This window comes from Sarcophilus harrisii, chromosome 1, assembly GCF_902635505.1.
Source record: "Sarcophilus harrisii chromosome 1, mSarHar1.11, whole genome shotgun sequence".
Taxonomy (NCBI): domain Eukaryota; kingdom Metazoa; phylum Chordata; class Mammalia; order Dasyuromorphia; family Dasyuridae; genus Sarcophilus; species Sarcophilus harrisii.
In genome coordinates, this window is record NC_045426.1 from 573,328,674 (window position 1) to 573,400,762 (window position 72,089).

Below are 72,089 nucleotides of genomic sequence, written 5' to 3' on the forward strand. Positions count from 1 at the left end.
TAATTACCCCAATGAAATAGAAATGTTTTCTTTTTTTATTAACTTGTTTTAAAACAGAAATATTCTTTCTTCCATAAAAAGTATAATATTCTTTGAAAATGTTTTAAACATCCATTCTAACACAGAATGTCTAAAGGCAAAACTGAAACCTTATTAAAATCCAAAAACAAAAGGTAAATAAAGAGCATAAATGATGAAAAAATAAATCAAATTTCCAAATTTACTTTATTTTTGATCATTGGGGGTGTTATATATTATAATTTGATAGCTTTGAGTGTGACTGAACTAGCAAATTTATAGGGCATCATTCCATTTAAATGAACAGCAGGATGTATTTGAGGAAACAGATTAATGTTTCTTGGAAATTTATTAACACCTGCTTGTTTTTCTAGGCTCCCAGTGGTATATGGGTTTGCTATCTATCATGTATAAATTCCATTCTGATTTTTTCCATGCAAAAAAAAAAAATTAAAGAAAATGAAAGCTCTATTTCACCCACTACAGCTAGTGAGGAATATAGAAAAAAAAATATGCTCTGCCTCATTGTTAGGATGCACACAAACATACACACACACTTTTTGGGTAATGTTGAGGAGTGAATATAGGAAAAAGGTAGAGAGGATGGCTTTTTGATGGCAGGTAGTAGAGAGAGTACATAACAGAGAGTACATTATTTATATCTTCCTAATATGAGAGGAAGGGATCTGTCATGTATCTGGGAGGTGTCACAGGTTTCTTGGAAACCTGATTTCTTGGAAAGGATGCAGTAATAATCCCATTACTTAGGTCAGAGCTTCAAGGATCTGTGATTTCAGTCTTGTAGGCACTCCTTCCTGATGCAGGTCACAACCTCCTTTAGTAGAGAGTGTATATGGGCTGCTATTAAAAAAAAAAAAAAAAAAAAAAAAAAAAAAAAAGCACTACAGTGACTGTCCTAGAGATGAGTTACTACAAACTAAGCTAGGCTGATCTTCATATCACAGGTACTCTGTCCATATACAAAGCCTTTCCACCTTGGTAGAATCTGTCAAAGCTTGAATGTCATCAATATGGTCTTTGAGGACAGTAACATATTGTGGTGGATAAGTGCTGAACCTACAGTTAGGAAGACCAGAAGTCAGATCTTGCCTCAGACACTAATGTCATTCAACTTTTTACATGTCTCAGCGATACAATAAGTATAATAGTACCTACTATGGAAGGTTATTGTAATGGGCAAATGAGGTATTTGTGAAGTATTATCACAGTATATACATGTTTAATCCCTTTCCCCAAAGCCTGGTGACTAAGTCTGATCCACAATGTATCATTAGAAAAGGACCTCAATGGAAGGATGTTCCAGCATGGTAGAAAAATATGGTTTTCTTTTGACTTCCAATCTCTTTTCACCCAGCCTTTTCCCCTTTCAAAGCCTTACGAATATTCTTGCCACTTGAGGTTTAAAAGAGCTCTGCTTCCCTAAATTAAGTAGGGTATATTCTTTTCTCATTTGCATAAAATCAAATAAGGCATTCTAGTGTTTGACAACCAGTCATTCAATCTGTAAGAGGGGAAATGAAGTTCAAGGTGATTTATAACATTTTTCTCTGTCTTTAACATCAATAGGGTAATTCATACTTCCTATTCATGCTTCCCAAGTGAATCCATTCCTAATTTTACCATCCCTACTGTTTCAATCACTTTAAGTTCTCTTTTCTTATCATTCTAAATAATCAATCAATCCATTAATTATTAAGTGTTTACACCATGCCAAGCACTGTGCTAAATGATTTCAAATGAAAGAAGTACGGTGGAACCTAATTATGGTGATGATATCAGCAAACAGGACAAATCTCCTTTCTCATTAAGTAGGAGGTTATATAGTTATGTTTTGAGGAGAATGATCTGACCTGTGATATATCCATGTAAAGCATCTATATGAGTCAGGTCATAATATAACCCCCCTATTCAATATTTAACTCAGATGGATCTCTCACCAGGAACATAGATCCCAAACCATCCATCCATGGTTACTTATCTGTTGTGATTCTTGTCCATATCATTCTGTAAATTCAACACAAGGGTTTATCCAAATTTCTGGTGCATGTTTTGGAGGAGAGGGTTCTTACTTGCTTTCTCCTGACACTTTGAGGTTTTCTTAAATTTCATCCTTTTCTAAAATGGCATCCTTTATTCTGACTCAAATGTGTAGTTCCTCATTTATTGTATGTGGAAAATGGCTCAGATCCAACATATGCCTTTCTGGAATCTTTTGAAGAAAATCATTTTTAATTTTTTGGAGAGTATAATGTTCTATGATCTATAATAATATACAACAGTGGAATTTTGATATTAAAAAAGATAAGTCTTTTTTTCAGGGGTAAAATAGTGGAGGTAGTGGGGTCAGTAAAATATCTTTCTGATAATTAAAGATGGTTCAGCCTGTTCTCTTTCTTATTTGATTTTGGACACAATTTAACAATTAAAAAAAACTAATTATGGTATATTATATATATATACATCTCTATATGGATACACATATGTATATTTATTAATATATATCTAATTTGTTAATTATATTGTATATTTATTTAACAAAAAAGTATATATATGTATGTGTATATATGTATACACACACACACACACACGCACACACTTAGAGATTTATAAAGCTTTACAAAAATTATTCCATTTGAGACTCACAACAACCCTGGAAGAGAAGTGTTGTTAGCTCTATTTCACAAATGAGAAAACAGGCTAACAAAAGGTATGTGACTGGTTTAAGCACATCTAGTAAGTATTTGAGGCAGTATTTGAATTGAGGTTTTCCTGAGTCCAAGACCTATATCCACTGTACCATGTTGCTACCTAATATGTATATAAGTTGTGTAGGTTTCTTATGTAATTGCTTATAATAAACAAAAGATAAACTTCATCCACTTGGATATTTGTCTGAGTAGTTGTATAAAACTTTCAATTAAAAAAAAAACTGTTCCAAGATATTATACAATGTTGCAGTGTTTAATGGAACTAGCATGATGCCATCTAAAAATATAAGCTTATATAAAATCTCCGCATCAAATGAGATAACTTATACATGAGTACTTAGGAAATTTTAAAGGTGATATACATAAATGCTAGCTATTGTTGCTATTTTTATTATTAAACTATCTATAGAAAATTCTTGAACTTTAATTTCATTGGATCTCATTTATTAGAGTTGCAAATAACCTTCATAGAACATATGTATCCATCTTATGCCTCTCTCAACATTAATAATCAGCAGATCAAATGTAAAGCACTTTGCCAAATCTAAAGCACTAGATAAGTGTGAGTTGTTATTATTATTATTATTAATTTTATCTAGTGATCCTGATTAGGATTCCTTAAAAATTTTCTTGTTTGAAAGTGAAATGTCTTATTGGGAGAAAGCCTTTAAAGAGTTATTTTGTTCTAGTGAATAAAATATTATTTTATTTAAAAACAAACACAATAATACATTGAACTCTGTAAATATTTCACTGTTATAAAATTGTAAAAATGAAAATCACAACTTTTTCTGTAAGCCTGAGTGCTCTCTTCTAATATCCTCATGAACAATGCCCTGAATATCTTTATTACAATAATAATTTATATAGATGGAGAAGTATAAAGGGCAAAAATTATTGATTTTCCCTCACTTGTCTTTTGGGGTTGTTGAGGAGGTGTTTATAAAAAGGTCTGATTTCTTTTACCCATTTACTATCTTCTCTTACTAGAAAACTTTGACTGCTCAAATACTCCAAAATCATGCCCCCTTCAAAAGAGCTCTCTTTTATGTGTATTTAAACCAATTTGGCTGTTTTTGCTTCTTTGTTCTCCTTAGTACCATTTCAATCTCTTTTAATAAATACAATTAAAGTAATGATGTTAGAATCTTTTATGATAAGAAAAGTTAATCATAAAAACTTTGCAGATTTTTTTTCATTTTTTTTAATTAAAGGTTTTTATTTACAAAACATATGCATGGATAATTTTTCAATACTGATCCTTGCAAAACCTTCTGTTCCAAATTTGTCCCTCCTTCTCCCCTCTTCCCTAATTGGCAGGTAGTCCAATACATGTTGAATATGTTAAAATATATGGCAAATACAGTATATGTATACATATTTTTACAGTTATCTTGCTGCACAAGAAAACTTGGATCAAGAAGAAAAAAAAAACTAAGAAAGAAAACAAAATGCAAGCAAACAACAGAAAGAGTGAAAATTCTATATTGTGGTCCACACTCAGTTCCCACATCCTCTCTTTGTATGTAAATGTCTCTCTTCATCATTGAACAATTGGAACTAGTTTGAATTATCTCATTGTTGAAGAGAGCCATGTCTGTTAGAATTGATCATCATTGACCATTTATCAATGGGAGAATGGCTTGAATTATTATAAAGTTAAGCCAATTCTCTATACATTTTAGAAATGAGGCCTTTATCAGAAACTTTGAAGTAAAAATGTTTTCCCAGTTTACTGCTTCCCTTCTAAACTTGGTTGCATTAATTTTTTTGTGCAAAAACTTTTTAACTTAATATGATCAAAATTATCTATTTTGTGATCAATGATGATCTCTAGTTCTTTTTTGGTCACAATTTCCTTCCTCCTCCACAGATCTGAGAGGTAAACTATCCTATGCTTTTCTAATTTGTTTGTAATATCATTCTTTATGTCTAGATCATGACCCCATTTCGACCTTATCTTGGAATATAGTTAGGTGTGGGTCAGTGCCTACTTTCTGCCATACTAGTTTCCAATTTCCCAGCAGTTTTTATCAAATACTGAATGGGATCTTTGAGATTGTCAAACACTAGATTATTATAGTCATTGATTATTTTGTTCTGTGAACCAAACCTGTTCCAGTGATCAAGTGCTCTATTTCTTAGCCAGTACCAAATGATTTAGATGACTGCTTCTTTATAATATAGTTTTAGATCTGGTATAGGTAGGCCACATTCATTTGCTTTTCTCTTCATTAATTCCTTTGAAATTCTTGACTTTTGTTGTTCAAGATGAATTCTGTTATTTTTTTTAGGTCAGTAAAATAGTTTTTTGGGAGTTTGATTGGTATAGCACTAAATAAGTAGATTAGTTTAGGGAATATTGCCATCTTTATTATATTTGCTCAATCTATCCAAGAGCACTTGATATTTTTCCAATTGCTTAGATGTGACTTTATTTGTGTGAAAGTGTTTTGTAGTTTTGCTCCTATAGTTCCTGACTTTCCCTTGGCAGATAGATGCCCAAATATTTTATACTAACAACAGTTATTTTAAAAGGAATTTCTCTTTGTATCTCTTGCTATTGAATTTTGTTATTGATATATAAAAATGCTGATGATTTATGTGGATTTATTTTGTATCCTGCTAAAGTTGTGGATTATTTCTAATTATTTTTAGTTGATTTTCTAGGGTTCTCTAATCTCTAATGCTTCATTTTTCTTTTCTATATTTTTAATTAATTTCTTTTTTTTGTCTTTTACTATTACTAGCTATTACTAGAATTTCTAGGACTATACCAGATAATATTGGGGAGAGTGAATTTCCTTACTCTACTCTTTATTTATTGGGAAAACTTCTGGTATATTTCCATGGCATGTTACTTTTAAATTTTACACAGTTTTTAGGATATTAAAAATAGTTCTTTTGCCTTTACTTTGTAGAGTTTTTTTTAAGTCACAAATTAGTGTTGTGCTTTGTCAAAGGCTTTTTCAAATATATCATGTCATGCTGGATGGTTGTATTATTAATGTGATTAAATATACTGATTGTTTTCCTAATGTTGAAATATTTTTGTATCCTCTAGTATAAATCTATAATGAAAGATATCCTAGGTAAATGCTGACAAGATTTTATTTATATTTTATTTTATTTATGTTTTATATTTTTTCTTTTGTTCATAGTTACTTTACATTTAACTTTTTTCTTTCCCGAGATGGGATTATCTATCTACTCAGTTAGTTTACAATTTTTTTGAATAAAATCTTTTAAGTTTTATGTTCATTAGTTTTTTTGCATTTTATTATGCATAAGAACTGATCTTTTTTTTCTGATTTGTTCTTCTAACTTTGTTCTGATTTCACCTAGTTCACTTGCTATTTTATTGATTATTTTTCTGCCTTCTTTTCAATCCATTTAGCTAAAGGTTTGTTAATAGTTTCAATGTTTTTCAAAGAACAAGCTTTTAGTTTTGTTAATTATTTCTGCAGTCTTTTTTGTTTGTTTTTATTTTTATCTGTTGCTCCTCTAACTTCAATGTTTTCTCTTTTGTGATGACTTGGAGTACATTTATTTTGTAGGTTCTTGTTTTTAAAATGTACATTCAATTCACTTTTGCTTTTTAATAACTCTGAGTTTTTAAGATGTCATTTTCCCCAGAAAGAGTGCTTGGGATGTACCACAAATTTGACATGTTGTTTTTGCAATATCATTGTCTTTCACATGATTATTAAGTGCTTCAAGGACTTATTCTTCAGCCCACCCATTATTTAAGATTTTACCATTAAGTCTTTATGTATATTTGGATCTTTTGACTGTGGGCTCTGAATTAATTGATATTTTTGGTTCCTTTTACTTTTAATATAGAACTTTGTACATGAGATTAGTTTTGTTTAATGTACTTTAAATCAACCCATTCCTAGGTCTCACTTTTCCTCAAATATTTCTCTCTCCTTTATTTGTCTAGGTTTTCCTTAGTTTTAGGGTTTTACTAAGCTTATTTCTTCCTTTTTATTTTTATGTATCTATCTAATCCTTCACCTATTTTTTCTTTCTTTCCCCCCTCCTACTCACTTAGTGGTTAATTCAGATTGTTCTCTTAAATAATTCTCTTGATTTTTTATTTATATTTATATGCCTTAATAATGGTCTATATACTTATTTGCTCCTCCTTTAGCTGTTTTATATTTCTCATGGAATTAATGAACAAGCAGATAAACTAAGCTTGAGTTCACTCTTTTACCAAGTTTCTTCATTACCTTATAAATCTTGCCCTCATTGCTTTTATGTTATCCTTCCCTCTTATACCTATCACTTGATGACAAAGAAAATGAAGGTAGAAATGTTGCCCTATGGCACAGGATTTTCCTAAATCATAGATCCCACCATGTAAACTTGCCTCTCCTCTCCAATGTCACTCTCCACCCCCCTTTAAGTGCCAACTGATATCTTGTCTTCTACATGACACTTTCCCCCAACTTCTTTTAATTTTTCTATCTTCCCTCTGTGGATAATTTCCTATTTATCAAGTATAAATCTTGTTTGTACATATTTGTTTCCTTGCTGTCTTCCCCCATTAGATCGTGGGATCCTTTAAAGACAGGTATTATCTTTTCCTTTTGTTTGTATCCTTAGTTTTTAGCACAGGGCCTGAAATATAATTGTCTTATTCAATGTTAATCGATAGATTAGAATTTTCTTTATGTCCCAAATTATTTTAATTCTTGTCCCTGCCCTCCTTATGATCATTTTTATTTTCATTTAACCATGTTATTTTATTTTGCATTTTTTTTTTAAGGCATGGGTCTTCTTATCTTACTTAGACTAAAAATACAGGTACTACTCATGGGCTCCATCTCACCATTCATCAGTAGAAGAGTTTTGCTGGACTTTGTTTCTGACCTGGATCAATTTGCCCATCCTTAGGCAACATTTGTTTTCCTCCTTCTGAGGGCTCAACACATTAATGTTAAAATTCCTTAGTGAGGAAATCTCAATTAGCTTAATCCACTACAATTAAGAACTGCTGAACTAAAGAGATCAATAGGTCTCCACTTCCCAGAAAATTGGGATTATAGGCATACACTACCATAACCAGTGGGCATTATTTTTTTAATTTAATTTTTATTTTCTTAAATTTATGGAACAAAACAAACATTTCCATAATAAAGTGCAATAAGAAAGGTGATTGAACATGAAACTTCAACTATTTACAAGTAGTTAATTTTTTTTAAAGTAAATTCTAAGATTTGATTCAAAGCATGAAGAAAAAGCAATCAATGTCAAAATACTTTTCACAGTTCCAAATGTTAATGGGAAACCTCTTATATCCCTTACATAAAAGGATAGTCAATACTATCTTTTGTCGAATAAATGTAAAATCATTTTTTCATAACCAATCCACCCCTTTGAACCTCACTTTTAAACACATAAGAACCCACTCTTCATACGTGGGCCAGGATTTGGGTTCTCAAAATGAGATTCCATTTTTAAATGGCATTGTCAGACCAGATAACCATCCCGATGGGGGTTATTCACCTAGTTTACTCAGCAATGTACCAACTTGGACAGGAAAGTTCTGCTCCACATTCACAGCCCACTAGCAGTGCGATGAAGCAAACAGTTCCACTTCTACCCACATTTCTGTTTTAGGATGGCCAAGGGGAAAACGCCGCCTTCTCCACCACAGCAACCAGGAAAATTTATCCCCAAAATAATTTGGTACAAATAATTTGGTGTCTTTCAGAACTAAAACAAACAAACAACCCCTCCCTCCAAACCCCCTCCCCCAAACCCCCTCTCCCTAAACAAACCCCTCCCCACAAACCCCCTCTCCCCAAACAAACAAACAAAAACCTCTTTACATGAGTTTTAAATCCTATTTCGAAACAAAAAAGAAACAAATCCATCATTGATAGCACAGCCACAGTCCTGCACTCTGCCTTCCAGCAAAAAGGGTAAAGAATAAGAATCCTGGGTCCTGTTCCACGTAGGGAACCTGCTGGCTAGTTTAAGTCGAATTCAATCATGGCATTATAAGCATCCAGTTGTGCATCTAGTTCTTCTATGGAAAGCTGTTTCGAATTTCTTTCAGTCCCTCGTTCTGGTCCTCGCGGGCCTCCAGGACCGCCTCTCCGGGTGTCACCTTCAGAACCACGGCTCCCAGTCATTCCCCCTCTCTTTCCACTCTGTGCGGGTCTTCGTTGTGCACGAGTCTGTGGTAGAACAAGCTGTATGTTCATAGGTCTGTCATCCAAGGTGACACCATGATAGCGTTTCATAGCCTTCAGAGCATCTGCTTTTCGCTCAAAGTGAACATCTGCTGTCCCTAAGCTTCGGCCGGAGCGATCATAATGTAGAGCTGCCTTCTTCAGAGTTCCACATGCAGCAAATAGTTCCTGGATATCGGCATTCGAGACCCCACAATCCAGATTGGAGATCAGCAGTTTGGCGCCGGTCTCAAGTACGGGCCGGCCTCCCAAGTCACTGTGGAACACGTCAGGCTGCCCCTTGTGTGGAAGCCGCTTGGGTTGGCTGTAGGGCGCGGGTCGGTTCCTGCTGCCGCCGCTGGCACCTCCGCGGGCCTCGTCCCACCTGTTTCGGGTGGGGCCCCCGGCTGGAAAGCCACTGTGGAACAAGTCGGGCTGCCTCTTATCTGGAAACTGTTTTGGTCGGCTGTAGGGCGCGGGTCGGTTCCTGCCGACTCCGAGGACCATGGCTTGCCTGTTACGTACGGGGCCCCCGCCTCGGCTTATGCGGGCTGCCACCTGCGCGCCCCAGACGTCGCGGCCCCCCTGGGCTCCAGCCCGATCTCGTTCTCGGTCCCGGTCCCGATCCCGGTCCCGGTCTCGGTCCCGACCTCGTTCTAGGTCCCGGTCTCGGTCCCGACCTCGTTCTAGGTCCCGGTCTCGGTCCCGACCTCGTTCTCGGTCCCGGTCCCGGTCCCGGTCCCGGTCTCGGTCCCGACCTCGTTCTCGGTCCCGGTCTCGGTCCCGACCTCGTTCTCGGTCCCAGTGCCGGTCCCGGTCCCCGCCGCATTGGCCACGCTGGCTCCTGTTGAGTTTATTGATGTCGTCCAGGGATATGTCCATCTTGTTGGTCACGGTGGGCGCAGAATCAGGGGCTCGGCACGAACCCCAACAATGAGTTTTTTTTTTTAAATATCTAATAGTTATTTAATTTTTTTTCTTTCGTTCTCCGCTCCACTCCAGAGATGAGTACTATCAGACACAAACATATATATTTACATCTATAAACATATATGTCTATATAATGTTTAATTTTCTCTCTAGGCTCAGGAGAGAAGTAAAGGAGACAACCAGCAACCACAAAGGTGTTGAGGTTTGTGTCTGTCTTCCTCCCAAATCTCTGAGTTCTTAAATACTCTATTATAAGTACATCATTGTAGGTGTCAATCTTGTAGAATAGGTGTCAACTTGTAGAACAGGTGTCAACTCTTAGAACTATACTAAGTACTAGTAAACTAGATAACCATTATCTCCTAGCTTCCACTGAGTTAACACCTTGTTGAAGGGTTAAATCAATCACAGCCTTAAGTATGTTTCTCCAGAGTTCCTGCCCTTTACACACATATATGTCCATTTATTTTCTACATACTTCTCTTTACCATTTCTTTCTTTGGATGCAGATAACGACTTTCTTCAGAGGTCTTTTATATTTGATTTGAATATTTATAAGAGTCAAAATGACATTTTCTCAAAGTCATTCTTAAAACAATATTGCTGCTTTGTATACAATGTTTTCTTGGTTTTCCTCATTTCCCTTTTTTGGATGGGTACATTATTCTTAAAGAATGCTATTTGACTTTCTTTTTCATAAGATCATAGGATAATAGTATTTAAAAATAGAGTTTCCCAACTTGATTATTTAGGTGTTTCTCTCAGGCCAAAGATTTCTTGTGAAATATTTTTGTTCATTTACCCTTTTGACAACTTAATGGGACCATTTCTTTCTAGGTTTGCTAAACTATACACACACAAACACACATATGTCTCTATATACATAGACACATATATACACATACACATGTTTATATATGTGTGAATGATTTATGACTTTATTAGCAGTGGGGATCTAGAATGTGGGAACTTCTTTCACCAGTGGAAAACCCACCTATGATTTCATACTACTTGAGTGACTTTTGATAAGTCACATATTCTTTTCCCATCTATAATGCAAGACAATTGCATTCTATATCCCCTAGCTCTAGATGATTCTAGCTCCAGATCCATGACCATAGCAGATAAATTCTAAAGAACTGACAGAGGCACTTAAAGGTTAAATGATTAGAAGTGTCAAAGACAAGATTTGACCCTCAATCTTTCTGATTCAGTCCTGGTATTCTATCCCACTAAGCCATGCTAACTTTCCCAAACCCTTTAATAGAATTCTGTAATTTTTTTCAAGATGGTGGGCTCTATTTTATTCCTTATTTATTATAATGGGTTCATTTTTTTTCTCTTATCCAAAATGTGTATTATTCATTGCTTTGAGTTATAAAGCAGAGAACAAGTCATCACAGAAAAAAGTGTGATAGAGAAGCAGATTTCAATTCTCAGGTGGAATGGGATTTAAAAATAGTGATGTGTGTTTACTTTCAACAGGCTGTATAAGATACAGAGCTCTTGGTGTGAAGCAGGAAAGACATTTTTAGGAGTTCAAATCTGGCCTCAGAAAGTAGTTGTATGACTGTGAGCAAGTCACTTAATTCTGTTTGCTTCAGGTTCCTCAACTATAAAATGAGCTGGAATAGGAAATGTCAAACCACTCTAATATTTTTGTCAAGAAATTCCCAAATGGAGTCAATTGAGCAACAACAATAAAAGGAACTTTTTTTTGATAAATATTTGTTCTCAGAATGGCATAGTAGCAAAAGCACTAGATTTGGAGTCAAAGGTTCAAGCTAGAGCTCTCTTATTAAATCAGAGCAGGTAAGGTCAAGTTACTCAAAGTCATTCAATGGTAGAACTGAAACTTGAACCCAGGATCTCTAACAAGGGTTCTTGCTATTACAACATGCTAGAACAAATTCTTCTTAAAAGAATATTGGAGAGAAATGGCAAGGCAAAAGTCTGCCAAACAATGACTATTGGGAAATGAATGGTGGATACAAGTCCTGAAATCAGATAGGACTCTGGGTTACTTCAGAGAAAGGGTGTATGTGATAGAGAGAGGGAATCCAACACCTGGTAGGAAACTGATGGGGGGTGCAATAGGGTGGAGAAACAAAAGAAAGAGGAAAGGAGGAGAAATAAATTATGAAAATATGGACTCGTAGAGCGAAATAGTTAACAAGGAAACCCATGCTTGGTTACCTGTACATTCCTGAATATCAAACCTTTAACTTGAGCTGCTGGAGATAGCCTTTGTGTTATGGGCCAGAACTCTGAAACAAGGATTCTTAGAATGTGTTAAGTCAGTGGAATTGATAAATACCGTGTTATAATAAATAAATAAATTTAAATAAGTTTAATAAATTATTTATTATTAAAATAAATTTAAATAAACCAATGCTAAACTAGATTTAACCATTGTCTCTTCAATTCCACTTAGTACCTTGTTTCAAGTTTTGGCCCATAACATCTCCTTATAGGATCAGATCAATCATACTGAACTGTGCTAAATTAGATAATTATTGTCTCTATCAATTCCACTGTCTTAGTACCTTGTAAGAATCCTAACATATCCTGCTTTCTTTTGTTTTAGAATATAGGTGGTCATGACTTCCCTGACTTCTCAAGGAGATGAGAACCCCTCAAAAGAAGGTGCTTATGCTTTCCCTGACTGCTCAAAAAAGGGGTGAAAACACTATAAAAAGAAGGTGATCACGCCCTCCCCAATGTCTCAAGAAGGGAGATGAAAAGCCCAAAGGAAATGGGAAATGAAATCAGATTAGCAGGTTTCTGAAGGGGCTCACTCCTAAAACAGATATACATAAATCCATCAGTATAGGAGGTATTACACATAATTACATAAATTACATAAGCACATAGCAATATAACACTAGGCTAGTAGTGTTGTGACAAATAACATGAATAAACATGAGGAAATTATACATGTCCATAAGTCCTAGAAATAGTCCAAAAGGAATCTGTTGTCCATTAGTTCATGTGCAAGGAATCAAATATAATTTTTCATCTCAAGAAATCCAGTGATTCCTACTGGTTTTCAAGTCCTGCAACAGTCTTATCTTGTGTTGGGGAATCCAATGATTCCTGCAGATTTTGTTCTTAGGTCTTCTCCTTTGTTTCCAGATTTTTCTCTTTTTCTGTTTCTCTCTGATAGACAAGGCAAATATGGTTGTCACCCATCTGTTTCCCTTTCCATTTGTAGGTATACAATCAAACCCTTTCTCCCAAAGAGTTAACCTGTCTAGTCCCTTCTATTTACCACTTTTGGGATTTCTCATCATCATTTGGCAATTACATTGAAGCTGCTCATTATATTGGAGGTGCTCTCACTGGACTCTGCCCTTCTGTTGGGTTAAAAAAAACCTATAATCTCCCCAATGGTAATCCCTTTCTCCCATCTGATTTCTTTTTGGCTGATTGATTATATCAGAGTATTGAGCTTCTAAAGGTATAACCGCGGCTGCCATTATGCCCCACTTGTCTTTTTTTTTTTTGAGATCTTGGAGCTAGGCCCAGCCTCTCATTTCCTTGGGTTAATCTATATTCTGTGGCCCAGTGGAAGCCTCCGTTGCACTTTGGCCCTGGGGTTGGGTCTTCTCTCAGCCTGTCTTCTCACTGTAGCTCTGTACCTACATTGGGCTCTCAGATGTCCAACCTTTCCACACTGAAAACATCGACGACTCTCTCTAGAAGTCCCTTGCCAAGAAGGACCCTGTTCATCATAGTCTGGGTATAATAAGCACATGTGCTCACTGTGGCACAGCGTCTTATGATCTCCTCTAAAGGAGCATCTTTATGTCATCCCCATATAATTCTTCTGCACACCTTAATAACATTTTCTTTAGACAGTTGTCGTCATTATTTCTGTAACTGCATTTTCACCAATGATTCTTGTGACAGCTGTTTGTAAATGTCGCACAAAATCAGCAAAGGGTTCATTGGGACCTTGCTCTATTTTTCTGAAGGCTTTCCTCTGATCTTTCCCTGGCAGGGAACCCCAAGCTTTTGTTGCAGCAGAGCAATTTGTTCATACCCTCCTATGGGGTAATTCTCTACATACTGACCTTCACCTGCTAGTTGGGCAAAAGTGATTTGTATATTAACTCCAGTTTGCTTATTCTGTTGGGCTTGAATCCTACATGATCCATGATATTCTGAAAGCCACAACAAGGTTTGTTCAGGTTCTAAACTTGTCCTTGCTAGGGATTTCCAATCAGAAGGGTTAAGATTTCATAAGCCAAACCACCTAGTAACATCTTAACATAAGACGATGTAGCCCCATAAAGAGTGCAACCTTTTCTCAAATGCTTGATTTTTTCCAAATCAAAAGGAGTGTATCTTCTCCTTTTTTGACCTGAAGAGTCAAGCTCTTCAATCACAGAGTATGCATTTATTAAAGCAGATACATCCTGCCCCTCGTTTTTTGCTTTAACCAATGCTTCTTGTAGTCTTGTCATAGGCTGCTTCATAGGTGGTGCTGAATGTGTTACTGGCTCTCCCCTTCCTCCTTCTCCCTCCACCCATGAAGGGTTAATTGAGGGAAGTAGGTCAGGGGATGGGAAATGCTCCTGCTGTGAAGTGCCACACTCGGAATTGTATTTAACTCCATTTTTATCTGATTCTTCATCCTTTTCACTTAGTTTATTTTTATTCTCCCCCTCCTTCTCTTTCTCCTTTTTCCTTATTTTATAACTTATATAATTTCCTAAAGCCAGTTGTATTAAATTATGTTTATAAAGTGTATCTTTGGAAATTGAGTCAGGTCCATTTTCATTGTAGTATTGACATAGTTGCTCTCCTACTAATTTACACTCATTTGCATTCAATTCTTTTTCCTTAGAGAACAGAGGAGATGTGTATTGTACAGTTTCTAAAAGTTCAGTGATCTGCTCCCAAAATAAACTTTGGCTTTTCTAAGTTCATAAGTTCATAAGACCCTCACTCCATAAACTGTCCAGAAGGTGAAAATTTCATTGGTTCATTCCTGTTCCTGTTCAGGCTGTAGTCATAATCAGCTAGCCCCAGGGCTCTCCACTTGGTGATCTTTGGAGCTAACCTGGAGATGTTTGCATTTCACAAGGGTTAATCCCAGTCTTTTTTCAGATCTTCTTGGGTTGTTCCTGGAGGACCCTGTTCTGTCCTAAATCTTCTTGATTTTTCACCAGTCTATGTTGGGATTTGGTGGGACTAATTATAATTAGGGAAACTAAGGCACAAAATTGTTCTATTTGTGGGGAAAATCTAGAGTGCTTGAAATTTACCAACCTACTCTACCATCTTCTCAGAATCCCTCCCCCATCCCTGATATCAATCTTAAAATGAGTGGATTAATTTCCCTTTCCAACCCCAGGCCTTCCTAGTTGCAAGATGGTGTAAAGAGTGAGAAGGAAAGAGAAAAAGAAAAATAACTCAATAGAGTTAACTAGGGTATACAGTTGACTGGAATAGGTGGGCTGATGATCACAGGTAGTAGGTAGGCTTTTAACATAGTCATGTTTGGTCTTTTTATTCCTACATCTCTCTTCCTTTATCCCCAAATATGAGATAACTACAATATAAACTAGGTCTATATCTTGGGTTTCTCTTCTGTTACAAGATGAACCAAGAGGAGAACCCAAGACTTCTCTGTGGGAAGAGACCACTCTTCTGGTGAGTGGAAGAATGATGAATGTTTTTTTTCTTTCTCTCGAGAGAAATATATTTGATTGTAATAGTAAAATCTGGAACGTATATCCAGGAATTCATTAATTTTTGCTCATGTAAAATAGCCAACAATGTACAATTTAAAAACTAGAGGGAACCTTACTCAGGGTCAACTAAAAGAATTCTCTATATTAAATATTTAAGTCCATTAAAATGTCTTAAAATTTTATTTTATAATAAGAATATTGGACTGAGAAACATAAAAAAAAATCTTATGATCCATGGTTCATCAAGGTAAAATGTGCAGTCTGTGTGTGGTGTGTGTGTGTGTGTGTGTGTGTGTGTGTGAGATTTCTTCCTACTGTAACTCCATCTTGTTTCTATCTCTTCTGAACTTAGTGATTTCATTTTGAAGCTCTCTGCTGGATACTATGGATCTCCCCTTGGTTTATTCTCTCTCTTACTCTCTTTCTCTCTCTCTCTCTCTCTCTCTCTCTCTCTCTCTCTCTCTGTCAAAATTAATCATCAATATATTACATGGATATACTTTAATTTGTTTATCTACTCTCCAACTAATCAGCATTTACTTTGTTTCCAGGAATGCTTCTATAAGTATTTTTGAAACTTTTCTTTTTATCCATGACACCCCTTTCTCTATAGGCTCATTTTTGATCTGTAGTATTCTTTCTCTACTTTTATCAAGCAGACTTCTCTTCCTAGAGGATTCCTTCTATGTGATTGGTCAGTTCATCATGGAGACCTTAAGGGAAGTGTTCAGGTTAGCAAAGTTAACATTTTCATTCCTTTCTGATGTTTGCTTCTGACTCTCTAGAGTCCTTTTTTTACCATAGGTAACTTCCCTTCTTCCCCTTCTTTTTCCATTCCCTATGGTTTTCAATTTTCTTTTATGAGTTTTTTTCCTTATTAAAATGTAAACTCTTTGAAGACAGGAACCTGTCTTTCTTTACACATGTGATTGTATTCTCAGCACATAGCATGGTGCCTGGTATCTAGCATTAAATAAAGGCTAATTGATTTGTTTACTTGCAATGTTGTCCTAACCTGGGAGTCTAGGGGTCAAAAGGTATGGACATTGAAATACATTTATTTATATAAGTCCAAATTTCCTTCTATTCTTGTTGTACTAATTTGTAACTCCATCACCAATGAATTAGTATGTCAATCTTTTCACAGTCCTTTCAACATTGACTTTTCACATGTTTTGTCATCTTGCCAATTTGTTAGGCTAATGTAAAATTTCTTGTGGTTTGATTTGTCTTTTTCATTCTTAGCAATGTAAGAACATCTTTTGAGAACATTTTTTTTCATGCATTTTGTTTATTTCTTCTATTGGGGAATGGTTTTTAGTTATGTATGTAAAAGTATTAAACATATTGTCCAACACTCATGAGTGTGCCTTGCAACAGAGTAAAATGTAATCGGAAAATATCTAACAAAACGAAATAAAAATACAATAGCCGATAATGTTAAAATAAGTTTCTCTAAATCAAAATGCAATCCCAAAGGGATCCTTATTTATGGTTTTGTAGTCCCATTTCTATCTGAGTTTGACACCACTAATATATTTTCATTAGACATCTCTATTATGTTACATATCAAACCTATGTCTGAAAATTTTAATATAAAGATTTTTTCCATATCTAACTTCTTTGTCTTTCATTCTAGATAGACTGATTTTCAATTTCATGTAATCCAATTTTTTTTAATCTTTTATAACTTCCTCTTTCCCTTTTTAGGTTAACAAAATATCTCCAACCCATAGCTTTAAAAGATCTATATTATTTTCTTTTCTAGTTTTTTTATGTTAATGGTAAAATATCTTTATTTATTATCATAAATATTTTATCATTTAAAATATACAAACATAAATAATACATATTAATATTATATAATATAAATATTCTATAAATATATTAAAATATTAATATTATAATGAAATTAGTTATTATCATAAAAATGGTCTTTGATATTCAGGGCACATATATATTTTGAATTTAGCATAGGAAATTATGTAAGAAATTGATTTACATATCATTTCTACCCCAGGACTGTTTTCTAATTTTATCTGCAGTTATTATCAAATATAATGTCTTTCTAAAATGATATATTTGGGGACTTAGTGAAAACTAGGTTACTGAGTTTCATTATTTTTGATTCTCCTACATCTAGTATGTTCCGTGGATTTATTTAGCTATTTTTTTTAAAACCAATACCAAATGGTTTTAACAACTGTTGCTGTATAACACAATTTGAACTCTAGAGGTGCTATTCCTCTTTCTTTTCTACCACTTTTCATTATTTCCCTTAATATTCTATATTGTTCCAATAAATGAATTTTGTTATTATTGTATCAAGTTCTATAAAACAGGTCTTTGAATAGATATTAAAATTGTAAAGTAAGAATGACAGTGTTGCCATTTTTATTGTCTCAGCATGACCTACCTATAAGTACTGAATATTTCTCAATTATTTAAGTGGTTACTTAATATCTCCTCCTCCCACTATTTTTATTACCTAAATTTTGAAAATTCTATCTCATTTTATTTTCAGGTCCTTTGATTCTTTTTTTTTCCCCTGAGGCAATTGGGGTTAAGTGATTTGCCCACAGTCACACAAGTAGGAAATGTTAAGTGTCTGAGGCCAAATTTGAACTCAGGTTCTCCTGACTTCAGGGCTAGTGCTTTATCCACTGGCCACTAGCTAAATCAAAAAAATTTTTTTAAATACACATTACTTTATGAATCATGTTGGGAGAGTAAAATCAGAACAAAAGGAAAAAACAATGGGAGAAGAAAAAAAAAAACAGAAATAAGTGAACATAGTATGAGTTGATTTACATTCAATCTCCATAATCCTTTTTCTGGATGCAGATGACATTTTCTATTCAAACTTTATTGGAATTGCCTTGGAGAGGTGCTTTAATTCTTTAAGGAGCTCTTTGCATAACACAATTATTAATCACAAATATTTTGTAAATTACGTAGTTATTTTTAATGAGAGTTTCTCTTCTTCTCCCTTAGATTATATTATTATTATCAGTGAGAAATGTTGTATTTGTAAGTTTATTTGAAAGCCTGTGATTTTGCTGAAGCTATTAATTTCCTCATCTAGTTTTTTTTCATATTTTCATAAAAAGATGTTTTAAGTAAACTCTCCTAACTTCAGCAAACAAAAGTAATTTTAACTTCTTTAGCCCATATTTGCACTTTAATTTCTTTCTTTTGTCTTTCACAATTACTAGCTATTACTAGCATTTTTAGGACTATACCAGATAATATTGAGGAGAGTGGTCTTTCTTACTCTACTCTTTATTTATTGGGAAAACTTCTTGTATATTTCCATGGCATGTCACTTTTAAATTTTACACAATTTTTAGGATCTTAAAAATTGTTCTTTTACATGTACTTTGTAGAGTTTTTTTTAAAGTCACAAATTAGTGTTGTACTTTGTCAAAAGCTTTTTCTAATGTATCAAATTAATCATCTCATGCTGGATGGTTGTATTGTTAATGTGATTAAATATACTGATTGTTTTCCTAATGTTGAAATATTTTTGGATCTTCTAGTGTTAAATCTAACTTGGTCATAATGAAAGATATTCTAGGTAAATGCTGACAAGATTTTATTTATATTTTATATGTTTTCTTTTGTCATAGTTACTTTACATTTAACTTTTTTTTCTTTCCTGAGATGGGATTATGTATCTAGTCAGTTAGTTTGCAATTTTTTTGAAGAAAATCTTTTAAGTTTTATGCTCATTAGGTTTTTTGCATTTTATTATGCATAAGAACTGATCTTTTTTTTTCTGATTTGTTCTTCTAACTTTGTTCTGATTTCACCTAGATCACTTGCTATTGTATTGATTATTTTTCTGCCCTCTTTTCAACCCATTTAGCTAAAGGTTTGTTAATAGTTTCAATTTTTTTCAAAAAACAAGCTTTAAGTTTTGTTTATCATTTCTGCAGTCTTTTTTGTTTGTTTTTATTTTTATCTGTTTCTCCTCTAACTTCAATGTTTTCTCTTTTGTGATGACTTGGAGTACATTTATTTTGTAGGTTCTTATTTTTAAAATATATGTTTAATTCACTTTTTCTTTTTAATAACTATAAATTTTTAAGATGTCATTTTCCCCAGAAAGAATGCTTTGGATGTACCACAAATTTGACATGTTGTTTTTGCAATATCATTGCCTTTCACATGATTATTAAGTGCTTCAATGACTTGTTCTTTAACCCACCCATTATTTAAGGTTTCACCATTAAGTCTATGTATATTTGGATCTTTTGACTGTGGGCTCTGAATTAATTGATACTTTTGGTTCCTTTTAGTTTTAATATAGAACTTTGTATACATGATTAGTTTTGCTTAATGTACTTTAAATCAACCCATTCCTAGGTCTCACTTTTCCTCAAATATTTCTCTCCCCTTTATTTGTCTAGGTTTTCCTTAGTTTTAGAATTTTACTAAGCTTATTGCTTGCTTTTTGTTTTTATGTAGCTATCTAATCCTTCACCTATTTTTTCTTTCTTTTTTTAATTATAATAACTTTTTATTGACAGAACCCATGCCAGGATAATTTTTTACAACATTATCCCTTGCACTCACTTCTGTTCCGATTTTCCCCCTCTCTCCCTCCACCCCCTCCCCTAGATGGCAAGCAGTTCTATATATGTTGAATATGTCGCAATATATCCTAGATACAATATATGTGTGCAGAACCAAACAGTTCTCTTATTGCACAGGGAGAAATTGATTCAGAAGGTAAAAATAACCTGGGAAGAAAAACAAAAACGCAAACAGTTGACATTCATTTCCCAGTGTTCTTTCTTTGGGTGTAGCTGCTTCTGTCCATCATTGACCAATTAAAACTGAATTAGGTCTCTTTGTCAAAGAAATCCACTTCCATTAGAATACATTTTCACACAGTATCGTTGTTGAAGTATATAATGATCTCCTGGTTCTGCTCATTTCACTTAGCATGAGTTCATGTAAGTCTCGCCAAGCCTCTCTGTATTCATCCTGCTGGTCATTTCTTACAGAACAATAATATTCCATAACATTCATATACCACAATTTACCCAACCATTCTCCAATTGAAGGGCATCCATTCATTTTCCAGTTTCTAGCCATACAAACAGGGCTGCCACAAACGTTTTGGCACATACAGGTCCCTTTCCCTTCTTTAGTATCTTTGAGGTTTAAGCCCAGTAGAAACACTGCTGGGTCAAAGAGTATGCACAATTTAATAAATTTTGGGGCATAATTCCAGATTGCTCTCTAGAATGGTTGGATTTGTTCACAATTCCACCAACAATGAATCAGTGTCCAAGTTTTCCCGAATCCCCTCCAACATTTGTCATTATTTTTTCCTGTCATCTTAGCCAATCTGACAGGTGTGTAGTGGTATCTCAGAGTTGTCTTAATTTGCATTTCTCTGATTAATAATGATTTGGAACAGCCTTTCATATGAGTGGTAATAGTTTCAATTTCATCATTTGAGAATTGTCTGTTCATATCCTGTGACCATTTATCAATTGGAGAATGGCTTGGTTTCTTATAAATTAGAGTCAATTCTTTATATATTTTGGAAATGAGGCCTTTATCAGAACCTTTAACTGTAAAGATGTTTTCCCAGTTTGTTGCTTCTCTTCTAATCTTGTTTGCATTAGTTTTGTTTTTACAAAAGCTTTTTAATTTGATGTAATCAAAATTTTCTATTTTGTGATCAATAATGGTCTCTTTTTTATCTTTGGTTACAAATTTCTTCCTCCTCCACAGGTTTGAGAGATAAACTATCCTATGTTCCTCTAATTTATTTATAATCTCATTCTTTATGCTTAAATCATGGACCCATATTAATCTTATCTTGTTATATGGTGTTAAGTGTGGGTCCATGCCTAATTTCTGCCATACTAATTTCCAGTTATCCCAGCAGTTTTTGTCAAATAATGAATTTTTTTCCCAAAAGTTAGGATCTTTGGGTTTGTGAAACACTAGATTGCTATAGTTGACTATTATGTCTTGTGAATCTAACCTGTTCCACTGATCAACTAATCTATTTCTTAGCCAATACCAAATGGTTTTGGTGGCTGCTGCTTTATAACATATTTTTGGATCAGGTACAGCTAGGCCACCTTCATTTGATTTTTTTTTCATTAATTCCCTTGAGATTCTCGACCTTTTATTATTCCATATAAATTTTGTTGTTATTTTTTCTAGATCATTAAAATATTGTCTTGGAAGTCTGATTGGTATAGCACTAAATAAATAGATTAGTTTAGGGAGTATTGTCATCTTCGTTATATTCGCTTGGCCTATCCAAGAGCACAATAATTTTCCAATTATTTAAGTCTGACTTTATTTGTGTGGAAAGTTTTTTGTAATTTTGCTCATATAATTCCTGACTTTCCTTTGGTAGATACATTCCCAAATATTTTATGCTGTCGACAGTTATTTTGAATGGAATTTCTCTTTGTATCTCTTGCTGTTGGGTTTTGTTGGTGATGTATAAAAATGCTGAGGATTTATGGGGATTTATTTTATACTCTGCAACTTTACTAAAGTTATGAATTATTTCTAATAGCTTTTTAATAGAATCTCTTGGGTTCTCTAAGTATACCATCATATCATCTGCAAAGAATGATAGTTTGATTTCCTCATTGCCTACATTAATTCCTTTAATCTCTTTCTGGACTCTTATTGCTGAGGCTAGTGTTTCTAATACAATATTGAATAATAATGGCGATAGTGGGCAACCTTGCTTCACTCCAGATCTTCCTGGGAAAGGTTCCAATTTTTCCCCATTGCATATGATGCTTGCTGTTTTAAATATATGTTCCTGACAAATTTAAGAAAAAGTCCATTTATTCCTATACTCTCAAGTGTTTTTATTAGGAATGGATGTTGGATTTTATCAAATGCTTTTTCTGCATCTATTGAGATGATCATATGGTTTTTGTTAGTTTGGTTATTGATATAGTCAATTATGCTAATAGTTTTCCTAATATTGAACCAGTCCTGCATTCCTGGTATAAATCCTACTTGGTCTTGGTGTATTATCCTGGGGATGATTTTCTGTAATCTTTTTTGATAATATTTTGTTCAAGATTTTAGCATCAATATCAGTACCATGTCTGTGTCATAAAAGCAATTTGGTAAAACTCCTTCATTCCCTATTTTTTCAAATAGCTTATATAGCATTAGGGTTAATTATTCTTTATATGTTTGGTAGAATTCACATGATAAATCCATCTGGTCCTGGGGATTTTTTCTTAAGGAGTTGATTGTTTTATTTCTTTTTCTGAAATGGGACTATTTAAGCAATTTACTTCTTCCTCTGGTAATCTGGTATACTTTTGGAGGTAGTCATCCATTTCACTTAGATTATCAACTTTATTGGCATAAAGTTGGGCAAAGTAATTCCTAATTATTGCTCTAATTTCCTCTTCGTTAGTGGCAAGTTCTCCCTTTTCATTTTTAAGACTAACAATTTGATTTTCCTCTTTCCTTTTTTTAATCAGATTTACTAAGGGTTTGCCTATTTTGTTGGTTTTTTCATAGAACCAACTCTTAGTTTTATTAATTAATTCAATAGTTTTTTTACTTTCAATTTTATTGGTCTCTCCTTTTATTTTTAGAATTTCAAGTTTAGTGTTTGACTGGGGGTTTTTAATTTGTTCCTTTTCTAGCATTTTTAGTTGCAAGCCCAATTCATTGACCTTCTCTTTCTCTATTTTATGCAAATAGGCCTCTAGAGATATGAAATTTCCCCTTATTACCGCTTTGGCTGCATCCCACACATTTTGGTATGATGTCTCACTGTTCTCATTCTCTTGGGTGAAATCATTAATTATGTCTTTGATTTTCTGTTTCACCCAATCATTCTTTAGAAAGAAATTATTTTGTTTCCACTTATTTTTTGGTCTATTTACCTCTGACTTTTTACTGAATGTAGTTTTTATTCCATTGTGATCTGAAAAGAATGCATTTATGTTTTAATATATGGTCTATTTTTGTATAGGTTCCATGAATGGCTGAGAAGAAAGTGTACTCCTTTCTGTCTCCACTTAGTTTTCTCCAAAGATCTATCATACCTAACTTTTTTAATATTCTATTTACCTCTTTAACTATTTTCTTATTTATTTTGTGGTTTGATTTATCTAATTCTGAGAGTATAAGGCAGAGATCTTTCACTATTATAATTTTGCTGTCTATTTCTTGCAACTCTTGATGCTATAAATGTTTAGTATTGATATTGCTTCATTGTCTATGCTACCCTTTAGCAAGATGTAGTTTGCTTCCTTATCTCTTTTATTTAGATCAGTTTTTGTTTTTGCTTGATCTGACATCAGGATGGCTACCCCTGCTTTTTTGACTTCACCTGAAGCATAGTAGATTCTGCTCCAGCCTTTTACTTTTACTCTGTATATATGTCCGTGCTTTAAATTTGTTTCATAAATAACATATTGTAGGGTTCTGGCTTTTGATCCAGTCTGCTATCCACCTCTGCTTTATAGGGGAGTTCATCCCATTAACATTTATGGTTAAAAATACTAATTCTGTATTTCCTGCCATCTTATTATTCCCAGATTATGCTTTTCTTTTTCTTACCTCCTTTAACCCCCCCCCCCCCCCCCCCTCCCCCCCCCCCCCCCCCCCCCCCCCCCCCCCCCCGGTATTAAACTTATGGGCTCTACTTGCCTCACTCAGCCCTTCCTCCTTAGAATCCCTCCCACTCCCTTTGAATCCTTTCCTCTTTCTTATACCTTTTCCTTATTATTCTTTTCCTTTTCCCTTTTCCTCTTCCAATTTTTAATGAGGTGAGAGAAATTTCTCTGTAAACCAAATATGTCAATTATTTTCTCTTTGAACAAAATATGATAAGAGTAAGATTCACATAATGTTCTTCTCCCTCCCTAAATTCCCTCAGATATGATAGGTTTCCTTTGCCTCTTCATGAGATGTAGTTTCCCTCTTTATCTCCCTTTTCCCCTTTTTCTGATACTATCCCCTTTCTAGTTCTACTTCCCTTTTTTATATAATATCAGTAAAATCAAATTATACATGTGGTTTTTATGTATATCCACAACAGAAATACAGTTCTCAAGAGTTCTTTCTACCTTTTTCTGTTTCCCTTGTGTCCTAGAGTTGGCAGTCAAATTTTTTGTTCAGCTCTGGTTTTTTCATTAGAAACAAATGGAATTCACCTGTTTCATTAAATGTCCATCTTCTTCCCTGGAAGAGAATGCTCAGCTTAGCTGGGTAGTTTATTCTTGGCTTCATTCCAAGTTCTTTTACCTTTGGGAATATCAGATTCCAGGCCCTTCGATCCTTTAATGTTGAGGCAGCTGGATCCTGAGTGATCCTCATTGTGGCTCCTTGGTATTTGAATGTTTTTTCTGAATGTTTGTAATATTTTTTCCTTAGTCTGATAGTTGTGAAATTTAGCCCCAATATTCCTTGGAGTTTTTATTTTACAGTTTCTTTTAGAAGGTGCTCATGAATTCTTTCAATGCCTATTTTATCTTCTGATTCTATTACATCTGGGCAGTTCTCTTTGATGATTTCCTGTAAAATAGTGTCTTAGCTCTTTTTTTCATCATAATTTTTGGGAAGTCCAATAATCCTCAGATTATCTCTCCTAGATCTATTTTCCAGGTCTGTTTTTCCAAGTAGATATTTAATTTTTTTTTTGGTTTTGCTTGATTCATTTCTATTTGTTCAATTCTGATTTTTAATGAGTTATTTTCTTCATTAGTTTTTTTTTTTTTTTTTTTTACTTCTTTTTGTATATGTCCGATTGAGTCTTTAAATGAGTTATTTTGCTCTGTGGATTTTTTTCCATTTTACTTCTTTTTACTGAGTTATTATCTTTTTACAATTCACAAATTCTTCTTTTCTGTGAGTTCTTTATCTTTTCTAATTCACAAATTCTGTTCCCCTGGGAATACTTTACCTTTTCCAATTTATATTTCAGGAAATTGTTTTCTTTTTCCATTTTATCAAATTTTTCTTTTAGGGAATTATAAGCCTTTTCTGTACTCTCTTGCAGAGCTTCTCTTACCTTTCCCCATTTTTCTTCTAGCTCTCTTTTAAGATCTTGTATAATTTCTTCTAGGAGAGCCTTGTGTGATGGGGATCAGATTATATCCCCCTTTGGGATTTTGTCTGGAGATTGTCTGATATTATTTTCCTCAGGGTTGAAAAACTGCTCTCTTTTTGTGTGGAAGCTACCAATGGTTAGAGTAAGCTACAATTTTTTACTCATTTTCTTTTAAAGTGCTTAGGGTCTGCCTTCAGGGCAAGGAGGTTACCAGCTTCTTCTGAAGAATAAGGATAGATATATGGACAGTAGCTGTCTTGCAAATAGGCTGCAAAGAGCAGTTGAGCTGTGGAAGTGCCCTGGGAAGAGTCCCACCCTGGAAGTGTCTCTGCCTTAGGAAGCGCAGTCATGCTGTGGAAGTTCTACTCCCCAGGTAGCGGTGTACCCCCTGGCAGATTTGTGCTGCCCTGGGTAGAGCTCCCCTGGTGTGAAGAATTTTGACTGCCCCTGGCAAAAGCCTCATGTTGCAGAATCGGGCTGCACAGCCATGCTGTGGTCTGTGCTGAGTCACTCACTTCCAATGCTGGGTGGGTATAGCCAGATACTGTTAGATTCTGCCATTTTTTGGAGTACACTCTATCTTTGGCATTTGTGTAACTTCTCTGCTGATCTACTACTTTGCAACCAAAGCAGTGCAGCCAACTGTGGTAGAGTCCTCCCTGCAAATTTTCCACCCAGAGACTGCCCCCTCCTCGATCCGCTCAGTATACTAGCCTCTGGTTCTGCCTCCCTGCTGCACTGGCCTGCTCCTGCCAATCAAGACAAACCTTCTCTGGCAATCTTCCAGATCATTTTCGGCTGGTAATTTGTTGTACTCCCAATATTTGTGGATGTTACTAGTCAAGCACTATTTCTGAGCCTGAATTTGGTAATTAGTAGTGAGGATTGAAGAGGACCTTAGAATGACATGTGTGTCTTCCCTGCCATCTTGGCTCCACCCTTCCCTCACTCTTTGCTTCCCAGTCCACCCATCCCTCCTCCCTTACTTTATACATTTTGAAGGGTGCCATACCCTTTATGATATATATGTAGTGTTGTCTATTTAACACATTTCCAATGTGAGTAGGTTTTCAGAACTATAAGCTCTCCTCTCCCTTTTATTGCCTCTGTGTCTCTTCTTCCTCTTTACCTGATTTGTATAACATGATTACTATTTTTACTTTAATTTTGCCCTACTTTTTCTTTTGAGTTACCCTTTTATTGTTGTCAATCTTAAGTAGATGGTATACATTTCCAATGTTAAAAAATTACAAAAAGTCATAAATAATTTGTCCATGTTCAGTTCCTTGAAATTGATCTTTGATATTGACTCTCATATGTTAAATTTTCTATTGAGTTTGGGTTTAGTTGATAGAAAGTCCCTAAAAATTTGCAAGTTATTGAATGTCCATTTTTTCTCATTCAATATTACAGATAATTTTGCTGGATATGGTATTTTTGGCTGCAGATCTAGTTCTTTTGATTGTCAGTCAATATGATTCCAGGATCTGTGGTCTTTTATTGTGACTGTTGATAATTCCTGTACAATTCTAATTGTATCTCAAACATATTTTAATTGTTTTATCCTTGTTTTTTACAAACTTTTCTCTTTGATCTGGGGTTTTTGAAATTTGGCAATAATATTTTTGTGTTTTCCACAAAGGACCTCTTTGAGGTGGTGATCATTGGATTTTTTTCTTTTTCTACTTTTCCCTCATGTTCTATAAACACTCCAGGATAGTTTTCTTGGATTATTGTATCAAGGTTCTTTTATTGTTCACAACTTTCAGGCAGTCAAATTATTCTCATATTTTTTCTTCTTGATCTGTTCTCCAGATCTGTTGGTTTTTTTTTAAATAAGGTGATTTATATTCTGCCCTATTTTTTCATTCTTTATCATCTGTTTTGTTATTTCTTGGTCTCTCATAGCTTTACTGCTTCCCGTTGCCCGATTCTAATTTTTAAAGAGTTATTTTCATCTTTGAGACTCTGTCTCCTTTTCTAGTTGGTTAATTTTTTTTAATAATCTTTTTTTTCTTGGATGGGTTTTATTTATTTATTTTTAGTTTTGTCCTCAATGTATCTCACTTGCTTTTTAAGCTCCTTTTTGAATTATTCTATAAATTCTCTCTGGGCAGGGAGTCATTTCATGTTACTCTTTGGGGTAGAAGCTTTTTTTTTCCTTTTACTTCTCTGAAGATGAACCTCAATCTTCCCTATTCTCACGGTGAGTTTGTATGGTAGGGTTTTGTTTCTTTGTTGATCTATTGTTTCTTTAATAATAGATTTTAATGTAGGGGGGCGGAGCCAAGATGGCGGAGAAGACACACACGACTTTCTAAGCTCTTCTCTTACCCTCTTTATCAATATTATATCGAGCCTCAAAAATAGTCTTGACTGCTACAATTCGTAAAGATAAAGTAGAACAACTCACCGGCCGAAGAAAATCTGCAGTCTCGGCAAAAAGGTTGGTTCGGGGCCAGGGAGATCAGAGCAGACTGGAGAGAAATTGGTCCCGAGGAGGTCTCAACCGAGGGTGTAAGGCTGATCTCAGCACAAGCGCGCAGCCCCAACCGCCAGTTCGGGCTTTTCCTTGGGGCAGTTGTGCAATCCTGCATACAGGAGGACGCAGCCAGGTTAGCTCAATCTGCGAGATGGGGAGCTCGGCTTGGGGCCATAGAGCTTTTCCAGGGCCGATTTGCATCAGGCAGAGACGCTGGGCAGAGTTTGTGGCGGTCTGCGATCTGCGGTCTGCAGGCTGCGGTCTGCGGTCTGCGGTCTGCGGTCTGCGGTCTGTGGTCTGCGGTCAGCTGCTAATACTCACAGTCCCACAAGAGGCTCCGGCCTGGGGCAGTGACACTTTCACCCTTTGTCTCTAGCCTAGGGCAATCGATAATCCACTCAGCCCTACTAAGCAGTTTGATAGCTCAGCCAGTGCTGAATCCACTTCCTGTTGGGGAAGGAAACTCTCACTCAGAGACATCTCCCATACCTCAGGCGAAATCGGTTTACATCTTTCCCTGCTCTGCAGAGGAACTAGTAACCCCTAGCCTAGGAGACATACCTAAAGGCTTTAAAACATGAATAAAAGATGAAAAGAGATCGACAGCTTCTATGCAGAAAAGAGCAGGTCAGCAAGACCTGAAGGAGGACCTCGAACAGCAAAATGCATCAGACTGATCCTCCTTTACATAATGCTCTCATAGAAGAGACCATTAAAAGTCTCAAAGAGAGTTATTAGATAAATGAGGAAAGGAAAGAGAAAGCCTTACAAGAGAGCAACAACTTCCTAGAAATACGAGATTGGAAAAAATAAAGAATTCACTAGAAGTAGGATTTGTGAATGGGAAAGACAAAGAACTGCAAGAAAGTAGGATCATGAATTGGAAAAGACAAAGAACACGCAAGAAAGTAGGATCTGTGAATTGGAAAGAAAAATAATTCACTAAAAAAAAATTAGTGAAATGGAAAAAAAATTCCACAGACTAAAACAATACATTCAAAAACTCAATTGGACATATACAGAAAGTAAAGTAAAAAAGCTAATAGAAGAAAATAATTCTTTAAAAATTAGAACTGAACAATTTGAAACTAATTGATTCATTGAGGACAGCAAGAATCATCAGCAAAAACAAAAATGACAAACTGGAAAAAACCACGAATTGTCTACTTGCAAAAACGACAGACTTGGAAAATAGATCTAGGAGATAATCTGAGGATTATTGGACTTTCGAAAACTATGATGAAAAAAGAGCCTAGATACTATTTTACAGAAATCATCAAAAGAACTCTTCCAAATGTAATAGAATCAGAAGGTAAAATAGAGCATTGAAAGAATTCATCGAACACACTTCTGAGAAGAAACCTAAAATAAAAACCCCAAGAATATTGTGTGCAAAATTTCAGAACTATCAGATTAAGGAAAAAATTTTACAAAGCAGCCAAAAAAACCATTTAAATACGAGGTGCCACAATAAGGATCACACAAGATCTGCCTCAATTAAAGGAAAGAAGGGCCTGGAATATGATATTCCGAAAGGCACGAAACTTGAGAATGCAGCCAAGAATAAACTACCCACTAAGCTGAGCATTTTCTTCAGGGAAGAAAGATGGACATTTAATGAAACAAATAATTCCATTTGTTCTCTGAAGAAAAACCAGAACTAAACAAAAATTTGATCTCAAGCATAGAACTCAAGAGATGCAGAAAAGGTAAAATAACTCTTGAGAATTGTATTTCTGTTTAGTGGATATACAAAAGAATACATGTATAATTTGTTTACTGATATAACATAAAAAAGGAAGTAGATATGGAAAGGGATGATGGCAGAATAAGGTGGGAAGGAGGGATAAAAGGAAACCACATCACCACAATGAGGCTAGAAACTTATCATATCGAGGAATTTAGAGAGGAGGAACATTGTGCAATCTTACTCTCAACAGAGTTAGCTCAAAGAAAAAAAATAATTGACATTTGTTTAGAGAAAATTCTCTCGCCTCATTAAAAGCAGGGAGAGGAAAGGAAGAAAAAGTAATAAAGGAAGGAAGGGAAAGACTCAAAGGGGAGGAGGGATTATAAAGAGGATAGAAGTCATGTGATACAAGAGGTTACATAAGTTTAAAAGGGGAAAGAGGGTTGGGGAGGCAAGAATAAGAAAAGCACAATCTGGGGTTATTAGGATGGCAGGAAATACAGATTTAGTAATTCTAACCATAAATGTGAATGGGATGAACTCCCCAAAAGAGGAGGCAGATAGCAGACTGGATCAAAAGTCAGAACCCTACAATATGTTGTTTACAAGAAACACATTTAGAAGCAGGGGATACATATAGAGTAAAAGTAAAGGCTGGAGAAAAATCTATTATGCTTCAGGTGAAGTCAAAAAAGCAGGGGTAGCCATCCTTATCTCAGATCAAGCAAAAGTAAAAATTGATCTAATTAAAAGAGATAAGGAAGGTAACTACATCCTGCTAAAGGGTAGCATAAACAACAAAGCAATATCAATATTAAACATATATGCACCAAGTGGTATGGCACTCAACTTCCTAAAGGAGAAGTTAAGAGAGTTGCAAGAAGAAATAGACAACAAAACTGTAATAGTAGGAGATCTCAACCTTGTACTCTCAGAATTAGACAAATCAAACCACAAAACAAATAAGAAAGAAATTAAAAGTAAATAGAATATTAGAAAAATTAGGTATGTTGGATCTTTGGAGAAAATGGAATGGAGATGAAGGGAATATACTTTCTTCTCAGCGGTTCATGGAACCTATTCAAAATTGACCATATATTAGGACATAAAGACCTCAAATTAAATGCAGAAAGCAAAAAATAGTAAATGCTTTCTTTTCACATCATGATGCAATAAAAAACTACATTCAACTAAAAGTTAGGAAATAGACCAAAAAGTAATTGAAACTAAACAATCTCATCTTAAAGAATGATTGGGTGAAGCAGCAAATTATAGATACAATTAATAATTTCACTCAAGATCATGACAATGATGAGACATCATACCAAAAATTTGTGGGATGCAGCCAAAGCGATCATAAGAGGAATTTTATATCCTTAGGAGGCTTACTTGAATAAAACAGAAAAGAAAAAGATTAATGAATTGGACTGCAACTAAAAAACTAAAAAGACCAAATCTAAAACCCCCAATCGAATACTAAATTGGAAATTCTAAAATTAAAAGGAGAAATTAAAAATATTGAAAGTAAAAAAAACTATTGAACTAATTAATAAAACTAAGAGTTGGTTCTATGAAAAAGCCAGTAAAATAGATAAGCCTTTGGTAAATCTGATTAGAAAAAGGAGGAGGAAAATGAAATTAGTAGTCTTAAAAATGAAAAGGGAGAACTTTCCACCAATGAAGAGGAAATTAGAGAAATAATAAGGAGGTATTTTGCTCAACTTTATGCCAATAAATTTGATAACCTAAGTGAAATGGATGACTACCTCCAAAATACAGACTTCCCAGATTAACAGAGGAGGCAGTAAATTGTTGAATAGTCCATTTCAGAAAAAGAAATAGAACAGGAATTAAACAACTCCCTAAGAAAAAATCCCCAGGACCAGATGGATTTACATGTGAATTTTACCAAACATTTAAAGAACAATTGGTCAATGCTATATAAATTATTTGATAAAATAGGAGAATGAAAGGAGTCCTACCAAATTCCTTCTATGACCAGACACGTACTGATACCTAAACCAGGTAGGCTGAAAACAGAAAGAAAATTATAGACCAATCTCCTAATGAATATTGATGCTAAAATCTTAAATAAGATATTAGCAAAAAGACTACATGAAAATCATCTCCAAGATAATACACATATGATCAAGTAGGATTTATACCAGAATACAGGGCTGGTTCAATATTAGGAAAACTATCAATATAATTAGCCATGTTAATAACCAAATTAACAAAAACCATATGATCATCTCAATGGATGCAGAAAAAGCATTTGATAAAATCCAACATCCATTCCTATTAAAAACACTTGAGATTATAGGAATAAATGGACTTTTCCTTAAAAATAATCAGCAGCATCTATTTAAAACCATCAGTAAGCATCATATGCTAATGGAGACAAACTGCAACCATTCCCAGTAAGATCTGGAGTGAAACAAAGGTTGCCCACTATCACCGTTACTATTTAATATTGATTAGAAACGCTAGCTATAGCAATAAGAGCTGAGAAAGAGATTAAAGGAATAAGAATAGGCAATGAGGAAGCCAAATTATCAACTCTTGCCGATGACATGAAATGGTATACTTAGAGAACCCCAGAGATTCTGCTAAAAAGTTATTAGAAATAATCCACAACTTTAGCAAAGTTGCTGGTTAAAAAATAAACCCACATAAGTCATCAGCATTCTTATATATCACTAACAAAATCCAACAGTCAGAGTTACAAAGAGAAATTCCATTTAAAGTAACTACTGATAATATAAAATATTTAGAATCTATCTGCCAAGGGAAAATCAAAACTTTATGAGCAAAATTACAGACCACTTTTCACACTAAATTAAGTCTGATCTAACCAATTGGAAAATATTAAATGCTCTTGGATAGGGCGAGCAAATATAATAAAGATGACAATATTACCTAAACTAATCTATTTATTTAGCGCTATACCAATCAGACTCCCAAAAACTATTTTAAACCTAGAAAAATAACAACAAAGTTCATATGGAAAAACAAAAGGTCAAAATTTCAAGGGAATTAATGAAAAAAAAATCAAATGATGGTGGCTTAGCTGTACCAGATCTAAAATTATATTATAGAGCAGCAGTTACCAAAACTATTTGGTATTAGCTAAAGAATAGATTAGTTGATCAGTGGAATAGATTAGGTTCAAGGGATAAAACAGTCAACAAATATAGCAACCTAGTCTTTGACAAACCCAAAGATCCCAGCTTTTGGGATAAGAACTTACTGTTTGATAAAAATTGCTGGAAAAATTGGAAACTAATATGGCAGAAACTAGGCATTGATCCATACTTAACGCCGTACACCAAGATAAGGTCAAAATGGATTCGTGACCTAGGCATAAAGAATGAAATTATTAATAAATTAGAGGAACATAGGATGTTTACCTCTCAGACCTGTGGAAGGGGAAGGTCTTTACTGACCAAAAGCAGAACTAGAGATCATTACTGATCACAAAATAGAAAATTTCGATTATACCAAACTGAAAAGTTTTTGTACAAACAAAACTAATGCAGACAAAGATTAGAAGGGAAGCAATAAACTAGGAAAATATTTTTACAGTCAAAGGTTCTGATAAAGGCCTCATTTCCAAAATATATGAGAATTAACTCTAATTTATAAAAAATCAAGCCATTCTCCAATTGAAAAATGGTCAAAGGATATGAACAGACAATTCTCAGATGAAGAAATTGAAACTATTTCTAGTCATATGAAAAGATGCTCAAGTCATTATTAATCAGAGAAATGCAAATTAAGACAACTCTAAGATACCACTACACACCTGTCAGATTGGCTAAGATGACAGGAAAAATAACTGATGATTGTTGGAGGGATGTGGGAAAACTGGGACATTGATGCATTGTTGGTGGAGTTGTGAACAAATCCAACCATTTTGGAGAGTAGTTTGGAACTATGCTCAAAAAGTTATCAAACTGTGCATACCCTTTGATCCAGCAGTGTTACTACTGGGATTATATCCCAAAGAGATTATAAAGAAGGGAAAGGGACCTGTATGTGCACGAATGTTTGTGGCAGCCCTTTTGTAGTGGCTAGAAACTGGAAACTGAATGGATGTCCATCAGTTGGAGAATGGCTGAATAAATTGTGGTATATGAAAATTATGGAATATTACTGTTCTGTAGAAATGACCAACAGGATGATTTCAGAAAGGCCTGGAGAGACTTATAGGAACTGATGCTGGAGTGAAATGAGCAGGACCAGGAGATCATTATATACTTCAACAACAATACTAGATGATGACCAGTTCTGATGGATCAGGCCATCCTCAGCAACGAGATCAACCAAATCATTTCTAATGGAGCAGTAATAGAACTGAACTACTATGCCCAGAAAAAGAACTCTAGAGATGACTAAAAACCATTACATTGAATTCCCAATCCCTATATTTATGCACATGCATTTTGATTTCCTTCACAAGCTAATTGTACAATAATTCAGGTCTGATTCTTTTGTACAGCAAAATAATGTTTTGGTCATTATACTTATTGTGTATCTAAGTTATATTTTAATATATTTAACATCTACTGGTCATCCTGCCATCTAGGGAGAGGGTGGGTGGTGGGGGTAAGAGGTGAAAAATTGGAACAAGAGGTTTGGCAATTGTTAATCCTGTAAAGTTACCCATGTATATATCCTGTAAATAAAAGGCTATTAAATAAAAAAAAAATAGATTTTAATGTAAGTACTTTTAATTGTGGGATGGAGAGATGGTTCTTCAAGTTTCACTTTAACTCTCTCTCCTGACCTGGAATCCCAAACCAAGAGCTCCTCCCTCCAGCAAGTGCTTTAGCCAGCAGTGCTGCCCCACTGCCTCTGCACTTGCTGCATTCCTTCTCATCAAGATTCTGCAGTACATCTGGGTCTGGGGTTCTTTATCAACCAAGGTTCCCTCAGGCTTCTGGGCCTCAGACCCTAACATCATAAACAGTCCAGAAGGTGAAAATTTCAGTGGTTCCTATTGAGGCTATAATCACAACCAGCTAGCCCTAGGATTAGAACACCACTTGGTGTTCTTTGGAGCTAGCCTGGAGGTGTTTGCATTTTACAAGGGTTAATCCCAGCCTTTTTTCAGATCTTCTTGGGTTGTCCCTGGAGGACCCTGTTCTGCCCTAAATCTTGATTTTTCACCAGTCTATGTTTGCCCTAAAGCACAAAATTATTCTATTTGTGGGGGAAATCTGGAGAGTTTGAAATTTACCAAAGTACTTTACCATCTTCTCAGAATCACCCCTCCCCCCATCCCTGATATCAATCTTAAAGTGAGTGGATTAATTTCCTTTCCTAGCCCCAGGCCTTCTTGGTTGGAAAGTGTGGAGAGTGAGAAGGAAAGAGAAAGGAAAGATAACCCACTTAACAGGGGTATATTGTTGACTGGAATAAGTGGGCTGATGATCAGAGGTAGTAGGTAGGCTTTTAACCTAGTCATGTTTGGTCTTTTTATTCCTCCATCTCTCTCTTCCTTCATACCCAAATATGAGATAACTACAATATAAAACTAGTTCTTTATCTTGGGTTTCTCTTCTGTTCCAAGAAGAACCAAGAGGAGAACCCAGAACTACTTTGTGGGAACAGACCACACTTCTGGTTAGTGGAAAAATGATCAAATTATTTTTTTCTTTCTCTCCGGAGAAATGTATTTGATTATAATAGTAAAATCTGGAACATATACCCAGGAATTCATTAATTTTTACTCATGTAAAATAGCCAACAACGTACAATTTAAAAACTAGAGGGAATCTTAATCAGGGTCAATCAAAAGAATTCTCTATACTAAATATTTAAGTCCATTAAAATGTCTTAAAATTTTATTTTACAACAAGAATACTGGACTGAGAATCATAAAAAAATAACTTATGATCTATGTTTCATTAAGGTAAAATGTTCAGTGTGTGTGTGTGTGTGCATCTAACTATCAAGATAGATAATGAGATAGAAAAAAAGGCAGTGTCACATATGGGACAGAAGGCCAGCTTTACCATCCGAATAACATGAGGAAGTTAGGTCAGGTCCACAAAAGTGGGCAAGTCATAACCTCTATGAGCTTTAGCAACTTTTTCAAACTAAGATCAAATGTTTTCTGGCTAAGATGATTTCTAGGTCATTGGTCATGCCAGGTATTGATCATTTAAATTTGGCAACTTATTTATATCAGTTAAATGTTTTTCAGAAGTGGTCAATATCTATTTTTGAGGTCATTTATTAAAGTACTGTGAAACCATGCCATTTACAGTTTATAGCTTCTAATTTTTCTTCTTCTAACCTGATGCTGATTTTAATCTTCGCTCTTAAAAATCTAACTTCAGATAGCTGATGTAGAAATGCTGTTATATAAATAGTCTCCTATCTGTTAATATAAAGATCAATTAATATAAAATCATTCCTTTTTTTGGTAAAGCTATCTGGTGCTCATATAAGGTCATAAATTCAAAGTTTTAAGGGACCATACAAGGTATCAAATTCCATTCCTTCATTTTACAGATAAAGAACCAGAGGCTTAGAGAGGTTAAGTAACATGCATAGGGTCACACAATTAGTTAGGGAACAGAATTTATGCACCAACAACTGTTGCAGATAAATTGTAAATAAATTGTGTAAATTGTTGTAAATAAATTGTGTGATAACTCCAAATTAAATTAACACAATGCAAATGAAAACTGCATATTCTTTAAATATCAACAGAAGGGAAGAATTTTTTTTTTAATTTAAACATATGACTAGGAATAAGAAAAAAGGAGAAATCAATGATTTATAGATTCAGCAGAAATATCTTACCTTTATCATATGAATGCAAGTCTATTGTATACTATACCATACTATGCTACTTCTTGTGTCTCCAAATTGTTAACTTTCCTTAAGGAAAACATTGTTTATACTCCTTGGTCCCAAGTTGTTTCTACTACTGGGCATATACTCCAAGGAGGTCAAAGGTAAATGAAATGCCTTATATACAAACATGCATGTATAAATACATAATTTGATGTAATATAATATATAAATCTGTATACATAAGTAAATATGTATATACATTTAAACATTTTTAATAACATTTTGTGAAGGCCCCACACTGTAAATCCCCTTCATAGGAGATTGATTGGGATAAAATGTGACATGTAAATGTGAATGCAATAAGATATTATTGCAATGTAAGAAACAATGAATATGAATAATTCAGCATAGTCTGTAAAAACTTTTATGAACACAATAAAGTAAGCCAAAAAAGAAAAATATATACTGAAGGATGACAGTAATAAATGGGGAAAAAAATCACTAAAAATCTGATCAGAACAGAGATTAATGCAATGACCAATTTTTATTCCAGAAAACTGTTACTGACAGACATCTCCCTCCTTGCAGATATGGTAGATTGTAGATGCACATTGGGTCCTGATGCTCTGGTTGCTTTATTTAATTGTATGTCTTTGTTAAAAGAGTGGTTTCTATTGGGGTGGGAATGTTAGAAAACAATAATATTTTTTAAGCCAACAAATCATTTTAAAAATGATTTCTCTTTTTTTCTCATTCCTAATTGTTTCTTTCTCTTTTTTAAAATTATCTTTCCTTGCATTTGCATTTAAAGCATATGCTGCTTTGTTTTGGAGTTATTAATTTAATTTGGAATTTATTTCCTTCTATCTATTTTTAATGGTGTTGGTGCATAAGTTTTAATTATTTTCATGATAATATTTTAGAAAATGTCTATTATTATCACTACAATGTGAGATGAACAAAGTGAAATGACGATTCTTGTTGCCTTCCCAAAGAGAACCTGTGAACCATTCTTCCACTTATCTTTAATGTTTGTATTCTATGATGGTAATATCAAAATTGATATAATTGGTTTCCTCTAGTAGTATTTCTATTCATTGATTACTGACAAGGATCTCACATTTAGAGTATTGCTGGCTCTTAATTTTTGTAGGTAACCTATAACCTATGTCATTCTTAATGCCTTTGTGAATTTTTTTTCTGTGATTCTGAAGTCATCACTGCTAAAGTAGAAGAAGACCATATTAGACTGTGCATTTTCATTTTCTCTGTTGCATTGGTTGTCGTGCATGACCATGATTTCATTATCAAGAGACCAGACTACTGTTGATGAGTCTTTTATACTTAGTTATCTTAGTCTTTAGATAAAAGATATCACAATTATAGCTAGAAGGGAACTCTATTGTCAAATTCAAACCTTTATTTTACAGATGAGGAAAATGAAGTTCAGAATGGTACAGTACCCAAGGTCACAAAAACCGTAAGAGTCTGAGGCATGATTTGGATTTAGATCTTTTTGACACTAAGTGCATCATTCTGCAGTATTTCATAGTGGCCATTAATCGTTAAAAACTTAGGAGCACCACTTTAATTTAATGAAGCAATGCAGCACAACACTGTGGTAGAAAGTACAAATTGATACGAATTAGTTTCAGCTAAAGCATGGATGGTTACATCAGAGCTTTTCATCTTTTTATTTACATAGAGGTTAGATAAAAGAAACATACTTGACATTTGAAGTCAGAAGTAAGAAAAGAATACAGACACTGAGGAGCTAAAGACAAAGCACAGATTTTCACACATTTGCCCTTAAAAGACTCTATTCATAGACTTCTGTACATACAGGTAGAAGTACCTTCACTGATACCCTCCAGGATTTTAGACCAATAACTTGGCAATTTGGGGAAAATAATAACTCTTGAGCATTTTGCTTTGAAGATTAACTAGATAATACCTGGAAAGTCCTCTCAACAGCTCAGAAAAAGATTAAGGAAACATTTCCATCTCAAATGATCAGATCTTCAAAAACTAAATTTAATATGTAAAATGTATACTAACCCCACCTATGCTGAGTGAGCACCATCATGCTCTATCTCTTTCTCTGGGTTTGTATTACAGCATGCTTGAGGAATGGAAGGTGCTCTTATTTGCATCTATTTGCAAGGGAAGTATTCATTTCCCCATAAATAGGGATTCCCATGGAAACAGCAGAAAAAGAAAATAAAAAGGGAGACTGTATTTTACTTTTTTTTGAAGCCCCACTGCCTGATTCTCATTAGACTTGTCCTGATTTCTCCTGAGCTTTAGACCTTGGGCACCTAGTTCTGTGCTTTTCTTCATGGCTGAGCAGTGTGCTCCTGGGGATAATTTTCTTTCACCCATGACTGTTGCTGTGCTTCCCTGTTGATTAAACATTTGAATTGTTAAGCCCATTGGGTTGCTCATTCTGGTGTATTTATTGTTAGAAGGAAATGAATACTATGTTCCCTATCTCTTCTGAACTGGCTACTATTCCCCTGAACTGTTCTTTTCTTTCCCTTATCTCTTCCCTTTTTCTTTTCCTACTCGGCTTCCCCTTCTTCCTCTCCCCTTAATCATGCAGAATCATTACCAGTTCTTTCCAGTGGGAATTTAGTAGGTGATTCATCCCCTTTTCTTTATTATCTTTAATTTCAATCCATAGTAGCTTTCCCCCACTTTTTATTGCACTAGTGTCTCCTGTCTCATTTATTTCAATTGCTTCAATAAAATGTATGGCTGCTCCCCTCCCTTCCATTCTCTTTAATCACATTTAGGCAGTCATTATGCTTAAATATTTAGTCCCCATTGTTTTTCACCACAGTTTATTTAAGACCGGGATGTCAAATAACCTTCAAAGGTTTCAATTCCTCTTTTTTCTGGTCAGATTCATTTGATTTTGAATACAGACACCTTCAAAATTTCCCTAGGGTGACTTTTAAAAATCATCTTATCTTCTTTTGGGTTCTGTTTCACTGTGTTTATATTATGTCCTTCCTTCCATCCCATCTGCTTCTGTGAGCTGTTGCTTCTCTTGTTTTCTCTCCTCCCTTACTGGTGAGTAATGTTGTTATTTTCACACACATAGGCCTCCAATTTCAGAAATTTGATAGCACAACGACAAACCAAATATATCACAATAGTAGCCACTCCAAAAAAAATACTATTTTATAGAAGTGAAAAGCTGCTAAAATAATATATAAAAAATGTCTTCCATTTTATCATTCATCAACAAAAGGCAGAATCAGTTGAAAAGAAACATTACTATCTATTTGTTAGAAACTATAAAACCAGCCAGGGGAAAAGAGGCAGGTTAACTCTGGGGATTATAGGAGGAAGTATAACATACACCCCCTACACACATACATACATAAAAACACACACGTGCATGCAGTGATGCTAGGCAAAACATAGAAAAGGCACTAAACTTGGAAACAAAAATCCTGAGTTTAAATCCTAGCTTTTTCACTTCCTAGTTATGTGTGAGTAAGCATGTCACTTCAATTCTTTGAGATAATTTCCTCATATTTAAAATAAGAATATTGTCACTTCACATGTAGTTGGGAGGAAAATGTTTTGTCAGAATTTAATTCAATTCAATAAACATTTATTAAGTGCCTACTATTTGTCAGCTGCTGTGTTAAGGATTTTAGATTCAAAAAGAGGCAAAAGATGACCCTCTTTAAGGAGCTTACAATCTAAAGGAGAGATAATATGCAAACAAATATATAAAAATGTATATATCATATATATTGTGAAGACCGTGTATTTTTAAATCAGCAGTCGTCAGGAATTCAGGTTAGGGGAAAATCGTCAGTCTTTATTCTCAGTGAAGAAGGATCGGAGGTAGAAGAGAATCGGCGATAGCAATGTGTGCAGCTGAGTCAAGAAGCTAGCTAGACCAGCAGTCACAAGACCAGCAGCTAGGAGTATCGAACCCAGGCATAATCTCCCCCAGCTTCTCTTCCTGTCTCTCACTCTGCTTCCACCCACCAAAATCGTCATTTCCTATACAACACATCAGGACTTGCACGGAGAGTGGGCAGGGACCATTCTTTATCCAATCATGTATATTAATAGAGTATAGCCCAATTACTATTTAGCCTCCGTACTTGGGACCTCAGTGAATCAACTCAAACCTCAGCCCATTACAATATATGATTACAAGGATAATTTAAAAGGTGAAATCACTGGAATTAAGAGAGGTTAGGGAAGACTTCCTGTAGGAAGAAGAATTTTATTTGGAATTTAAAAAAAGCCAAAGAAAGGAGAGTTTTCCAGTCATGAGAGACAGACAGAAAGAATGCCTGAAACCAAGTAAGAAGGTGTCTTGATTGTGGAATAATCAGGAGGACACTGTCATTAAATGAAAGAATACATTATGAGGAGTAAAGTGGAAGATTGGAAATGTAGGAGGAGACTGGATCATGAACTGTATACATGTACTATATACATGAGATAATCCAACAGATCATTAGATCTATGTTATCAACTTTATATTACTCCATTGGTAAAAAGTCTAACTAAACTATGTCCTTCCAGAAATCTGCCATAGGAAATCTACTAAATGTGCTAGATGCACTTTCTCCTTATTTCTCTCTTAGAATTATCATCCTCCTTCAAAGAACAGCTCAGTGTCACTTTCTATCTTCCCATCCCCACACCTATATCATAGTTATTCTTTTATTTTCTTGAAATTATTTTGTATAATTACAAATGTACTCTGAATATATTTATTTATATGTGTCATATCTCCCTTCCAACCTTCTCTACTCTGAAGAGATTATGAGCTTCTTAAGAGTAGGTATTAATGTTTTTGTCTTTGGTATTCCCAGCTTCTAGCAAAATACTTAATAAATATTTGATGAATTGATTTGAATTGAATACCTTATTTTCACTATGTGGCTAACCTAGTCCCTTTATACCTGTCTCCAATGATGTCTTTGATGTCAAATTTTGCACATATGTCACTGTCACATATTTGATGCAGCATATGAAATTCCACCATTTTAATTGATCTTTGAGTTTGATTCTTCTGAGACTATGATATAGAAAATATATGTCTCATGTCTGTTCCTATAATATCCTACAATATATTCAATAATATAATTAGGAGATTAGAGATAGTAATCACAACTAAACCTGTGATTTTTTTTTTTTTTTTTTTTTTGATCAAGAGGTATCTTAAAGGAAGAAACTTCCTCTATCAATGCAAGTTGGCTGCTATCATGCAACTTATACTTACCTAGAATACTGAGAGGTTAATTGATTGTTTTATGTCACATAGTTAGTATGTGATAAACAGATGGGTTTTTGTGGCAACAGCTGGTAGGGATCATTTGAAATACTACATAACTTCCTAAACTTCCAATCCAGTCTGCTCTTCTGGTATTAGGTTTTGAACCCAACTCATTGTTTGTCTTTAGTCCCTAAGATATATCTACAATTGCCCATCCAAGTGCATATATTGTTGTCTCATCAATAGTCTTCTATTTTTACTTGTTAGTTTGTTTTGTTCTGAGTATATTACTAGCCATTTTTAATGGTACTTTGTTTTTCCAAATACATGCAAAGATAGTTTTCATCATTCACTTTCACAAACCTTGTGTTCTAAAATTTTCTTCCTCTCTTGTCCCCTATCTCCTTCCCCAAGACAAAAAACAATCTGATATAGGTTAAATGTCTTCAAACATATTTCTATATTCATTATACTGAGCAAAAAAAATCATTCACAAAGGAAAAACACAAGAAAAAAGCAAACAACAAAAAAATGAAAATAGTATGTATGTCTTGAAAATACATTCATACTTCATAGTTCTCCCTCTGAATATGGATCAATATGAACCTTCCATCACAAGTCTATTGGAATTGCCTTGAATCACATCATTGTTGAAAAGTCCATCACAGTTGATCATCATATAATCTTCTTGTTACTGTGTATAATGTTCTCTTAGTTTTGTGCACTTCACTTAGTATCAGTTCATATAAGTCTTTCCAGACTTTTCTGACATCATGCTGCTGATCATTTCTTATAGGACAAAAATATTTCAAAACATTTATATATTATAACTTATTCAACCATTACTGAAATGATGAGAGTATCCACTCAGTTTCCAGTTTTTTACCACTACAAAAAGTTGCTACGAACATTTCTGCACATGTGGTTTCTTTTCCCTCTTTTATGACCTTTTTGGTATACAAACTTGGATTAAAAGTTATGCAGCCCTTTTGGCATAGTTCAAAATTATTTAGATCAGTTCACAATTCCACCAACAATGCGTTAGCATCTCAGTTTTCTCGCATTTCAGCTAAAATTCATCATTATCTTTTCCTGCCATTTTAGCCAGTCTCAGAGATGTGAAATGGTACCTCAAAATTGTCTTGATTTGTATTTCTTATCAATAGTGATTTAAAGCATTTTTTCATATGATTAGAAATGGCTTGAATTTCTTTGTCTGAAAATTGTTGTATTCTTTGACCATTTATCAATTGGAGAATTAACCAATTTCTTCTATCAGTTATGGATCTTAGTGGAAAGACTATCTCATGTTCTTGACCAGAATGTGAAGGACTTTGAATGATAGAAATGCTTATATTTAATCCTCAGGATTAGAAGAAACCAATGATGTTTCTTGAACTTGAGAGTTTAAGTTTTTATTTTAGATCATTGCCGATTTTTGATATCATTTTAAAAAACATGTTGTAATCACATATCATGTATTCTTAACTTAATCCTTTCTTCTAATCTGGTGTTGATTTTAAACCTTTGCTCTAACTAGATGGAGCAATTAATTCTATAGCATTGATGCCCTATCATGCAGAGAGCAGTCTTAAATAACTTTCAAATCATGATTTCTCTCATTAATATATAGTAAATAATTTTTTATGATGGTTTATATTCTCTCTAATCCTTTCTGGTTTTCTCCTTAAAGAATGCATTCACTAAACATTGGTGTGAGGCTATTGAGCAATCAAGTACATTTTAAAACTCGAAATGCTATGTAAATGCTAACTATCCTCCTCCTCTTCTGCCTCTTCATCATCATCATAGCATCATTATCATCAATTATCATTATTACAGATTAAGTTTGCTCTCCTCATCAAGAATATATTCTAGGAGGGCAAGGACAGCTGATCTTTGAGCAACCTCTTATAAACAACACAGATAAAAGAGTGGTTTTTGTTGTCATTTCAGAACATCCTCAGTTTGTTCCTCACTTCAGCCTTCCTAACATTTTCTTATACAACAGTGACATTTTGCATCCATATTTAGTTACCTTATTGTATTCTTAATTTTTATGCATATTTTTCTTAAAAAACATATTGATTGATGAATTTCTTGTCTATCCATATCAATCTCCTTAGGAAACATTTTCTTTTTTATTGTAGGAATTGTTTATATTAGCAGAACTTCATTCTTCAGATTTTTTATGTCTATCTGGTGATTTTCTCTATAAAATTTTAGTCCATAAGAACCTTGCTCACCCATTCTGCAAATTATTTAGAATCTATTCTCTTAAAATATAGGATATATGTCAGAGTACATCTTACCTTCCCCTCTTCTTCTGTCATAGACTCTAGAATGGAATAATTATCTATCTTCAAGGGTTTCATCATTGCTACTTTAACAAATCTGTTCCTCTTTAGTGGTTCTTATCAGTTCCAGAACAGTAGTTCTGATTACTTCCTCCACTTTTTCTAAGAATTTCTTTGACCCAGGTTAACTCAGGGAGACTAGTTCATATTAATATAATAATGAATCTTTTTAGAAAGGAATGGGGAAAAGAAAATTAGTTTCCTTTAATAATTTAAAGATTTCAGTAAAGCTCAGATTAGAACATATAGATCCTTGTACAACTTTATATATTGTATGTTTTCAGTTGTATATATGTGTGCATATATGTATATATGCACATATACAAAAAATGTGTATATATATATATATATATACACACACACACACACACATTTTTTTCAGTAAAAAATCTGACTCTTTTTACATTAATTCCTTATTCTCCTTAAGTACTACTAGTTGCCTAGTATATATAAGGCCATAGCTCTTGATTAACAATAAAGATAAATAGAAGAGAATTTTAAATTTGTTACTTAAAAAAAGTAAGTGGTTCAAGAACAATTTCTCCTCTGTGATCATAATTAATCATTAATTAAGCACTTTTTAAGAGAGATACTGGATATAAAAAGGCAAAAGCAGGGTGGTGGTGGAAGATAAATAGTGACTATCCTCAAAGAACTTACTCTCACATTCTCAAATGGATCTGTGACTTGAAATTTATAATCAGGAAGATGCTTACTAGCTATATGACCCAAAGGTAAATTACTTTACATTCCTGAGCCTTATATAATGAGGGAGTTGCCCATGGTGATCTCTAAGGTCCTTTTAAATTTTAAATCTATGATCCCATCTATGTCTTTGTAGTTCACACTAACAGTGGGGATCACAATCTGTTCATCACTACATATTCTATAAAACTTTTATCCATGCTCTCCCCAAAGCTGGCCATAAGAAATATTCATCCAAAGTTCTGAAAGTGTTCTAAATACCACAAACACAAAAGTGTTCCAAAACCCACAAAAACCAATAAAGCAGTCTATTTATGTCATCCCCCGTGTTTGCCCCATTATCAGCCCATCTTCTCTTCCTATCATATAATTCCTTGATATCTTTTATTCCTGTTTTTTTAGAGCTCCTCATTGATTATATATTGCATTTATTTTACATCCATATTAGATAATATTTCCAAAGAATTCAGAAATCAGTATTTACATTTTTTTCTCAATTTCATGTAAACAAAAATTTTTAACATTTATTTTTTTTTAAGTTTTGAGTTCCTTATTCTTTCTCTCCCTTCTTCTGCTCTCCCATTCCTGAGAGAGTAAACAATTCAATATATATATATATATATATATATATATATATATATATATATATACAATCATGCAAAACCTATTCCCATATTAGTTATGTTGTGAAAGAAAACACAGTACTAAATTCCCACTAAAATAAAGATGATGAAAAATGGTATGCTTCAATTTGCATTCAGACTCCATCATTTCTTGCTCTAGAGGTGGATAGCATTTTTCATCATGAGCTCTTTGAAATAGTTTTGGATCAATGTATTGCTGAGAATAAGTCATTCGCAGTTGATCATTCTATAATGTTCCTGCATACAATTTTTCTTCTGCTTCTGCTTACCTCACTTTGTAATCTATTCATGTAACTTTTTGCAGGTTTTTGTGAAATCCTCCTGTTCATTTCATTAGCATTCCATCATAATTATATATACAACTTGTTTAACCATTCCTCATTGATGGGCATCTCCTCAATTTTCAATTCTTGGCCATCACAAAAAGAGCTGCTATAAATATTTTTGTGCAAATATGTTCTTTTCTTTTTTCCTTGATCTCTTTGGGGTTATGGACTTAGTGGTGGTACTGTTGGATCAAAGAGCATGCTAAGCCAGAAATCTGGATCAGGAATCCAGGTTCTGATTAATAGTTACAATTGCTCTTCTTCACCAAAGTTATACTCCACTTTTTAACAAGCTAATTTCATTTTCCATTATTGACTTATCTCTAATTGAATTTCTGAGAGAGAAGCTTATATATAATTGACCCAACAGCAAAAAGCATGAGGAATGAAAAAGAAGAGATAGTTCTAGGTAATCCACAAACTGAATTATCCACTGTGTAATCATGATTAAGACTTATCTAACTCACTAGAGACCGGTACTTTGATACTTATTTGTGATATGACTGGGTTAAAAGTTTTTTTTTTAATGACTTTATATACCTTTTTTTCTCTCTTACTATGAAGATGGCAGTAACTTTCAAAGGAAAAAATTACCTTGTTTCAAAAACCTGTGGCCATGTACTGAATATGTCTAGCCAATGCCAAGCAAAGAAATCAATGGATTTGTATTAAAAAGCAATGGATTCAATTCTTTTTTCTGCTATTTTATAAATCACATAATAATAATAATTAATAACAATAATTTACTTATAATGATATATGGAATATCATTTTATCTTCTTGAGACTCAGAATCCTTATCTATGAAGTGAAGCATTTGGATTATGTGATTTCTAAGTTCCTTTTCAGTGTAAATCCTGAGACCCTTCCAACATATCAACTGATTGATCATGCTCTCTGGGGACTTTTTCAAGCATCTTCTCAATCAGATAGCACCAGGAGGCGGAACTGAGTACTTGACGGCATCTTCTATCCTATTTGGGCATATGCATTCTTTCTCATTTCTTGAGCCTATAATAAATCCATTCCCTGTTTTTGTCACACCATGTGTGAGCCATTCTGTGTCTCTCACACAGATGCCTCACAGCTGGGATTGGGATTCAGGAGTCACCTGTGAAGTGTCTAGCCATATACTCCCTCCCACCCCCACACCTCTTCTCACACTCCCAACTCCATGAGGGGAATTCTTCTACAGTGATGTCTACAAGCCCTGTGGTAGAATTACCCACCCCCACTCCTGCCCTATTCCAGTAGGTGTTATGCCTTTTTATTCTATGGATGAATTCATTGCTTTTCTCTCTTAAATCTTAAGGCTATGAATCTTCATAAAAAGAACAAAGGAGGGAAAAAACCCTCTAGTAAATTATCACAAGAAAAAAAATTCTGCTGAAAGCAGTAAGTTTGCTGACAGATGGCAGAATCAGTTGAAAATTCTAGTACCATATTTCCTAAGTCTAACCCATTTAGTAAGCCAAAAAAGTGTTATCTAATTCTCTCCCCTGTGTGTGTGTGTGTTTTGGAATAAACAGATGTCTAATGAGGAATGTGTCTAGTATGGTTTGGGAGGAACCTGGATAGACCCAGGTTCTGATGCAAGGTTTGATTTTGACAAATATCAAAGTGTGCATAGCAGAACCCATTGTAAATAAAGTTGTTAGAGGAAAAACAGCATGAGAATGCTGTCAAAGCAACAACATTGATATAAAAAAGGAAGAAAAGCTCATCCAGAATCGTTGTACAACAAGAATTGCCTTTTTTATTTCTCATCTTATTTATGTAACACACAACAAGGTGGTGAGAGAGAGGGCAGGCACCCCCTAATCACCAACAAACCTGGCAGGCACTGGTGGGATGAATTTGCATGTTCTATGGAATTCCATTTGCCAATATAAAATAAAATGGAAATAGTTTATCAAGACATATGTTTGCTTATCATCTGTGACTCCATAAGGCACAGAATCCTGGAATTGGAAGGGACCTGGGGAGGCCATTTTATTCTCATTCTTACCTATAACATAACTCTCCTCCTCAATACTTACAAAACCCTATATAACCAGTTGGTACCAGAAGCAGCACAACCAACCCAAGTCTGCTGGATCCTAACTTTGTGTTTTCTCCATCATAACATCCCACATTGTATTTTTCCCTCACCAAGAAGTCTGCCTCTCTTCTTCTGTCTGTCTCCTTCTGTTTCTCCATTTCTCTCATTTTTATCCTTTCTGCCTCTATTCTACGTTCTCTCACCCCTTTCCTTATTATAATTTCACTCATTATTATCCTTAACTCTTTAATTAAGGTCAATACTATTTGGGGGGGCACAAAAATACATAAGAGTCAATATTGTTTTTTTTCTTTTTTTTTCTTTTTCTTTTTCATAAGAGTCAATATTAAGAAAGTTCAACTCCACTCTTACAACAAAACAGCTCCTCTTGGCACAAGTAACCCCTGAACCAAAGTTCATTGGTATGGATTACTTTCCTTATTGGTGAAGATGAAGGCCCTGCCTTGCTTTAGGGACAGGATGGATCTAGTGAGAAACGAGAGCTTCAGTTCTCAGCTACTGCCCCTTTGGATCTCTTCAAGCTTGATTCTCCTTTGGTGAACTCCCCAAAGTAAGAGTTTTCTTTGAGTGCTAAATTTCTTTGGTCACTCCTGACTTCCACCTTCCAGAGAAAATCCATTTCAAGAAGGAAAAAGACTCTAGGAAGACTTGAGAGGAGTTAACTGTTTTTGTTAGATCCCTATTGTATCTAGAGATTTCAGAGTTTTTCTTTTTGACATGATCCAAGATTTCTCTCTTGGTTGAGCTGAGTTACCTTACTCCCAGTGGGAAAATTTACTCATCCTTCATTGTCTAGTACAGAACCTCTTACATATACCTTCTCTAATTTCTGCTTTTTTATGATTTGGATAAATAGATTGCTTTGCTATTTTCCATATATGTTCATTATGGTGATAAAAGTATCAAGTTTTAGATATAGATCTTGGAGTTCCTTCCCGCCCCCCCCCCCCGAATGACAAAATGTTAAAGAAGTTAGTTCAAACTTGATCATATCCCCTAGACTACTAATATTTAAGGGAATAGATGGGTAAAATTTTAATCTGCCCTCTTTCTCTGAGGAGAGCAGAGTGTCTCATTTCATTCTTGCAATAACTTTGTGTGGTAGGTATTATTTTTTTTAATAGCCTTTTATTTACAGGTTATATGTATGGGTAACTTTACAGCATTGACAATTGCCAAACCTCTTGTTCCAATTTTTCCCCTCCTTCCCCCCACCTCCTCCCCCAGATGGCAGGATGACCAGTAGATATTAAATATATTAAAATATAAATTAGATACACAAAAAGTATATATGAGCAAACTGTTATTTTGCTGTACAAAAAGAATCGGACTCTGAAATATTGTACAATTAGCCTGTGAAGGAAATCCAAAATGCAGGTGGGCAAAAATATAGGGATTGGCAATTCAATGTAATGGTTTTCAGTTATCTCCCAGAATTTTTTCGCTGGGGGTAGCTGGTTCAGTTCATTACTGCTCCATTGGAACTGATTTAGTTCATCTCATTGCTGAGGATGGCCAGGTCCATCAGAATTGGTCATCATATAGTATTGTTGTTGAAGTATATAATGATCTCTTGGCCCTGCTCATTTCACTCAGCATCAGTTCGTGTAAGCCTCTTCAGGCCTTTTTGAAATCATCCTGTTGGTCATTTCTTACCGAACAATAATATTCCATAATATTCATATACCACAATTTATTCAGCCATTCTCCAATTGATGGGCATCCACTCAGTTTCCAGTTTCTGGCCACTACAAAGAGGGCTGCCACAAACATTCATGCACATACAGGTCCCTTTCCCTTCTTTATGATCTCTTTGGGATAGGTATTATTATTGTCAATTTACAGAAGAGGAAACTGATGGCTAAAGAGTTTCAAAGGCTTGCCCAGGTTTATAGAGGTGGTAAGCTAGTAAATACTTTCCAGGTTCAGCACTTTCAATTTCATGATGTTGTTGCAATACTCTGTTCTTTTGGTATGCTGAATTTTGTGACTATTTATGTAGTCCTATAAGTAAGAAGGGAGAGAGATATAATGGAAAGAATTCTGGATTTGGAATCAGAGGACTTGAATCTGAATACTGACCCTGCTACATTGCCTGTATAATTATAGTCAATTCCATTTACCTCTCTGGATCTTATTTTCTCTTCTATAAAATGAAGGAGCTGGATTACACGATTACTAACAATATTTCCAAATGTATTGTATGACCTTGTGACTTCCTATGATAGGAAGTAGTAGAACAAAATTCACATAAATAAAGTTAGACAGGGCAGAATATCTGACTTGGAGTCAGGAAAACTTGGATTCAAATCCTGCCACTGTCACTTATTAGATATGGGATCTTGGGAAAGCCATTTAATTTTTCAATATTTTAGGCAGTGCCTTAAAATTTTTACAACAAAATGTAAACCTTTGAGATTTTTCTTAGACCAAGCTATGATACTATCAACTTAAGAGATTTTAGACAACTTGGTGGTCAGTTTCTTCTTTAAAGGTTAAAACAGATTAAAATATATGTAGAAATTCTGATGTTGCCTAAATGTATTTAAAGACTTTTAATACCTCTGTGAATTTTATTATGGGAAACTATTAGGATTGATGATTAGCTGAAAGAAACCATTAATGTGATGATAAACATCAATAAGTAGTCAGTGTGCATAAATGCAAGGGAAAAATGTTCTTTCTTTTTTATATAAGATCTTAATGAATTTTTTAAAAAGAAAAAGGAAAGAGAAAAAGTAAAAGCTATTAAATTTTCCTTCACTCATTTGCTAACTGAGGGTCTGTCTGGCAGTGTTTCTTCCTTGTGTCTGCAAAAGCAAAATACTAGATCTGAGACCCTATGATTTTCTGCAGGTTTTGATCCTTGCTTCTTCAAGTCACTATGAAGCTAAAAGAAATATGAGAAAATGTGTTGATAATTTTTTATCATGAGGATAATGCAGAAGTTAAAGGAGGCATTGAAGAAACCCTAATTTGGAGTTCCAAAGTCTCTCTGAAAAAGAGAATTCAGGAGGGCTTTGTGGACTGTCTCCACAAAGTAATTCAGGCCTTTTTTTTGAGCTGTTATCTGGAAGACAGAATCTGTTATAGATATTTTCTCTCCTCCTAATAATATCTACAGTGGAAATATTTTCATGAGCTTGTTTACCCTTGGCCTCAGCATACCTGCCTTTCCTTCTGGAGAGCAGGAGGTGAGACCTCCATCAGCCAACAAACTGAACAGGTCAAATTTAATAATCACTTGTGCTGTTCTTAGGAATGAGAGTTCAAATGCATTCTCACAGATTTACTAGCTGTGTGTGATACTGGACAAAATCACTTTACCTTCTCAACTTCAGTTTCCATATCTAAAAGATAAAGACAGTAATAGTACCTTTTTCCCACTGTCGTTCAAGTAAGACAACATATGTAAAGCATGTTGTAAAATTTAAAGAGCTATATGAATGCTAGATGATGATGATGATGATCAGTTTTATGGATTTAGATCTGACATTAATGAGACTTTTTCAATTTAGGTCTCTTTTATAGTGCCCAAGAGATTTACCTCCCACCCTGTGATGTTTAACACTGTTAGCAGTAATTTGCAAAAGAAGTAGTGTGCTCATCAGTTTTGTAGATGACACAAAGCTGGGAGGAAAAACCAATATATTATATTGTTGGGTTTCCTCCCCCAAAGAAATCCCCAAAGGTTAAAACACTAGAACAGATCTACTAAGACTAGATTTGATAGGAATAAATATAAAATCTTCTGATTGGGGGAAAAAAACCTTTTTAAGTACAAGATTGGATAGGGATAGCTAGATTTGTCTGAAATTTTGAAGTTTCAGTTCCATATTAGTCAAGCTAAATTAGGATGAAATGCAGCTATGTGGCACAGTGAATAGAGTACCAGACTTGGAGTCAGGAAGATCCAAATTCAAAAATTGGTCTGTTCATTGTATAATGCTTGTCAAATCGCTTACCATCATTTTACCATAGTTTCTTCAATTTTAAAATGGGGATAATAATAGCACCAACCTCCCAGTAATGTTGTTGGAAATAAATGAGTTCATAATTGAAAAAAATCTTTGAGCAATGACTGGCACATAATAAGCTCTATAGAGTTTATCATCATTAACATTATGAGCATCCTTCTCCTTCTCAATGGATATTAGTTTTAAAGATAAAAATTTAGGTTTGGTGGAAGGAAAAAAACTCTCCAATAACAAGAGCTTGCCAAAAACTGGATGGGCTGCCTCAAAAGGTCTTGAACTACCAATAACCAAAAATTAACCAATAAGTCAAGGTTGAATGACCACATGTTAGGGATTTCTTGTTCAGGTGTAGTTTGAACTAAGTGATTCCTAGGCTCCTTCCAAATCTCAGATTCTGGAATTCTGTGAAAGCTTCCAAAACTCTGCCCTAGCTTGAGACCCACCTCTTGCCACAACATTTCTTTTTTTCCTTTCCATTTTATTTCTTTTTTTGCCCCTACATTCCACAATTATCTTGTTATCTGTCATCCATAAATTATATGGACAAACTCTTTCACCCCTTGTCCATTTTGTACTATGTTTGGCTAACCAATCATTGACCTCAATACCAACTAGCCCCAATTCTCATACTTTACCCCACCAGGCAAAGGTAAACTAGTTGCAGGTCTACTGTGACCAAAATTGAGATAAACTGAAGGAATTTTCTATGTTTCACGCATTATTATTAGGCAAAGTTAGACTGAACAAGACCAAATACTTAAGACATTGTTTCCTAGAGGCTGTGCTGGCAGGGTACATTATTGAGCTGCAAGATTCACTAATTTTGCTACAAATTAGAAAACAATCACATATACATGTATGAGTCTCTTAACCCTCCCTCAATGTACTAAAAATTCCTCTTGCCAGGGATTAATGCTATGCTGTGAGAAAAAATGTTTGTAACCCCTAACCTCAAGTAATGTTTGATTTTCTTCTCCATGTAGTGTAATCCAAATATCAGGGATCCAGGTTTCCTTTTCTCTCTTTTCCACTAAGGGTTATGCTTCATTTTTAAATCTATAGGCTATTTCATATATTTTCTCCTGTAGATCTGAGAAAATCAATGATTGCTTCAGCTAATCTGTTCTCTAACACTTGCCATATTAGACTCCAAGTTCATAGTGTCATGAAGTAGGCAATTTAAAACTAACCTAATGCTTTCAAATGTCTTCTGTGAAATTCTGTATAACTTCCCTTTGTTCTTTTGAATGGCATCTGAGAGAGCTAGGTTAGAAGAATCTGCATTTCCGATTGCCTGGTTAGTTCTTGATGAGGTGCTATGGGATCTCTGAGCACCAAAACATCCAGAGGGCATTATTCAGATACAAGAGTATGAAGTTTGCAGTACAGCCTCTTAGAACACTTATTCTCAGGAAAGTTTGTCTCCATGTCTTTAATAAGAGAAGTCATTGCACAAAGTCCTTTGTGTTTTTTCAACACAGACAGATGGTATGTGAACAGACTGGTAGGAGGAGGATGACCCAACTCAGAGTAACAGTGTTAGAGATGATAGCAAGGAAGAAACAGACATTCTCCATTATTGCCCAGTGCCAAGAAGTTTGTTTTTACTTCTCACTTATCACATTTAGACTGGTCACAAATTAACTTGATTCTGTTCAGCAACCCTGCTGTATAGTACCCTTTTTCCTGATACAATGAAGCTGTATTTTTGTGTAAAAAACCTGATTTCCCCCCCCCCCCCCCCCCCCCCCCCCCCCCAGTTCTTTCTAGGCAGAGGATAATTGGCAATGAAAATGGTTCAGAAACCTCCAGTGGTTGTAATAGCATAATGCAGTGAAACACAATGGACATCAATTTGATGCTCTGTAAGAAGAGGTGAAAGGAAACTTTCCAATGGGCATTATCTATTAGAGGAGAGAAGGGGACCATGGGGAAAAGAAACAAGAAGTTTGGGAAGTTGTTGCAAAATGTCTTCCTAAATATACTGGACCATGTTTTGGATTGTCTTGCTTAATCTGTCAATAAGTCTACCAACATTTTTTTGCGCATTTACTAGACTAAGCAAAATGTCAGTAGCTATCTCTTGTTTATTTCTCAGTATTTCTTGAATTTATTTATGTAACCAGTGAACCTCCTGAGATATGTTTCAAAATAAGGGAAACAACTGACAGGGTTTTATGGTCAGGGGATAGGTGGGTAAAACTTTTAACACATATATGTGTGTATCTCTCTCTCTCTCTCTCTCTCTCTCTCTCTCTCTCTTCTTTCCCTCCCTCTGTCTCTCCTTTCCTCCCTCCTGTGTGTGTATGTGTGTGTTTATGTATGTATAATTTTGTGCCTATCCAAAGATTTCTCAGATGATTTCCCAGATCTGGTTGCTAGTCATGAAAATCTCTTCTTCCCCTAGGATACAATGGGAAAAAAAAATGAGCAATTGGCTCTGTGTGAGACCAGGGACTGGTGGCATTATCCATTCATGATTTAGTGACTATGTTCTACATGCATGAAATGAGTGAAGCATGGCATAGCCAATCTGTTCATTTCAGGGATCTTGGCAATCAATACCAATCATCATAAACTAATCAATTGTTCAGTGATCTATGTCGATCATTAAGACAGCTGAAATTAATGCTCTGGCCAGGTACTGTGCATAATAGCCTTTGTTACTTCTTCACCACTTGGGAAAATAATTTCTCCTCTCCATGTCTCACTTTTTTTAGTGAGGCTCAACTTCTTTGATTTAGATAGAGTGGTGAAATTTGATTTATATAATCCTAGCCTTTTCTTTCTGTACCCTTGTCTTGCCCTACCCCATCAACCTCCCTCCTTGAATCTCTCTCTCCACTTAATACTCTATAGCTTTTATGATTTCTCTTTCTTATCTCCTCAGAAAAATGTCTTTCATTTGATCTAATATCAGTCATTTATACCTTAGCAAGAATTTGAGTAAATGGGTTACTTCTTGTAAGAATATTTTCACTTTAATATTTTCTAAATATATGCAATGAAAAGTTTTGTGCCTTGTTTCATAAATTTCTTGTATTCTGCGAGAAAGATAAGGAGATTTGTGTTAGGAGCAGATGTATGTGACAGGGAAGGAAAAGGGTATATTCTTTCAGGAAGTGACTGATGGATTCTATTTCTGTTTTACCCTCTGCTTCTAAAATATCTAGGCAGTTTTCTTTGAAGGTTTCCTAATTTATGATGTTTTTTAAGTTCTTTTTTTATTTTGGTCATGGTGTTCAGATAAACCAGTGATTCTTAACATTTTTCCTCCCAATCTGTTTTCCACATTAGTTGTTTTTTTTTTCTATAAGATAACTTATTTTTTCTATTTTTTACTTTGTTTTAATATTTCTTGTTGTCTTATGAACTTGTTGGCTTCTATTTGTTCCATTCTAATTTTCAGTGAGTTTTTTTTTTGCTTATTGAAGTTTTTGTTCCTCTTATAACAAACTTCTTAATCTTTTTTTTCCAATTCTTTCTTCAATAGTTCTCATTTCTTTTCCAATTTTTCTTCTATTTGTCATTTCATTTATGAAAATATTTTAATTCTGTTTAAAAAAACTCTATCTTTAAGAATTCTAGTTGAATTTGTTCTCAAGTTGTATTTTCCTTTGAAACCTTCCTTGACATTTTGTAAATCATTCCCTTTTTCTATGTTTTCTGTGAGCATCTGTCACCATAATAGCTTTTTATGGTGAAATTTTGTTTGTTTGTTTGTCTGCTCAATAATCCAGCTGACTTTTTGACTTCAAACTTATTAGTGTTGGGTTCTACATATTTCTGGATAGAAGATATGGGCAGGTCATTTCACTGCCCTCTTCAGGTATTGATTTATTGTGTTATTCCAGGATCATAGGCACAACTCTATTTGAAGACCTGTAAACTTTCAGTAATTCTAAAGTGGTTTGATATAGAAGAAAGTTTGATTGTTGTCACCCTCCTTCCACTTCTCCCACCATCTCCCTAGTCTGAGTTCTATAATTTCTTGTTCTGAATTTGGATGTTAGTGATAGTAAATTGGTGCTAGATCCATTCACTAACAGTCAGGTGGGAAGATCTTTTGATTTGAGACTCAGTATTACAAGTTCCCTTTTGTTTTGGTTATTCCTCTGCAAATTTCAGATAGGACTAGAAGGTAGAACTGAGATCCTGGTTTGCTTTTGGGGTCAATCATATTGCTGCTCTTTGCTTCTAAATTTGTGCCTCATAGCTTACAGCTTGTAATGTTCCTTTCCCGGAAATGTCTTTGCGGGAAGAATTCCAATTTACAGTAGACCCGGTTAGTGAGTTACAATCCTGCCAGGTTCTATATCATGCAGTGCCTTACATGAGTTTAGATTTCCTTTTATCCTGGTGCACAGCCTTTCCCTGTATGTCAGAGTGCTCTGTTAATATGTTCTTGGCCAGACCCTCATCCTTTAGGGTCTTTCTTTTTTCCTATGTCAACAGAGGCTGGAAAAATAATGCTTTGTGATTTCTTCTTGAATTTCTTCATCAAAATTCAATCTGTATCAATTTCTAGGTCTGTTTGAAAGAAGTAATTCTTCTTCTTTTGTTCTTCCTCTACTACTTCATTTTATTCTTCCTGTTCTACTTCTTCTTGTTGATTCTCTTCTTCTTCTTCTTCTTCTTCTTCTTCTTTTTCTTTCTTCTTCTTCTTTCTTCCTTAAATATAAAATGAAAGGCTTGGACTAAATGGCCCCTGAATCCTTTTCAATTCTAGGACTTTGGCCCATTTTCAATAGGTCATGTCTATGAATACAGCTACTTTTTTTTTTTTAGACCTATGTAACTTTTCATCTAAACTATTTTAAAAGTCTTCTAAAAATGATCTTTTCCCACCCTCCTGAATGATTTCTCCAAAGCTCTCATTTTAAGCCTGAGAAATGTTATCTTTGTAGGAAGGGAGATGACACAAAGTCAACAGGCCAGTCACAACTCTTTTGTCAAGAGAATACTATTAACCACAGAACACTATTAATCCTTTAAAATACACCCTCAGAACCAAAGGTATTGAGAAAAATTAAATAAACAGAAGCAATATTTTGGGCTCACAGTATAATACCAAATATATGTATTTTTTTTCTTAAGTTTTTTTTTCCTTAAGTTTTCTTAAGTTTATAATTAAAAAGCAAAGAAAAAAACATTGGTTACTTAAATCGGAATAAAAGTCCCTATGGAATTTTCTTATTGAGATATATTTCTTTAATCTTGTTCATGTCATGGACAACATATATGTATATATGTATGTGTGTGTGTGTGTGCTTGTGCGTGTGCGTGTGTGTGTGTGTGAGTGTGCACCATTTTCTAAATTACCCACTCTACTACAAGCAGACTGTGTTCTTTCTGCAGTACATACAAAACATATTCAATATATGTCCTTAGGAAAGGGGGAAGCATTAGTCATTAAAAAATCAATAAGATAATAAATTGTGGTTTGTTTCTCTATCTGTGCTTAAGGTTCAGCTTTCAGATAAATGTCTGCTTGCCCATTATTTTCTCGGGTTTTCTGGGCTCCCACTCTCAGAAAACATACAACCTTGCCATGAATGCCGAAGCTTGCTTTTTCAGGTAGGCACTGGGCAAAATAAACTGTGAGAGCAGAAAACAAGGGAGAGGAAAAGACCAGTTGATTTAAGGGGTTAAGTGCATTATGGCAAGCTTCCAGCAAAACTTAAATGATAAGTGGCAGTTAAAGAGCCACAGCCCTTGCCAACCCTAGATAGCACCATAATTCCAATTATAACACCCTCATATCCCCAAAGCATACACTCACATTATTTCATCCAACTTGCAAAAGCTTGTGTAACATTCCTTCAGAAAAATCACCACTCTATCAAATTGTCAACTTGAAATGACAAGATTTGACCTATTCAGTATTTAAAGACAGCATATAGATACTGTTTTGGGTTATTCAAAGGTTTGTAATTTTGGGTACATTAGCTCAGTGTTACCAAAAATTAATGACCACAACTCCCAGCCTGATCCAAAACTAATTTACAAAAGAAATATCTTTTTGAGAAAATCAAAAATGGCAAATCTGTAACCCTTCTTTGAGCTCCCTTATTTTGAAAAACTTGTTAGCCATCTTCCTAATTTCTTGAAAGGGGAAAAGACAACAGGAATATGAAAGAAACCTCATATGTATCCTTTTCTTCATCTAGCTCCCTACTGGTACTTTCTGTAATAATGGAATCAATTGTTTTTTAAGCCAATCTTATTATTGGTGGCTTACGGAAATAGTATAGCTTATTTCCTTTGTTCCATGATACCAAATATATTTTATTACATATATATGCAGATATGTAATATATACATATAGATTACATATAGATACTTGCTTATATCTCTATCTAGATATAGATATAGATACTTGCATATATAGCTATATCATACATACACATACATATATAGGATATCCTAAAAGTCTTACTGTATTTTAAACATGACTATTAAATATAATCATTTTTAATAGCTAATAATATTGAAATTGCAGTAAGCCTTTTTGGACACTCTGTGTGTTAATACATTAAGCTGAAGCTTCTTATAAAAATACTCTCTAGATATGGCTGAAAATGCCAATGTTTTCATACAGGTGGGAAGAAAGAAAACTAGATACTAAGGCCAGACATTGTAGAGATATAGCTACATAGTGAGCTAGGGTTAGAAATGAGGAAGAAGACCAACTAGCTAGATAAGAATGTGATCCTGTTTTTCATCAAATGAGGATGAGAAGGTGAGAGACATCCTCCCCTCCCAACTTCTAAGACTCAATGTACTACAGTGGAAAGATGTATGGCTCTTTTATCAGAAGGCTTGTGTTCAAATCCTACCTCTGATAGTAACTATTTATGTATACCCTAGGTGATTTAGTTGTGTCTCAATTTCTTTTTTTTTTTTAATAGTAGTAAATTTATTTAATGCATTGCTTTGTGAATCATGTTGGGAGAGACAAATCAGAGCAAAACAGAAAAAAATTGGAGAGATAAAACAGAAACAAAAACAAAAAAAGAAATGAATATAGCATATGCTAATTTACATTCAGTCTCTTTACTTCTTTTTCTGGATGCAGATGACATTTTCTGTCCAAAGTTATTGGGATTGCTTTGGATAAGTGAACCACTAAGAAGAATCAAGCCTTTTGTCGTCTATTATTGCACATTTTTGATGTTATTGTGTACAATTTATTCCTGGTTCTGCTTGTTTTGTTCAGCATCAGTTCATGTAAATCTTTCCAGGCCTTTCTAAAATCAGCTTATTCATCATTTTTTATAGAACAATAATATTCCATTACCTTCATATACCACAACTGGTTTGGCCATTCCCCAATTGATGGACATCTACTCATTTTCCAATTCTTTTTCACCATAAAAACATCTGCCACAAACATTTTTGCATATGTGGGTCCTTTTCCCTCCTTTATGATTTCTTTGGGATACAATCCCAGTAATGGCACTACTGGGTTAAAGGGTATATCCAGTTTTATTGCCCTTTGGGCATAGTTCCAGATGGCTTTCCAAAATGGTTGGATAATTTCACAACAATAACAACAATACAGAATATCCCAGTTTTCCCACATCCCCTCCAACATTTATCATTATCTTATCCTGTCATCTTAGTCAATCTGAGGGGTATGAAGTGGTTCTTCAGAGTTGTGCTAATTTTCACTTCTCTAATTAATAGTGATTTAGAGCATTTTTTCCATATAACTATAGATGATTTAATTTCATTATTTGAAAATTGTTCATATCCTTTGACCATTTATAAATTGGGGAATTACTTGTATTCTTATAAATTTGTCACAGTTGTTTATATATTTTAGAAATGAGACCTTTATCAGAAATACTGGCTGTAAAAGATATTTTCTTTGTATTTTATATAAAGCTTTGTACTTCCTTTTTAATCTTGTTTCTGTTGGTTTTGTTTGTGCAAAAACATTTTAATTTAATATAATCAAAGCTGTCTATTTTGCCTTTCATAATGCTCTAGTTCTTCTTTGGTCATAAATTCCTCCCTTCTCAAAGATCTAATAGGTAAATTATCCCTTGTTCTCTTAATTTGTTTATGAAATCATCCTTTATGCCCAAATAATGTATCATTTTGACCATATTTGAGTATAGGGTGTGAGATGTAAGTCTATGCCAAGTTTCTGACACATTATTTTCCAGTTTTCCCAACAAATTTTGTCAAATAATAAGTTCTTATTTCAGAAGTTTGAGGGTTATCAAATACTTGATTGCAATAGACTTGATTATTGTTTCATGTGGATCTAATCTATTCTATTGATTCACCACTCTATTTCTTATCTAGTACCAAATGGTTTTGATGACTGCTGCTTTATAATATAGTTTTAGGTTTGATACTGCTAAACTACCATCCTTTGTATGTTTTTCATTAATTTCCTTGATACTCTTGACCTTTTGTTCTTCCAGATGAATTTTGTTGTTATTTTTCCTTTTTCTATAAAATAATGTTTTGGCAGTTTGCATAGAATGGCACTGAACAAGTAGACTAATTTAGGCAGAATTGTCATTTTTGTTATGTTAGCTAAACCTAATCATGAGCAATTCATATTTTTCCAATTGTTTAGATTTGATTTTATTTGTGTGAGAAGTGTTTTGTAATTGTGTACATAAGTTCTTGGGTTTGTCTTGGCAGGTAGAACCTCAAATATTTTATTTTGTATAGAGTTATTTTAAATGGGATTTCTCTTTCTACCTCTTGCTATTGATGAACTTTTTTTAGTAATACATAGAAATGCTGATGATTCTGTGGGTTTATCTTATATCCTATAACTTTGCTAAAAGCTGTGAATTGTTTCCAGTGGGTTTTTGGATGATTTTCTATGGTTCTCTTAAGTGTATCACCATATCATCTGCAAAGAGTAATAATTTTATCCTCATTACCTATTCTAATTAATTTCTTTTTCAATTCTTATTGCTAAAGCCAATGTTTCTAATTCAGTGTTGAATATTAGTGGTGATAATGGACATCCTTATTTCACCCCTGATCTTTTTGGGAATGCATCTAGTTTCTCTCCATTACAAATAATGCTTGTAAAATACTGCTTATTATTTTAAGGAAAGCTCCCTTTATCCCTATGCTCTCTAGTCTTTTAATAGGAATGGGTGCTGTATTTTGTCAAAAGCCTTTTTCTTCATCTATTGAGATTAACATATGTTTTCTGTTCATTTTGTTATTGATAGTCAATTATGGTAATTGTTTTCCTTATATTGAACCAGCTCTGCATTCTTGGTATAAATCCCACTTGGTCATAGTTGATGTAATCTCTTTGCTAACATTTTATTTAAAATTTTTGCATTAATATTCTTTAGGGAGATTGGTCTGTAATTTTGTTTCTCTGTTTTTGTTCTTCCTGGTTTAAATATCAGTGCCATATTTGTATCATAGAAGGAATTTGACAGTACTCTTTCTTTACCTGTTTTTCCAAATACTTTACATAGTATTGAAATTAATTGTTCTATAAATATTTGATAGAATTTACTTGTGAATCCATCTGGCCTTGGAGATTTTTTCTTAGGGAGTTCATTTATGACTTGTTCAATTTCTTTTTTCTAAAATGGGACTATTTAAGTAACTTATTTCCTCTTCTGTTAACCTAGGCAATTTATATTTTTCTAAATATTCATTCATTCTGGGTAGATTGTCAGACTTGCTGCCACACAATTAGGCAAAATAGCTCCTAATTATTGCTTTAATTTCTTCTTCATTGATTGGAAGTTCACCCTTTTCCTTTTTGATGCCAATGATTTGGTAATTTTCTTCCCTTTTTCTGAGCAAATTAACCAAAGGTTTACCTATTTCATTGATTTTTCATAAAACCAATTCTTAGTCTTATTTAGCAGTCCCATAGTTTTCTTAGTTTCACTTTTATTAATCTCTTCTTTGTGTTCAGAATTTCTAATTTGGTATTTAATTGGGGAACCTTAATTTGTTCCTTTTCTTGTTTTTATATTTGCATGTCTAATTTATTGATCTATTTCTCTATTTTATTGGGGATTGAGGCGTATGAGTGTGTTTTTTCAGTTCCATATTTATTATCCTATGTAGATAATAACAAAAAAATCTATCTTCAGTTTTATGGTCTAAAAGAGATTTTATAAAGTTAATTCAGAAATGATGTTAAGAGAAAGATTTTTAGCCCCACAGAGATATCTCCCTAGCAAAGTACCTTATCTATCTTTATTTCTTTTTTTTCCTGATTAGGAAAAAATTGGACAGAATTATAGGTCAGGGAGTAATGCCATTAAGCTAAAGTAGGGGATGTGCTTCTGATAGTGTAAGGCAGGAAAGGATGGGATGAAATATAATAAGATGGGATGAGTTGGGAATGAAGGAAAGGAACAGTTAATTTGTATTCTTATTTCTGTTATGTATGCTGAAGAAAAGTTATGCTTGAAATATGTAGCCACTGTACTGAGTGGCTTTTACACACCCTCATAGTGCTCAGATAAATATGTCTGGCTTAGCTTTTGTTAATTGCTATTTAGAGTAATGGTGATTAAAGCAAATACAGAAGTACAACTAAGAATGCTTTAAAATAATGGCCTAATCATTACTAATTCATTTGATATTTATTGTAGTATTAATTCTAATGAATCCATTTGATATTAATGTGGAAGTTATAAGTACTCATATTGAATTTTCACTAAGCTTCAGTATTAATTAAATGAATGGTTATTATTACCTGTGTAATGGGGCCTGGATGGGATATTATTGTAGGTGTTTATAAAAATCGATAATAATACTATAATAGTAAAAAGCTTGTGGTTATTCTTCCACGTTGATTATTAATGTTGTCTAATTAATGTGATTGTTTATAAAGGTAAGATTGCAGTGCAAAATCATTTGAGTAAAGGCGCACATTTTGTTAGAAAATACTGAAGTGTTTTAAGGATTCCTTATAAAGAAATGAAATTATATATAAGGCATATTTTAATGTTAAGTATATTTACGACATTCTAATTCTTTGAAGTAATTAATGTATTTGCAATAAATACAGCAAGTTTCAGCTAATTAGAGTATTTAATTGGAATTGGTTACCTAACTATGCTGTAGAACAGTCTTCTCAATAAATATAAAATAACATAAAGCAGTAATTTGTGCAAAACTATATGGTACCGATTATTAGTGTTATAGACATTTAATAAGAGTCAAGATATTTCTCATTTAGCTTTGAATTTCTCCATCATGTATCTAGGAGCCTCATCAACAGAGTCCAGCAAGATTGCATTAGTCTAGGTACTCAATATCTCCCTAGTACCTTTTATCCTTGGACACCTATGATTGGAGAATGATGTGAAGAGGTCCTCTCAAATTTTCCATTTAAAGAGGCCCCCAGGATAGTCATCTCTTCATTCCTCACCCAGGTATACTACTTTTAAACTCTAGGTTCTTTTTCCTACTCATTCCCCCTGCCTTTGCCATTCCCTTTTTGTACTTTGTACTTTAAATTTTAAACTTGAGGATGGGGACCATTTTTTCCTTCCCATATTTGTATTCATGGAACTTAATACAATAGATGGCATATAGTAGGTATTTAATAAATGTTTATTGACTGACAAATAGAATATTCAGGGCCAATTTCATGAAAAAGGTGGGATCTGCATAGTCTTAAAAGAAAATAGTAGATTAAGAGCAGTTGGGATTTTAGAAATCAGGTAATCTAAACATTATTTTTACAAATGAAAAAAACAGAGACCCAGATAGATTATATTATTTCTCAAGACTATATAGGTAGCAAGCAGCCAAGTTGGAATAGAAACTCAGTTCTGACTGAGTTTCAATACCTTTTCAATAAATTGCACTCATCCTCTCTGGATTTGTGGCAAGGTATGAGAAGGACAAGGGTTTTGTAGACAGAAAGACCAACATATACAAAACTCATAGAAATAAGAATATGCATGTGAAAGGAGCAAGGGTACAGAGATGATACTTACCACTTAATTGTGTTATGATGTATTCACATTGAGGAGAAATAAGAAAGAGCTTAAATTGTGAAATACTTGGAATATCATGATTGGAAATTTAAACTAAAGTCCTTGCATGCTTTTAAATGCTATTATAAAACTGAATTTTGGAATATGAATCTGGTCTTAATAAAAAAAAAAGTACAATAGAATTGCAGACAGTGAAGACTGTCTTCAGGAAGAGAAAAGATGTAAATTAGGAAGCAAACTGCAATTGCACCAATATGAGGTGGTAAGAATTGAATGATGGCACGGGGGATAGGGACTGTGGCATGTCTTTGGCATATGATAAACAGTATGATGTGTGATTTCTTGGCGGCTTTCCTACAGATACAAATAGGAAAATTCGTAAATGGCCCTAAGTGACACTAAACTTTTGGTTCCCCATAACAAAAAGACATGTTATAAAGCAATGTACAGATAATAATATAATTCAAGTAATTTGACAAGCATTTATTAAGGGTCTTCGATATTTCTGGCCAAGTGATGTAAACCTGCAGAGAAAGTGCGAGGCAACCTCTACTCTAGAAGCTTGGAGGTTAACTATATTCTACACCTGCTTTTAGCCTGAATAGACCAAGAAGAGATGGTTGTTTACTTTGTCAGAGACTATTTTTAAAGGCAGGTAACTAGGAAGTCTATATATTCTAGAAAAATATCAACCTTTTTAGAAGTATGGGTAAATTTCTGAATAGTACCATAATATACGTGAAATGGTATTCAAAAATACATGTATGTATGTTTATATATATATATGAAAACTCAATTATATATGTATACATGATAGTATAGATGTACTATTATATAATATCATGTAATAATATAATCTTATATCTACTTACATGTTATATATAGTATATATTAAATAGCATATAATGTTATATATAACAGAAGAGTGTCTCTAATTTGTTGTTTGTAATATATATATATATATATATATATATATATATATATATATAAAATGGCATATAATATATGTATATGCTTCAATATTATATGTTATGCTATTTACTATAAAAGTATAAGTAGTTATACTATTATATATAATAAGATAGTATATTTATATACATGTGAATACAAGGATATGCATGTATGTGTATACATACATACATGTATATTTGTACATATAAATATATACACCATGTAGATAGATGGATAGATAGATAGATAGATACACATGTATACATTCTACTTTTCCTTGTGCTTCCTGTGTTCAATGTATTTCCTTTTGGGATTCAGTAAGTACGTTTTCTATAATTTATGATACAAAGTACACAGTAGGCATTTAACAAATGATTATCTAATTTACGTTATATCTCATAATATATAGAAGCAAAAAACTAGCAGGAAGAGATTGTTTGGATAATTAAATCTTCTTAATTTAATTATGATGGAAAAGGCATCAAGGATTAATAAAAATTTTCAAAGTGCTTGATTCACTTATATTTGGTTACAGAGATGGAAACAAATTTTAGAAAACTTAGTAGGAGACAAAGACCTCAGAATTAGCTGCCATCTTGATTTAGGTGAAATCATAGAATACACTGGAGCTAAAAAACATTCATTCTTTTAATTGAACTTCTCAAATTGCACTTTTCATTTAATGTTAATAGGATAATAGTTCAAAGTTATAATGAATAGTCAATTCCTTTGGAATTATAATGTATTTGGCTGGAATTCATTTGGAAGTAATAGATATGCTTATAGAAATTCCAATGTAATTTAGTAGTAATTAATTTGAACTTAACATTAAGTACTTTCCAACAAGATTCTGTTATAAATGCCAATTGATTATTTAAGATGTATGCTAAGGATCAAACTTCTAGTAATGGATACATACTAACTCCTTGCCAAATACCAGTAAGTAGATTTTAATGACTATTGAAATGGCATCAATAATGATTGAGTCTAATTTATACTTAATAAAATTGATTTGTATTAAAACATGAATTAATAACTTTAGTGAAAAGCTTATTGAAATTTTTATTTTTGAATTTATTTATTGAATATTTTTTGAAATTTTATTTATATTTTGAAAATGTATTTATTTATTGAAAATTAACCACCACATATGAAAATATAACATTGTTATATCTTGATAATTATACCTGATAACCAATCATTACTTTTATTCATAATAAAATGAATACATTTTAATTTAGAATCTAAGTAGAATTTTTTTTCTTAAAATTGATATATTTAAAACTGAAAAATATTATGCAAAATCTAGACATAGTGTTGGCTCATAGAGTACATCTATACCCAAAGCTTACAAACTTGGATATTTGGAAAGACTTTACTATTGTCTCAGCAATAGCCTCTGCTCACAGTCTGAAGACCAGCCAAAATAAATAAAGCAAAGCTAAGCATAATCAGGAGGTTGACTACAAATGAGAAATTATTTGACCACAGTCATTCAAAATTTGATAAAAATATAAAATGCCTCCCCTACATTACCTTCGCTACTTCTACCATGACAATATATGGGAACAAGAAGAGACAGGGGTAGGTCCCAAGAATCACATATTTTAGAAAATCTACAAAAATTAATTGACCATTATTTTAGATGAGAGTTCATCCAATAATAGTGGGTTATGGACATACTCCTAGAGAAATTAAACCACAACTATATTTAAATTTTCTTGTACATAAAAATGGAAGACATAAAAATTGCAACTAATAAGGAATAATGGCTCATAGGTTTTCCTCAGAAGATCAGGTGACTGGTGTTTCTGGTGGCATTACAGTCTTAAGGAAAAGAACTATCAATTCATGGAATACTTGTTCAACTTGCCTCTAACAGCCTTGTGTATAAAGGGAATCATCATGAATATAGTTATCAGTCATACCCAAAATCTATAGATAGACCACAATGACTACTTCATTCATGAAGCTGAAATGTTATGAAGGATAATGAACCAGTAGAGAAATTCTGTAAAGAACTTGACAAAAGCTTATAAACTAAGTTAACAGATAATTTAATGTTTGGCACCTTCAAAATGAAGGCAAGCAGAAAAACTTGTTGGGAAATGTAGTTCAAGATTAAGATATGAAAGATGCTAAAACTGTTTTTTTATTATATAAAAATCCTATATATCATGCATTTTTTTCTTCAAACAGAAAGTCAGAAAGCAGTAGCAAAATAACAAAATAGATTAATTTTTATAAGATTTGTTAGTGATATGAGAATCTTTTCAGAATTAATTACCTATGTATAATATATAATTAGATCATCAACTGGTTAAAGTAAAAGTAAAAAATAATGCCAAATTAGGAGGAAGAATAAAGATTTTTCTTTTTCTTTTTCTTTTTGCTGAAGCAATTGGGGTTAAGTGACTTGCCCAGGGTCATACAGCTGGGAAGTGTTAGGTGTCTGAGACCAAATTTGAACTCACATCCGTCCTCCTGACTTCAGGACTGGTGCTCTATCCACTGTGCTACCTAGCTGCCCCCAAGGATAAAGATTCTTTTAAAATACTACATGTGATTATAGAGGCTCCAAACCAATTTATTGAAACTTACTTTTAAGTTTGAAAAATGAGAAACAGATAACAGTGAAGATATTGACTTTGATTATTGGGTTTTTGTTTTGTTTTATTTTGTTTTTACAGATGTTTAAGTGCTGTCTAAGAACTACTACAGTGAGGAGGCCAAAAAAACCAAGAAAGTACCTCAGCCAGCAAACACTAAAATTCACTGCCAAGTGGAGAGATATTGCAGTCAAGGGAAACATATGTTGAGAATGCAAGTTTATTGCAAAATGATATAGAGAAACATGACAAAAGCTTATCAGTAGTCTTCCTTCATAATAATGAAAGACAGTGAAGTGGAAAATGAGATTGCAAAAAGCCTGGCATGGCATTCAAATAAACCATTTTATTCCAATGACATTATAAGTGAAACTAGAATGAGGGTAACAGATGTGAATTGGAATGACTGTACCAGCATGTCTAGAGCACCCTCTCTTCTTCATCAGTGATAAAAGAGTCACCACATTTGGACCACTTGAGAACTCAACGAGGTACTGGAAATACCACTGAAGAAAATGAAATCTGGAAGACTTAGGTGAAGAGTTTACAGAGAAAATCTATGATTAAGATTATGTAATCCTAAAGCAATTCAAAAACTGAAGATTTTGATAGGAAAAATTAAAAAAAGAGGCTCAGGAAGTAGAATAGGAGAAAAGGTAGTTGTATAAATTATGAGATAATATAAATGAATTAAGATTTTCATATCATACCCTAGAATCTACCAAAGGTAAGGTCCTCAAATTCACATCACCTATCATAAACACTTTTGAAACTAGCTGATTAATTAACTTCATAATGATTCAGCCTCCTCAATGAAGTAGTCATTGTGGGTCTATCTACAGGTGATAATGAGAGGAATGTTACTTTGTACACTGAATGAAACTATACTGAACCAGACAACTGATCCTTAGGAAAGTAAAGTTGGAAAACTACTGATGCAGGGTCAAAAGACCTGTTTCCATTTCTTCCTAGCCATGTGTAACTTTGACTATTTCATAACTTCCATGAGTCTCAATTTCCTTTTCTGTAAAATTATGATAAATATATATATGCACATATATATGTATATATATGTATAACACATTTTAATTATTATCATGAGAAAAAATAACCATTAAACTTATGTGAGTTACTATATTGTGTACAGATATGCAGTATTGCTATGCTATATGTTGGCAGCACTAAGACATGGAATCTTTCCCTCTCTAAATGCATAGGGAGAAAAAGGATAGTTTTGTTGGTTTTAATGAGGAATAGAGGCAAAATAAGTGTCAAACTGAGTGACTAATAAAGTTAAAGTTCGTTTTTTATCTTTTACCACCTTTTGTGCCCCTATTGATAAATGACATTTTGATGGGATTACATGAGAGAAAGTGGTGTGATTTGACCAAATTTACAATAGAGGCAGTGTTCTTTACAAACTAATAACTGGTCCTTTGGAGAACTGGACACCTTTCCATGACATTTCCTATGTCACTAACACACAGATCTCTAGGTTTCGATCTATTTATTCAAAGAAATCAGGACTAGTTCTCATAATCTCAGATCCCTTTTGGACTGAGCTGCTTATTTCCTTGGAGGAGAGCACAAATATGACTTCACAGAAAGTAAAACAAATGACTTATTGTTATGAGTAAGGTGATACAAAGTGGCATAAAAGAATATTGGATTTATTCTGAAATCATTTTCTTCCTGTGTGAAATGAGGGGTTTAGGCTAGATGACCTCAATATTCCATTCTAGATCTTTGTCATTGGGTTTATGATCTAATGAATTGAATAATTGGGGATATTTTCATGGAGGGTGTAGCCCCTGAAATCCTAATCAGCAGAGATGAAGAGCTGGCATATTTCAAACATGTGGAAGATTGGCAGGTGCATGGTGGTGGAAGATGAAAATTGAGTTCAGGGAACAGCTACTTATAGTGTATCCTAAGCTGTGGTATGAAGACCTCTATATGCATATTCTCCAAATAGATGTTTGAGAGCAGTGGCAAATTGCTTTGTACATAGTAATCAACAAATGTTTTAATTGATTTGTAGGTATCACAGTGCATAAAACAATGAATTGAATCATGAAGATTAGATTTCATGTGATCAAATACATCCTCAGACATTTACTAGCTGTGTGACAAGTTACTTAATCCTGTTTGCTGCAATTTCATCATCAAATGTGTAAAATGAGCTAGAGAAGGAAATGGCAAACCACTCAAGTATCTTTGCCAGGAAAATCCTCAAAAGAAGGAATGAATAGATATCTCTAATCTCTTCCATCCATCTTTCTAGAATGATAGGATATTTTTCTCTTTTTTACTCTCTCTTAGCTAGAGGTATAGCAGGAAATTAACACTCAACACTGGTCACTCTCCTCTCTTTAAAGAGAGGGTATCAGATTAGAATTCTAATTACCTGTTGCCCCTAAATATTGTTAGTCTAGAAAAAATAATTTTTTGTTTCAATCTGTACTTGATCATTGACTTTTAACAGGGAAGTGTACTTTAGGGTATACTATTTTTTTTGTCATTAAGAATCATAATATATCATATTTTCTTTCTTTCCCCAAGACACCCTGTATAGTGGAAAGTTGAATCTTTTGAGAACCATTGACCCCTGGGATCCATACTAGGGATGACATGGAAGAAAGGTGGGAAAGAAGACAAACATAAGACTAACTTTTTAGTCCTATATATGCAATTCTTTTTTGAAAACATGTTAAATTTCTATAGAGGACCTTAAATGCACAATGTGTAAATATACATGGAGCATGGAGCATGTGGATACTATTCCCCAATTCTTCATCTTTTCCTAAACTGGAGCTGCCTTCTTTAGTCAATCTGTATCTACACTTGTTGGTTGAGGTAATTTCCCTAAAGAATTATCATACTTCTACATATCACTCTCAGGTCTTATGGGTAACTCTGATAGGAGAGGAAACTCTTTCCAAAATTTTGATGTTATGGCATTATCAATTAATTAGATATCAGAATTCATAATTGTACTTAAAACTAACAGTGACTAATAGATGGGCAAGAAACTAGAAAAATGGGAAAACCAAAGGTAAAAGAACTAATATCACCCCACTAGAGTTTTATTTCATATCTTTTCTATATTCTAATATATTTCAAATATATTATTTAAAAGTGATTTAACACTACAACACTTTTCTCAGAGTATTGGTAAGATGTTCTCTCCTAGTTTGGAATTATGCTCAAAAAGTTATCAAACTGTGCATACCCTTTGATCCAGCAGTGTTACTACTGGGCTTATATCCCAAAGAGATTATAAAGAAGGGAAAGGGACCTGTATGTGCACGAATGTTTGTGGCACCCCTTTTTGTAGTGGCTAAAAATTGGAAACTGAATGGATGTCCATCAGTTGGAGAATGGCTGAATAAATTGTGGTATATGAATATTATGGAATATTACTGTTCTGTAAGAAATGACCAACAGGATAATTTCAGAAAGGCCTGGAGAGACTTACACAAACTGATGCCGAGTGAAATGAGCAGGACCAGGAGATCATTATATACTTCAACAACAATACTATATGATGACCAGTTCTGATGGACCTGGCCATTCTCAGCAATGAGATCAACCAAATCATTTCTAATGGAGCAGTAATGAACTGAACCAGCTATGCCCAGAAAAAGAACTCTGGGAGATGACTAAAAACCATTACATTGAATTCCCAATCCCTATATTTATGCACACCTGCATTTTTGATTTCCTTCACAAGCTAATTGTACAATATTTCAGAGTCTGATTCTTTTTGTACAGCAAAATAACGTTTTGGTCATGTATACTTATTGTGTATCTAATTTATATTTTAATATATTTAACATCTACTGGTCATCCTGCCATCTAGGGGAGGGGGTGGGGGGGTAAGAGGTGAAAAATTGGAACAAGATTTGGCAATTGTTAATGCTGTAAAGTTACCCATGCATATATCCTGTAAATAAAAGGCTATTAAATTTAAAAAAAAAAAAAAAAAAAAAAGATGTTCTCTCCTAGGTATCTTTAAGAGGAGACTAGAAAATCTCATGCTTCAGATGGAGAAGATACTGACTTGCTTGGAGATAAAGGATTGGAATGATTGATCTCTAATTGACCAATGTAATAACCTACAGGGTTATGAGAAAAATTACTCGGAATTAAAGAACCTAAATTCCCTTCTCTCTTCCCATCTAGCAAGAGGATATAATTTAATACTGTAGGACTCACAGCTGTTTGAAATTTTGGCAAGTTGCTTCTTGCCAACTCCCTAGCCCCAGATTATGAAGATACTGGCTGTTTTGAAATTAAAGGTCTTGTCTCAATAAGTGATAAATAATGCATTCTCTGGAAGTTCTGAGAACAGAGCAATGCCAAATAATTTATTTCTTTACTATCACATTAAAATTCACAACACAATTCTTTAATTACCATCTCAATATAATTCTCCAAGAAGTTTGCCCTAATTGCATTGTTGATATGCAATGATGCAAAAAAGATGTTAGTTGTTTTTCCTTGTAGCAAATGACTGACTTTAATGTGTACTGACTTATCTATCCACTTGCTAAAAAGATCGGTCTAGGAAGGAGCCCCAGAAAGTTGCCTCTCTATCACATGATGTTAGTTA

At 34.0% G+C, this 72,089-nt stretch overlaps 1 protein-coding gene across 1 annotated transcript; it reads right to left on the reverse strand.

Moving 5' to 3' along the window:
* Positions 1–8,728: 8,728 nt before the first annotated feature.
* LOC100924980 (THO complex subunit 4-like) lies at positions 8,729–25,989 on the reverse strand. The gene is made up of 4 exons (XM_031947050.1): positions 25,851–25,989; positions 9,721–9,846; positions 9,437–9,534; positions 8,729–9,307 (listed from the first exon to the last, which is right to left on the reverse strand). Exons 1-4 carry the CDS (start codon positions 25,987–25,989, stop codon positions 8,729–8,731), a joined length of 942 nt encoding a protein of 313 aa, XP_031802910.1.
* Between the last annotated feature and the right edge of the window lie 46,100 nt (positions 25,990–72,089).

Excerpts from the sequence above, each read along its gene's own strand:
- LOC100924980 (XM_031947050.1), bottom strand. The coding sequence starts at position 25,989 with ATGACTGCGCTTCCTAAGGCAGAGACACTTCCAGGGTGGGACTCTTCC. Across the intron at positions 9,535-9,720 it reads GCACTGGGACCGAGAACGAG|ATCGGGCTGGAGCCCAGGGG; the intron begins GTCGGGACCGAG and ends ACCGAGAACGAG. Across the intron at positions 9,308-9,436 it reads TACGTAACAGGCAAGCCATG|GCCCGCGGAGGTGCCAGCGG; the intron begins GTCCTCGGAGTC and ends AGGTGGGACGAG.